Source organism: Apodemus sylvaticus, chromosome 10 (genome assembly GCF_947179515.1).
Source record: "Apodemus sylvaticus chromosome 10, mApoSyl1.1, whole genome shotgun sequence".
Taxonomy (NCBI): Eukaryota; Metazoa; Chordata; class Mammalia; order Rodentia; family Muridae; genus Apodemus; species Apodemus sylvaticus.
Genome location: NC_067481.1, coordinates 5,359,687 through 5,429,546, shown reverse-complemented (window position 1 = coordinate 5,429,546; position 69,860 = coordinate 5,359,687). Strand labels below are relative to the sequence as shown.

Genomic DNA, 69,860 nt, shown 5'->3' with positions numbered 1-69,860 from the left:
GGGTCACAGATTTGAGGCCAACCTGGACTATGTAGAAAGACCCCATTATAAACATTATTTATTACTGTTGTGTATGTGCACGGTGCGTGTGGGTGCAGGTACCGAAACACACGTGTAGCGGTCACCAGCCCCCACAGTGGCTGCTTCTCTTAGGGAAAACCGAGGGGAGTCTGGGATTTGTTGGGGAAGCCAAACTTACTCCCTAAAATGCTCATCACTCTCCTGGGAACAATCTTTCTTTTGTTTTAAAGACAGAGTCAGCCAGGCAGTAGCAATGCAGGCCTTTAATCCTAGCACTGGGGAGGCAGAGGCAGGTGGATCGCTGGGTTCAAGGAAAGCCTGGTCAACCAAGCAAGTTCCTGGGTGCTCCACAGAGAAACCCTGTCTCAAAACAAAACTGACAGAAAAAACAAAACACAAAAACAAAACAAACAAACAAACAAAAAACTGGGTCTATGGAGCCGTGGCTGGCTCTGAACTTGCCCTGCGGTTGAGGATAGCCTTGAATTCTGATTCCTGCTTCTACCTTCCTGGTTCTGGGATTATAGTTCTCCACCTTGTTTGGCAGGAAAGAGATCTTAAAGGCCACTGGCTCTGGTTTCAGCCACTTATCTGACCTTGGCATCTGACCAGCATTCCACAGAACACATCCTCCTTTCTTCCCTTTTGCAGGTGACTCTGAGATGGAGCAGATCTTTGAGGGGCTTTGCATCCTGGGGGACCATATGCCTGACTGTAAGAGCAGCGTCCCTACCTGGCCTGGAAGGGGCTGGAGGGGACTGCACCTAGTGCAGAGCCAGAGGGCAGTGCCGGGTCTCCTAACAAAACAGACAAGCTAATATCCTGACCGGGCTCTTTTGAGGAAGTGACATCACCACGCCTCAGGATGTGTAAGCTCAGGAACATTTTCCTTGGAATAAACTGTGTCCCCAGGGCTTTTCAATGTGCTCCTTCTGTGGGAACAGCACAATGGTTGGATCCAACTGCCTGTTTTCTCTCTTCTCTCGGTTATGTTATCCAGAACAGAGGCGTATCTTGTTTACTTGGTTTTCCTTGAGGAGCATTCTTTGTTCTCCAAGGAATACACAAGAGCTCCTATCTTAGTACGTGTGAAGCCCTGAAAAGTGGCTTTTCCACGGAAGTCATTAGGCTGAACCACCGAGCTCCACTCCAGAGAGGAAATACATCTTGGCTGCCAGGTCTCAGAGCCATCAAGTGCCCTATACCTGGGACTGAGATGGAGCTATTTCTGAAGGCCGAGCCCTCCCTCCCCCTACCACACACAAGGTGTGTGAAGGCTGTTGGAAGCAGCTGTGCAATGGACACTTGCCTAGTTGATAATGACATTTGAGAGCCAGCCCACAGGCTGTGGATGGATCCCCACCACCACCCTTGGCAGACCCACTGCTGTGAATAAAGAAAGCCCCCATGTATCTTGGATATTTTGGATTTGATTTTTGTCGAGACAGGGTTTCTCTGTGTAGTCCTGGCTGTCCTGGAACTCACTCTGTAGACCAGGCTGGCCTTGAACTCAGAAATCCGCCTGCCTCTGCCTCCCTATCTTGGATATTTAATTCTACAAACAGCCCCAAACTGGAAGCAGCCAAAGATAATCAATTAAAGAAATCTGGATACAGATGGATAGTGGGATGATGCTTAAGCTATTTCGATGACTCAGGGGGAAAACAGGGTTCAATACACCACGTGATTTATTTATGGAGTAGCAGACTCTGCTGATTGATTCTTTTGGCCAACTTGATACAAGCTAGAGTGGCTGGGAAGAGAGAACCTTCACTGAAAGGATACACCCTTCTCTGGATTAATGATTGACATGGGAGGGCCCAGCCCCCGTGACAGGTGGTCCTGGTTTATAACAGAAAGCAGGCTGAGAAAGCCACAGGGAGCAAGGCAGGAAACATCTCTCCCAACTCAAGGCCTTGGCTTCCCTCAGTGATGGACAGGAAAGCCAAATAAACCCTTTCCTCCCCAAGCTGCTTTAGGTCATGGTCTTTATCCCAGAGATAAAAACCTAATAAGGATGCAGAATTAGACTAATCCATGCTGATAGAGGTCAGAAAAACCACTGATGTGGGGAAAGACTCAAGGCCAGAAGAAAGCTTCTGGGACCTGCACAGTATATGGACACACAGAGCGGTCCATTGGGTGTGTACATGTGGAAAGATACAGATACTCTGTGCGCTTTGCTTAGCATAAATTCTAGAAGGAGAAACATGTCATGCTTGTATTACGCGAAGTATGGTTGATCCTATCTGTAAAGTCCAAGAACAATAAACCAAAGCTCTGAAAGTAGAGATGGCACCGTGCTAGCCTGGCTCGCACAAAGCCCTGGGTTCTGTCTCCATCACCATAGAAACAAGACATGCTGCCACAGGCCTGTCATCCCAGCACCTGGGAGGAAGAGAAGGAAGATCTGGTGTTCCAGGTCATCCTCAGATGCCTAGTGAGTTCAACCTCTTCTCCCACTCACGGGTCTCAGAACATCCCAGTGCTCCTCCATATCCATCAGTCCATGGTAACCTTCAGTCACCCTCAGTGCCCCTCAGTACTCCTCAGTACCCCAGTACCCTTCAGCACTTCTCAGTACTCCTTAGTGCTCCTCAGTGCTCCTCAGTACTTCTCAGAACACCTCAGTGGCCCTCAGTTCTCCTAGGTGCTCCTCAGTGCCCCTCAGTACTCCTCAGTCACCCTCAGTGCCCCTCAGTACTCCTCAGTACCCCAGTACTCAATAACCTCTGTCCCCCTCAGTGCTTCGCAGTATCCCTCAGTGCTCCCCAGTACTCCTTAGTGCCCCAATACCCCTCAGTACTCCTCAGTGTCCTAGTACCCGTCAGTACCCCTCTGTATTCCTCAGTGTCCCCCAAGATCCCTGAGACGGACGCTGTCTGCTAAGAACAGCTGCAGATCCGAAGGGCAAAAGGCAGGCAGGTGGGAAGGAGGTCAGGTCAGTCTGCAACCCACTGAGTGGAGATCTTTCTTCAACTCAAATCTCAGGGCCACGTGGTTATCACAAGACCACGCTTCGGTCATGATGGTGCTTTTCAAGGGCTCACGGTAGCAAAGCGGCCGGTCCCGGCCCTGGGTAGGTCTGGAGTTTTAAATTCTGGATAGAACATAAGGCATTTCTGTCAATGACTGGATTTGGTGTAGGCCCTTTGAGGGGCCAGTCCTTTGTTTCCAGTTATGTAGGGGTAAAGGAGAAGATCTGGGGGGGGGGGCTCCTTCCTGCCTGGCACTGCCCGCCTCCTGGAAAAGGATGTTTTCAGCTCAAGAGTCCCTGGGTGTCACTGAAACCACAGCTTCGTGTTCTCTGGCTCAAAACACAGGAAAGAAATTGTTTCCTAAATGGAAAGGCACGAAAACAGCCACAGGAGAGAGGTCGTGGGAGATACTTCCCAAGTCCCTCCGAGTCCTTGGCAGTACGAAGCAAGAACATTCATGTTTAAATATGCCTTGTCAAGGCTCATTTGGTTGTTAGATCGTTGTGTGGTAATGAGGCTGAAAGGAATGAAGGCATTCGGCAGCTTACAAAAATAAAAACACTCACACCAGGACTGGGGTCGGGGGTGTATAGATAAAGCACTTGCCTAGAGTGCCCAAGGCCCTGCGCTCCATTGCTGAGAAGCAAAAAGAAATCACATCCCTTGAAGAGTGGGGTGGGTGGGGGTGGAGCATGGGAGGCTGGGCTCTACTATTTGGGATACATCAGTTTGTTAGAGGAACCTAGGGTGAGCATTCAGAAAGCAGGCAGAATAGGCCAAGGCAAACCCACAGTAGGCTCAGATCGAGGACGAACAGCTCCCTGAGATGCAGCTGATGGGCAGGGGCTGTGGAGAGGGAGAGGAGCAGGCTCCAGGGCTCCGAGCTGGCTGCAGCCTGGGGGCTGGGGGGCGGTGGTCATACAGCTGAGAGCTCAGATCTGTATCACCCTTTTCATATTGAGAACTGATACAGATGTGCCTGCTAGAAACTGGGGGCTTTCAATCTAAGATCGAAGGGCTGTTTCTCCTCTCCTTTCTCTTCTTCTCCCTCCCTCTTCTAACCCTTCTCTTCCTCCACTTCCTCTTTCTTCCTTCTCCCTCCCTCTCTCTCCCCCTCCATTTCCCTCCTCCCCTCTCTCATCTATCTCTTTCTCTCTCCCTTCCACAACCCCAGCCTTTGGGTCACTCGGTATAGAGCCAGTGTTCATCTCAGCCGCACCCCAGCCCAGGGAGGGCAACATGGAAGTGTAAGCTCAATAAACCCTTTCCTCCCCAACTTGCTTCTTGGTCATGATGTTTGTACAGGAATAGAAACCCTGACTAAGACAAATTGGTACCAGCGTAGTGGGGTATTCCTGTTTTGGGGAGGACTGTGGAAGGACTTTGGAACTTTGAGCTAGAAAAGCCATTAGAATATTAAGAGCTCTGTGGAAAGTTCTGTAGGAGCTTGGAAGACAATGTTAAGAACAGTGCAGAAGATGAAGGCCTGGCTTGTGAAATTTCAGAGGGAAGATTAAAGACTCTTACAGTGGCCATGTTTTGATTGTGAAGATTCTGTGGTTTTGGTTAGCTGGGGCTGAAGAATTAGCTGTGAGTAACAAGATACCAGAACCACTAAAGCAAACCTTTGTGTTACTGGGACTATTGATGCTGGTTAGCTGGAGCTAAGAAATTAGCGGTGATTAAGAAGAGACCAGCATCACTGAGGTGAAATCTTCTGGAAAGTGTTTTCTGAGAGCACAGAGGCTGTGTTCCAGAGATAGCCACAGTTGTATTTTGTGCTGTGGCTGGACTTGGTACTGTGTAAGTAAGAGTCACCCAGATGGTACTGGTTTTGAAGGCATGAAGGGGTCATGAAGAGCAGCTGAGGCTCTTGGCACAGTGAGAGGCCATGGAAGACCATTGGTGAAGGTGCAGCCTCAGTTGCAATTGATGGCCCAGGACTTGAAGGGGTCATACATAGGAGCGGAGGCTTGTCACCATGAAGAAAGCCTATGAGAGGCTATTGGTGAAGCCTAATTACAGTGGAAGATAGCAGCACTTTGGAGATGTCATACCATGCGATGACCACCAAGAACAGCAGCAGCAGTGGAGTACAGGCAGCTGGAACCTAAAAGACAAGCTGTGTGCTACAAAGGGTAGATTTGGAGAAGTGACTCAAACCCTTGGAGGAGCCTGGAAGATCATGAGTTGGATCCCAGACATTGAACCATTGGAGTTTGAGTTTTGCTTTTGGTTGTGACTGTGCCCTGATGTGTTTCCCTCTTGAAGAAAGCATTTTAGTGGAGCCCACAGTTGAGAGACTTTGAATATTTAAAAGACTTTGAATTTTAAAGATATTGGACATTTTGAAGCAATAGAACTTTTTTGTTTGTTTGTTTTTTTGGTTGTTTTTGGATTTTTGTTTTTTTGGTTTTTTTTTTGGATTTTGGTTTTTTTTTGAGACAGGGTTTCTCTGTGTAGCCCTGGCTGTCCTGGAGCTCACTCTGTAGACCAGGCTGGCCTCAAATTCAGAGATCCGCCTGCCTCTGCCTCCCAGAGTGCTGGGATTACAGGCATGAGCCACCACCGCCCGGCGTGATAAAACTTTTAATGTGTAAAGACTGTGGGACTTTTAAAGTAATTTAGATCTTGGGGATGAGTAAGAAAGTAAGGGTTGAGGCTTAATAGTGGTGTTTGTGTGTCAAGTTGACAAGGGGTCAATTGTACTGGCTGGTTTTGTGTGTCAGTTTGACACAGGCTGGATTTATCACAGAGAAAGGAGTTTCAGTTGGGGAAGTGCCTCCATGAGATCCAGCTATGAAGCATTTTCTCAATTAGTGATCAAGGGGGAAGGGCCTCTTGTGGGTGGAGCCATCCCTGGGCTGGTATCCTGGGTTCTATAAGAGAGCAGGGTGAGCAAGCCAGGAGAAGCAAGCCAGTAAGGAACATCCCTCCATGGCCTCTGCATCAGCTCCTGCTTCCTGACCTGCTTGAGTTCCAGCCCTGACTTCCTTTAGTGATGAACTGCAATGTGGAAGTGTAAGCTCAATAAACCCTTTCCTCCCCAACTTGCTTCTTGGTCATGAAGTTTGTGCAGGAATAGAAGCCCTGACTAAGACAGTCAGTAACAGGATGTTTCAACAATCTTGCAGCTTTACAGGCTGTCCCCAAAGCCTCCTCCCGTCCCTTCTAGGACCTTCTTGCAGGGCATTCAGGATCTTCCACCCAGCCCCGTGGACTGCTGTGGGTGTGAGTGGGTCTAGGCTACGAGTGATGTTAGTCCATCCCTCCCATATCTCCTCCCCTCTTCCTTCACTTTGGGTTGCTAGGCTTTGATCCAGGACCACGCCCTAACTTAGCCCCACTCAGTGAAGGGATATTTGCTTATTTGTTTGTTTGTTTGTTTATTTATCTAATCCATGTGGGGTGTGTATGCGTGAGCATGTGTGTAAGTGTGTGTGTGCATGTGCATGTGCATAAGTATGTGTGTGTGCATGTGTGTGTGTATGGGAGTATGTGTGTGTAAATGTCTGTAAGTATGTGTGTGTATGTGTATGTACACATCTGTACACATGAGCATGTGTGTGTGTGTGTGTGTGTGTGTGTATTATGTGTGTGTGTGTGCAACCTTGGGCCTTTACCATGCTAAGCAAGAGCTGGCCACATTCCTAATGTATGGCTTGTTTTGTTTGTGCCTTTGTGTGTCTGTGGCTGTTCATATGTGTGCCACTGTGCTACAGGTTGGGCGTCAGAAGTCTTCCTTAATAACTCTCCTTTTTTCCCCCTTTTGAGACGGTGTCTCTTCCTGAATTTGGAACTCACTGAGTCTGATGGATTGATTGGACAGCTGATCTTCCCCGGGGATCTTCCTCCCTCCCTCCCCAGCACTGAGGCAACAGGTGACAGACACAATGGCTTCTTACAAGTGTGCAAGGAATTCAAACTCCAGCCCTCAGGCCTGTGGGCAGACAGTATACTGACCAAACTATTCCTCAACTCTAAACCAAATTTTATTTCTTGAGTCAGGGTCTCTCTATGTAGCCCAGGATGGAACTCATAACAATCCTCTTTCCTCAGTCTCTTGAGTGCTGGGACTACAAGTGTGTGTGTACCCCCCCACACACACACACACACTCACACACACACTCCTATACTCCATCTTTACAAAACTGGATTTGAAGCATCCTCTTTGGGTGTCAGTTAAGGGGATCCACCCAATGGCTTCTGTCTTTCCCCACTTTCCTGGGTTAAGGATCTACTTTTGAAGACTTGCAGAGACGCAGCTCAAAACTCTGTCAGATAGTGGTGAGTTTTGTGGTTTTGCCTTTTGATTCTTTTTTGGTTAGTTTGTTTCTTTTCGGCACCTTCTCACTGCGCCCAAGGCAAACCTGTAGCTAACTCACTGTCCACCAAGTAGTGTGGGTGACTGTCACTTTCATCAGAGCGAATGAATTATTCAGATCCTCACTGGTCAAGCCAGAGACAGCACTTTCCCTGGGGAGTGGGCCTGTCACCAGTGAATTGCTCAAGAGAGATGGCCTCTTCGTGACCCTGGATATCTCTCCTTTAGAAAGCAACACTGTATAGACTTGGGAATTGGATACTTTTGGTTACTATAGAACTCAGGGGGAGGGCCTGGCCTGAGGCATTTTAGTTAATCTCTACTGTCAAATTGACTGGATTTAGAATCGCCTAGAAGATGGAGGCACACCTCTGAGCTGTTGCCAGAAGATATTTCTGCAGAATTCATGGAGGGGAGAAAGTATCACCTGGAATGTGAGCAGCATGGCGTCATGGGCTGGAGCAGGGGTTCTCTGTGTTCCTAATGCTGTGGTGCCCCCAACCATACATTATGTTTGTTGCAACATTGTAACTGTAATTTTGCTACTGTTATGATTATAACATAAATATTGGAAGCAGGACATCTGATATGTAACTCTTGTTAAAGGGTCATTTGGTTCATGACTCACAGGTTGAGAACCCCAGAGCTAGAGCCCTGGAAGGAGCAAAGGTGGGGACAGGGAAGCCAACTGTGGTAGTTAATGTCCATTGCCAGTTTAAGAGGATCTAGAATCACCTAGGAGATAAACCTTTGGGCGCTGGGTTGTTGAGGTGGGAGGGTGTCTAGCATCATCCCACAAGCCACGCGTGGTCTTACCAAATCACAAGGAGGAAGTGAGCTCCCCTCTCTGCTCCCTGATGTGGTGACCGTGGACTTGATGTGACTTACTGCCTCAAGCTCCCACCACCTTGACTTCTCCACTCCTGCGATGAGGTTGTCATAGCAACAAGACAAGACCAATACCCAATGAATATATTCACAAGTCTGCTTCCTGCCTGTCATGGCAGGCCATCTGTTGGACACTGCAATAATGTCCTGCCAAGTACCCAGGGCCTAGGGATCACAGTGAGCCCTCTAAAACTGTGAGACAAAGTAAATGCCCCCCCCCCCCCCCCCGTTCCAAAGTCATTCTGTCAGGTATGTCCACCCCATGAATGGGAAAAGCCTCTCATCGAGCTAGCTCTCTGAGCCTCCCTCAGACTGTCAGAGTTCTCGCCCTGGAGATGGCAGGCTGTGTAGAACAGAACAGTTGGGCTCCTCACAGTGCCTCTCAGGAGGATACAGCATGATGAGCCCTTCCAGAAAAGGCTGCTCTGACAGTGGCCAACCCCTGCACAAGGACCACCTTGAAGTTCCTTTCAGCCTGGAACAAGGAACCAAGCGCTTGGAGGTTGGAGGCAAAACTGCCTGTCATTGGGGCAACTGGATGACGAGACTAGACCAATTTTTCCAGTCTTGGCCTGTGGCGGCCAGTGCCGTGTGGCTGGAGGTATGGGGCACCTAGAACCATGAAGGATGAGGACAGGCAGCAGCTGCCCAAGACACTGGAGAAAGTCTGCTTTCCTGCAGTGTCCCTTCACCCTAATGGTCCCTCCCTACAGTGCGCCATAGTGTGTCTGTCTCCTCCATGAAGATTCTAAGGCAGTCAGCTTCAGCCATACATCTAACCAACTCCCTCAGAATGGGCGAAGGGATGTTGTGAAGAAGTACCTCCAGTTGACAGGCAAACAGCAAGTCTTTCCAAGCCAGCAGGGCTGTCTGTCACCCTAATTACAAGGGATGGTGAAGAAAGACATGTGATTCATTAATGAATGAGGCTTCTAATCTCCGCCCAGTGCGGACCTGGCCTCCGAGTCTCCCACCTGCTCAGTGGAATGGACATTTTCTGGTCTGTAATTTGCTTCAGGGTGTCACCAAATCCAAAGGCAACAAAAGACCAGTTCCAGCTTTGGGTCCAGGAATGGCACTCAACCTAGGGAGAGCTTTGGACCCTGTGGAGTCTGAGGTAAGACTCACTTCCTAAGTCAAGGTTCTAATTATGTCTCCTTCCTGTAATTGTACTAATGTGCGTGCCGGCACGCCCACAGGCCGGCCACCTAAAGCTGTCGTCTATATTTGGTTTGTATTGCACACGCTGCTCCACAGCGCCTGCCTTATTATGCAGGGAGTGCAGGCTTTGACTGGCACGTTAATCCCAGGGGACTTCAGATAGGATAGAAATAACTAATACCTTCCAAGAACCATCCTACTGCTGCCAACATGATGAAGCTTCCCAGGCAGGGTCCCTGAGAGCTAGCTCACCAGAAAGAACAAACCACCACCTGCACCGAGGCAGGCAGGAGAGGCCAGAGGCCACCTGTCTTTAGGGTCAGGGATACAGGTGTGGGAAGAGTACCCATTGCTCTTGGGAGCCTCGAACCCAAAGTAATTAACAAGAAAGCTCAGAAGACAGCCCCTGGGAAGTGGGAGTTGACCGGAGGTACACTAGGTGTGGCTGAGGGAGCAAGTTCTTGGGCCAGCCAGATGGCTCTGCTTTTGCCAGAGTCTTATTACCTAAGTTACTTAGTTAATTACTACTAATTATTACTAAGTTACTAATTTAATTACGCAGGACCTGCATGGTGAAAAGAAAGTACCAAGTCCTTCCACTCTGGCCTTCACATGCACACCAACACACACACACACACACACACACACACACACATACACACACATACATACACACACATACACACACATACACACATACATACACACATACACACACATACACACACATACACACATACACACACATACACACACATACACACACATACACACATACAGATACACGCAGATACACACAGATACACACATACACACACATGCACACACATGCACACACATACACACACATACACACACATACACACATACACACACACACACACACACACACACACACACACGCGTGTGCGCGCGCGCGCGCGCGCGCGAGCGCACACTTTTAAAAAAAAGCATGTATTTGTTGACCTATGTAAGCTGAGGGAGGGAACTGGAAAGCAGGAAAGTACCACCCAGGGCATAATTGCAGGCTGCTCATCCAAAGGCACCCTGACATTCCAACTGCACATACTTCTGTTCCGTACGTCATCCCTGGATTACATAAGCCGCCAGGCTCACACCTACAGGTGCCACCCACCCCTGCAAAGGCTGTGATGATTAGAGAAACGGGTGGCTTTACCGATGTGGTTCCTTTCCCACGCCAAGGAAAGTCAGCCTTTTGGAACGTGAAGAATCTGACCTTGGCCTAACCCTCTCTCCCGATTAGCCAGTACTGACGATGTCCTTCAGAGCACATCCATTTTCCTGCCCAGAGATTCATCAACCCTCAAAACACATCTCGAAGAGTGAACTTTGGAGGGCCCTGGAGACAGGGATCATTGCTGAGGGACTTTTCAATGCCTCTGCCCACTGAGTGCTGGGATTAAAACTTGGGACAGGTCACCACATCCCTGCATTCTGCTTACTTTTGATGCAGGGTCTTGTGGCTCCCCATCTGTCCTTGAACTGAAGACAGAGCCAAGGAGGATCCTGAACAGGATTCTTTCTGCTCCTCTGGCTGGACGCCCTGGGCTGGGGTCACAGGCATGCACACTAGGTTTCTGTGAGGCGAGACCCAGGGCCTCCTGCATGCTAAATAAACTTGTCCTGGAACTCACTCTGTAGACCAGGCTGGCCTTGAACTCAGAAATTCGCCTGCCTCTGCTTCCTGAGTGCTGGGATGATTTATTTATTTATTATGTATATGAGTACACTGTAGCTGTACAGATTCTGGTTGTGAGCCTTCATGTGGTTGCTGGGATTTGAACCCAGAACCTTCAGAAGAGCAGTCAGTGCTCTTAACCCCTGAGCCATCTCTCCAGCTCAAATTCTTACTATAGGTGTTAACTCACAGCACGGAAATCTGAAACCTGCTGCTCATCCGAGTGGGAAGCAGAGTCGAGTGCACATGGTCCCACCGGACTCTGTCTCAAAGCACAGACTGTGGTGCAGGGAGCTGGGTCCTGACAAGGTGCTGAGGCAGGCTTTGGCAGCTTCCCCGGGGTGAGCTGAAAGTTCCTCAGTGTGACTGGGCCAGTGGTTGTCCCTGGCGCCCACCCCGGGCCTGTAGTTCCAGCCTTCCCACAATTCTGTGAACTTGGCAGTCCATTGTTGATCCCTAGCTTGAGCTGGTGGGAGTGAACTCTGTTGCCTGCAACTTTGATTCCCACGGCCTGGCTGCTGCAGCAGACAGGCCACAAGTATGGAAAGGTGAGGCAGACAGACTTCTGGAAGGCAAGAATCCAGGAAGTAAAGAAGTTGGCAAAGTTTTTTGGATAATGGCTACCATTTTTTGAGGCCTCAAGGTCTACCTCCCCAACCCTTTCTTTCCACAGCTGTAATAGACCGTGCTGCAGGGAAGAGAATAAACTCAGAATGATTGCCAGGCAAAGATCATGTAACTCCTAATGGAGACCCAGGGCCTCAGTCCCAGATCTTTAGCGCTCAGAGCCTGCTGTCCCAGTGTGTGGCACTCTGCCTGCACTGAATCAGCCTGCAGAAAGGCTTGGAACTGTTTGCCCACTCTCAGAGCCTAAGCACAGACTGGAGATACCACAGTTCTCTTGTTTGTGGCCTAACAGGTTGAGGCACTTGATAGCCAAGTAGCCTTAGAAAACAGACATACTGGGCAGGGTGCCCAGAAGCAATGGCAAACTTCAGAGACTCCATCCCTGCAACAGTTTATGGGAGCTCCTTACCACGGGCATTCAAACACTGTGCACGTTGTGGTTTTGTTTTGTTTCTTGTTTCTACCAAAGGTGGGTGTGTTGCTTTTGTACTTAAGAATCCCATTTCGTGACTCTGTGCTTGCCTTGTTCTAAAAACGATGGAAAAGCGAGCCAGTGTGACTGCTTGGGGAGGCTGTGGGTGGCTTTTATTCCCTCCGCATGTGTTTCTGCTTCAAGCACATTTCTACAACAGGCCTGTACACGTGTCACTTCTTGCTATAAAGAACAGGACGGTTCCCATGACCTGAAGCCTAATGACGGAGGGCCCAGGGCACAGCGGGAGCAGCGTTGCCACCAAGGACCCCCTTTGTTCCTCTGGGCTTTCCTTCATGGGCACAGCCTCGCTGTGACCGTCAGGAACCAGAGTGGGCAAGACAGTCTCCATGTATCACAGTGAGGTCTTGCTTCTGAGATTACCCAGTGTCTTCCAGGACCCATGAACTGGGCCGAATGCCCAACCTCTTCTAAGTGTTTACTCTGGTCTCTCTGTTGGAGTCACCTACATGTAAAGGAGGGTGCATGCTGGAGGGAGATCAGAGCCTTGAGAGGGAGATGTTGGTCAGTAAATGCCTTGTAGAGGACCCGTGTGCCTGCCGTGAGCCATATGAGTATTGGTTTTGGCTATTTGTTGTTTCTGAGACAGGATAACCTTGAACTTCTTTTTTTTTTTAAAGATTTATTTATCTATTATATGTAAGTACACTGTAGCTATCTTCAGACACTCCAGAAGAGGGTGTCAAATCTTGCTACGGAGGTTGTGAGCCACCATGTGGGTACTCGGATTTGAACTCAGGACCTTTGGAAAAGCAGTCAGTGCTCTTAACCACTGAGCCATCTCTCCAGCCCAATCTTGAACTCCTGATCCTCCTGCTTCCATCTCCCTAGTGGATGTAGCTCAGTTGGGAGGGTGCTTGCTTACCATCCATAAGGTCCTGGGTTTCGCCTTCAGCACCTAATGAACTGGACATGGTGGTGCGCACCGGTATCCCTTAGGAAGAGGCAGGAGGATGAGTTCAAGGTTATCTCTGCTACATAGTAATTTGGAAGCCAGGATAGTGGATAGGAGTCCCTTTCTCTAATTAGTCAAGGTTACTCTAGAAGCCGGCCCCACGGTCACCTTAGGAGAGATTGTATTTCTGCTGCCCTAAGCCTTCAGATTTGTGTCAGGCAGGAGAAAGCCTGTTCACCTACCACGGTGTTTCCCCACGGCTCTGTAACAGAGGCACCAGTTGCTTGAGGTTCAAAGCGGTCCTCTGTGTCCTAGGGGTATGGGGGAAGGTCAGGAAGGCTCTTGGTTTTACGTCAAAGTGGTTACACATTTCTGGAACACAGCGGAGCCCCCTGCTAATGAATGCCCCACAGGAAGTAGTTGGAGGTCACAGGTCACAGGCAGAGGTAGAGCCATAGGACTCGTGGCTGCTGGAAGTGTCTACAGGTCAGAGACCAGAGGCTCTGAGACCATGGCTCAGTATTTTAAAGTTAAGTCAGCTTTTGACCTTGGAGAAGGTTGGAGACTCACTCTGTGCCCAGCCAGGCAAGAGAAAAATCTCTTTGTGAACCTCAAATGGCCTCCGAGTCCAGATAGCTCATAATTAATAGAAAGCGGTTTACCAAGCAGGACCCAAGTATTTTTCCCACCTGAGCTGTCTATATTGAGAGACACACAAACAAGTGCTGGTCTTCCCATCTTGTTCCTATCTGGTCTTTGGAACATTTTTCATATTGTTTTCTGTTTGGGAGGAATTTAAGACGGAGAAAGGATTTATTTAAATCCAAGGGTGTTGTTAGTAACCACCTAGAACAGTGGGCAGAGTGGTAATAATAACCTCCGTGAACAGAACATTCTGGAGGCAGAGCTGTAGCAGGCATGACTTTGGGGAGTATTTACAAAGCGCGCGTGGCATTTTCTTTTTAAAATCTTTAAAAAATTAGAGTTGGGTGGTAGTGTACTCCTTTAATCCCAGCACTTGGGAGACAGAGGCAGCAGATCTCTGAGTTCAAGGCCAGCCTGGTCTACAGAGTGAGTTCAAGGACAGCCAGGGCTACACAGAGAAACCCTGTCTTGAAAAGCGGGGAAAAAAATTTTTTTTCAAATTTTCTTTTCTGTCTGAGATTGCTCTGTGGGTATATCCCTGCTGCCAGGCCTGATGACTGGACCTGAACCCCAAGGACCCACAGAGTAGAAGTCAAGAAGTGACTGTTGTGAGTTGTCTTCTGACCTCTGCCAGCTCACCATGACGTATGTGTGAACACACGCATACACACATACACACAGAAACAAATAAAAAAATGTATAAAGAATTTTTAAATAGTTGCAAATATATAAAAGGTCCAAAGACACAGCTTGGGCTGGAGAGATGGCTCAGCAGTTAAGAGCACTGATTGCTCTTCCGAAGGTCCTGAGTTCAAATCCCAGCAACCACAGGGTGGTTTCACAGCCATCTGTAATGAGACCTGGTGCCTTTTTCTGGTGTGTCCGAAGACAGCTACAGTGGACTTACATATAATAATAAATCTTTAAAAAAAAAAAAAAGACACAGCTCTTGGGAGTTGGCTCTCTCCTTCCACCACGGAGTTGGAACTTTCACTGTGGATTAAACTTGGGAATTCAGGCTTGTTAGCAAACACCTTTACCTGTAGAGCCATCTCACTGCCCCCATTCTCCTCCCCCACTGTCTTCTTAAAATTGTTACTATTTGTGAGGGTGTGCAGAGGCTGTGGTACACTTGAAGAAGAGGTCAAAGGTCACCTTTGCAGGGTAGGTTTTCTCCGACCTGTACATGTGTTCCAGGAATCGAACTCCTTCTGGTCCTCGGGCTGTGTGAGTGCTTTCCCCGAAGGCTCATCTCACCAGCCCTACAAACACAGTGAGGTACATTTCTGATACCAGTGAAAAGGTTTCTTCTTTTCCTCTGAAGAGAAAATCCCTACAAGCTGCAAAACAGGCCCCACTGAGGCCCTACCGAGGTGGATGTGAAATGAATGGGCGCCATTGTCCTCTAGAAGCCGCAGTGCATGTTGGGACCTTTCCAGGGCGCCCGCTTAGGAGCCTGGCTGTGGGATGAGCCCCAGATGACCAGGACTGAATAGAGCCTGTGGTGCTCTGCCGCTCGCTGTCCACAAGCAACTTGCAATTTCTCTGAAGAGACAGACACAGTTCTGTGGTGGAAGTGCAAGGCCTGCAGATGGGCTGTTGAACCAGAAGGGGTTTGGGGGGCCTGGGAGTAGCCAAGGGTTGTTGCAGAAATGGCCAGGCTAAGGTTCAACCAACTGTCCGTCCTAGGGCGAAGGCTCAACCCCTTGAAGGGAAAGCTGCTTTTATTTTATTTTATCTTATTTTATTTCTGTGTTGGTGAGGACCAAACTACGGGTCTTATACAGACAAGCAGCTACAAGCTACTGATGAGCCCCTCCCCCATCCGATCCTATGAAACCTTCTTTTCCTCTCATTTTAATTAATTAATTTACTTTGTTTTTTTGTTTGTTTGTTTGGTTTGGTTTGCTTTGGTTCTTCCAGACAGGGTTTCTGTATGTGGCCTTGGCCGTCCTGGAACTTGCTCTGGAGACCAGGCTGGTTTCGATCTTACAGAGATCCTCCTGCCTCTACCTTCCTGAGTGCTGGGATTAAAAGTGTGCACACTACTGCCTGGCTCTTATTTAATTTTTTGTAAGTATTTATTTTATTTTTACTTTTTTGGTCTGTGTGAGTGTATGTAATATATGTGAGAGGGCCTCGGGGTCCAAGTAGAGAGCACCGGATCCATTGGAGCTGGACTTGCAGGCAGTTGTGAGCTGCCAGACATGGGTGCTGGTGCCTGGGCTCCAGAAGAGCAGCAGTGCTCTTGACTGCAGAGCTAGCTCCCCAGCAACCCTCCCCTCCTCCCCCTCCCTCCCCTTCCCTCTCCCCTCCCTTCCCTTTCCCCTCTCTCTCCCTCCCCTCCCTCCCCCTCCCTCCCCTTCCCTACCCCTTCCCTCCCCTTCCCTTACCCCTCCCTACCCCCTCCCTACCCTTCCCTCCCCTTCCCTTATCCCTCCCTACCCCTCCCTACCCCTTCCCTCCCCTTCCCTTACCCCTCCCTACCCCCTCCCTACCCTTCCCTCCCCTTCCCTTACCCCTCCCTACCCCCTCCCTCTCCTCCCCCCTCCCCTCCCTCCCCTCCCTCCACCCTCCCTCCCCTTCCCTCTCCCCTCCCTCCCCTTCCCTCTTCCCTCCTTCCCCTTCCCTTTCCCTTCCCTCCCCTCTCCCCTCCCTCCCTTTCCCTCTCCCCTTCCCTCCCCCTCCCTTTCCCCTCCCTCCTCTCCCTTCCCCCTCCTTCCCTCCCCTCCCCCTCCCTCCGCTCTCCCTCCCTCCCCTCCCCGTCTCTTCCTTCCTTCCTTCCTTCCTTCCTTCCTTCCTTCCTTCCTTCCTTCCTTCTTTCCTTAGTTTATATACTTATTTGGGGGCAGGTTTTTAGTTTTTGCTGGCCTGGAACTTTCTAGCAGAATAGGCTGGGCTTACAGGATCTTCCCATCTCTGGCTCCGGAGCGCAGGGATCACAGGTGCACGCTGTTGTGCCTGGCTAATCAGGCATCACGGCTTCCTTTACTCCGGTGCTTAGCCAGCTGTCTGAATGAGCTAAGCTATGGAATCTAGGTTTGTCGAATTAACAAAGGACTGAATAAAGGGACAGGATCAGAGAGATGAACATGAAGTTATATTGTACAAAGGGCAGGCAGGGACAGAATTCATAGAGGGCAGCTTTGAAGTGTGAACTGCTTTGAAGTGTGAACTGCTTTCCCTGGTCGACATCGCTTTGAGTGAGTGAGTCCATTTGTGCTTTTGGAAAAGACTACTGCTTGCAACACCTGGGGGGAACATGGCCTAGGTGGGGAAAACTCGAGGCTTTGCCTCTTTCAACCGAAATGGAATATTTTAAAATTCCGTGGAGCTGGGTAATCCCTTCTGCAGATCTGGCTTCTTGGCCCGACATTTTTGCAGCTTGGGGATGATGCAATGCATTAGCTCAAGGCCGCTGGGCGGCTGCCAGGGCTCAATTAGGAAATTGTGCCTGCAGGATAACCTACATTCACAGTATTTTTCCAGGCTGGAAACTTTGCTAGATGGCCCATGTGGGGAGACTTTGTCGTGCCCTGCAAGGCTGCCTTTAACCCGCTTACCATCAGGTGGGAACAGGGTTCTCTCTCCCAAAAGTGTGTCTGTGATCAGCACAGATGCAAACAGAAATGTCCGTCCCGTGTGTAAAGACACCAGAGTGTGAAATCATTATCCTGGGCCTCTGTGCGGAGGAGTCCAGATCACCAGGTAAGCTTGGCATTAGCAGCCCGCCATGGAACTGTTGACGCTTATCTCTTCCTTTGGGCTGCGAGGAGGTTGGACTCTGGAGGCTGATCCAGTGTCCTTTCCTGTGGTGACTTTCTTTTAATCAGTATTTCCAGTCCTCCTGAGCCACCAACTCCCCAAGCTTTGCTTGAGAAGGTTCCTCATGAGGCCCATAGAGAAGATGCGGTCTAGAAACAGTAGTAGCATCTTTACCTCTGGTTAGGGAGGGCATCACTTGCCACAGCACTGTGATGTTGAGGCCTATGAGGGTGTGAGTGACTGTTGATGGTGTACCAGGATATGAGCCAGAGGTAGCCTCATGCCCAGGCTTCCTATTGGGAGGAGGTTAGCTCAACCTAGTAGCTCAATGGAGCGAGAGCCTTGCTGTGGCTCCTGGGAGTTGGGTCTCCTCAGCCTTTGTCTCTGGGCACCTGTGGGATGCACGCTTTCCTCAGGATGTCTGAGGTGTTTGGCCATCTGTTCATAATGACCAGACTGGTGAGAGGGAGAGGAGGCGTGTACAGATGAGAGCCCGGCAGGAGCCACCCTCCCTGTGCTTGCTACCAGGTGGGACTCGCAAACTGCATGGAGGGCACCATTGACACTGCCCTTGTCACCCCATGGGTGACACCACAAGCTCAGGGATTCTAAAGAAAGGGGAAGGTGCCACTTGAGCAACCCCGGTAACCCATAAACAGTCTGGGCGGTCCTTTCTGGTTTTGTTTTTGTAAGAAGATGAAGTTTCATCACATGACTGGAGTCTGTGCATCATGTGCTGTTCGAATCAGCATCTTGGGGTTGGCTCTGCTGATGACACAGGACTTCCCACTCCTCCTTTGTGACCAGGAGACGTTTCTGTCCTCTCCGATCTTACTTCACGTCTCGAGCAGCATTAACAGTCTTTTCTTTAGTCCTTACCCATGATCCAACTCTTTCTCTAAAGGTTTATCTTTTAATTATGCATGTGCCTGGCTGTGGGTGCCCAAGGCAGGGGGAGATATCAGAGTCCCAGGAAGCTGTAAGTGCCGAGAACCTTTCGTGTCTTCTGCCCGAGCAGCAGGTCCTCTTAGCCATGGAGCCATCTCCCCAGGCCCCACGATAAAACTCTTTTTTCTTTGTTTGGAGACTGTCTTTCTATGCAGTTTTAGCTATCATGGAACTCGGTGTGTAGACCAGACTGCCCTCAAACTCACAGAGATCCTTCTGCCTCAGCCTCCCAAGTGCTGGGATTAAAGGCGTGTGCTTGAGTTCTTTAGACTTCTGCCCTTGGCTTTCTCTTTGCCTCTGTGTGTTCTGGTGTGTGTGCATACATGCTCTTAGGGGTAAAACAGTCCCACCACCGATGTCATCTTGTCTTTGGACAACCCCTGTTCCACCACATTCCCTTTGTGAGGCCTTCCGCACCCCATCAAGCATGCTCCCAGGGGCTGTTTTTTTTCTATGACATAGTTCTCCTTTTGTTTTGTTTTGTTTTGTTTTGAGAATGTCTTAAGTAGCCCAAGCTGGCCTTGAACTTGCCATGTAGCTAAGGATGACTATGAACGCCTGCTCCTTCAGCCACCACATCCCTTTTAAGCAATGCCAGGGATGGACCTTAGGGCCAGGCGGGTGCTCTACCTACTGGGCTATCATCCCCTACTGGACTGGTCCTCCCTTCTTCGTATATTGAACATCTTCCAGCAGGCATTCACACTGAGCAGACAAGTTTGCTTTCGTCCTTAGTGAGAGACTGTTACTTACCTCAGCACTTACCCTCTGAGAGTTCTAGCTAACAGAACTATTTTTACTTGGATATGTAGCAACTTGGGATGTAGGTTTCATTACATGTTCAGCCTTCTTGTCTGTTAACCATGCTCACGTGAATAAATCCTGGCCAGTGGATATAAGGGACACCTTCTCATCCCCTTCCTCCAAGGAAGTATATTTCAAGAGGATGTTAGACGCAGGAGATGTCTTGCAAGCGGCAAGGAGTGGGGACAGATGACCCCAACGCTTTGTATCCATACAGATTAGCCCTCAGGACTGAGAACTAAGGCTTCCTATTTTGTCATGGGAATTGTTGCTATTTAATATACTGAGAGTGAGTGTTGGCCTCACAAGGTTCACACAGAATTCACTCTAGCACAAGATTCTCATTTTGGCCAATAATTCCTCCCAGCTCCACTCCAAGGACATCAGATTGCATGCAGTTCAGTTACCAAACAACAGCTTTCAGTTTTACTCAGCAAAACTTGGGACCTCATCCTGTCCATGGCTTAACCATTACATCACACGCTCTGCCCAGTTTGATTAGAAGCTAACCATCGAGCTATGCCTTGAGCCTTTGAGTGGAGATCCTTAGGTGCCCATACGGTGTGCCTGGCTGTAGGTTCCCCGGGAGGTTTTGTTGCCTTTGGCCCATCTGCAGGTTACTTGGGTGGTCGTCTGAAGTGTTGACAGTTGGCTGATGGTGGAGGTAGACCCCTTGCCAGCTCTGGACCTCATTCGTGTAAGCAGAGTCCACAGTGTCTCTGATCACGCTTTGGCTGTGGGCTTTTGATCATAGGCAGCCAGGTGGGGTCACTGCACACTTCTCTTCACCTCCCAGTTTGGATGGGGAACAAGTACTCTATGCAGAGAATCACAAGCCCCTGGGGCCATTCATTAACTGTAGCTACGTAGGGGTCCTTAGATTTTTGGCACCTGATCTAATGATGGCTGGGTGTGTAAGCTAAGTGATAAAATACCTGTTTGGCCTATGTAAAGCTTGGGTTGAATGTCAGCACCATAAAATAAGCAAAAAACCAAACTGTTGTTTTTGTTTTTTCTTATTGTGTTCTTATACCTCTACCTCCCTTCCAACCCTATTCCACCCTGATCCCTTCAACCCGACACTAGGTAGAAGAGGGTTAGAGGGGAAAGGGGCGTAGACCTCTTTTAGCCAACAAAATAGACTATTTCCTGCTGATTAGTTGCGTTGGGTTCCTTGGGGCAAGTCCAATCTTCACAGTCGCACTATCTCCAATATCAAGTCTCTTTGCTCACATCACTTGACAAACCACAACAGCAGCAGGGGGGGCAGCGGCTGCCCCAGGCTCCCCCATTCATACCCTCCCTAGAGTTCCCAGAATTAAGCTATCTGCAGCTGGCAAAAATCATACCCCTGTTAGTGCTCCAGGCGAATCATAATCACCTGCTGTGAAGCAGCCTCTTATCACACACCTTAAAACAAAACACAGTCACATTACTGGGTTTTGTAAGAAACCCAAACTCACTACACTAAGCCACACCCTCTCTTAAATATACCACTTTATACAGCTAAACAAATGCTTTTATTTACACTTGTTACTTTAGTGGGGTCTGAGGTAGCTGACCAGTTTTGTTTTGTTTTGTTTTGTTTGTACTTTGCTGTTTTGCTTTTGAGACTGGGTCTCGCTAGGTAGACTTGCCTGGCCTGGAACTTGCTGTGAAGACCAGGCTAGCCTCTAATTCACAGAGATTCACTGCTTCTACCTGATGATGGGATTAAGAGCATGCACCACCACAAGATTATTTTGTAGCTACTCCTAGGTATTATATTATTACAGATAAAAATAAAATTTAGCATGTACCCCCGAAAGCATGTTCTCCTAAATGTTTTTCCTTCTATGTACATGGGTGTTTTTGCCGGCCTATATGCTTGCACACCACTGGCAATGCAGTGCCAGAGGCGGCCAGAAGAGGGCATCGGATCTCCTGGGACTGGAGTTTCAGCCGGTTGTGAGTTGCCATGTAGGTACCTGGAATCAAATTCTGGTCCTCTGGAAAAGCAGTTAGTGCAGTTAAGAGCACAGCTGTCTAAGTGAATTTCCTAACTCATCTTAATCTATCAACTAGACTTCCCCTCATCTTTCTTTAGAAATTATTTGATAAAGACTGTGTTTTGCACCCCTGAGGTCTGTGCCTCTCTCTTGCTGTAAATTAGCGCCATCCTCCAGTCTCTATTTCCTGTAAACTTGTGGTTGCATCTATAGGTTGGTCAGAATGGTGTGCTCTGGTGTGTCAGTGGGTGCTGCCTTTCACTCCTACCAGGGACTCATCTTACCCATCTCTCTCTCAAAGCATCTTTTTTGTTTTCTGTTTTTTCGAGACAGGGTTTCTCTGTTGCCCTGGCTGTTCTGGATCTCACTCTGTAGACCAGGCTGGCCTTAAACTCAGAAATCCTCCTGCCTCTGCCTCCCAAGTGCTGGGATTAAAGGCATGCAACACCACCACCCAGTTCAAAGCATCATTTAAAGGTGAATGTGATCCTTACACATCATCAGCCTGAGTAACTCGGGTAGCAGTGCTGGAAAATGATGGTTTGACTTGGAAATAAAGTGTGACCGAGCAATGAATGATATGTTTTGTGTGGTGGGTAAACAGGTCCTGAAGGAAATTCCTAAACTCTTCTGTGCAAGGCAACTTTCAAAGTACAGCCACCCGGGGTGACTAATGTGAACGGAACAACAGTGACATTGATGGAGAAATTGTGTGTTGCTTCTAAAACTAGCTTTGCTGTGTGGGTGGATGCGCCAGGTGTTTGCTTATAGTCACCCGCCCGTCTTCAGGACCCCTAAATGTCTCCATGTGTCGTTCTTAAGTTTTAAAGACACTGAAATGCAAGGCACACCTAGCACCCCACTGAGGCCCCTCGCCTAAGCGCCATCCCACAGCCTGACATTCATGCCCCAGCCATCTGGATGTGTTGACAAGAGTGCTTGGGTTACACCCAACTCCTCCCCACCCTGCTCGCTTCATCTTCATTACGAGGCCGGAATGCAATCAAGACACCATAGGAGTGTAGAATGTTTCTGAGCCTTCAAGAAAAAAAAAAAAAAGCCCACGGGGAAGCTCAGACCGCGCAGGCGCGCAGAATTTAAGCTGGAGAGCCGGCTTAGCCGACTTCCCGTAGAGGTCCCAGTTCCCGCTCCGCAGAAGAACCCGAGCTGGAGTGCGCATTTGAATTTTTTCTGGGGTCCATGGCCGCAAATTGCGAAGCCCCGCCCGCCACCATGGCCCATCCCCCTTCCCCTGAAGCCAGGAGAAGGAGCTTCTGGTGCTCGCTCCGAGTCCGGGCAGACCGCGTCCTGAGCCCCTCTTACGCACGCGCAGATCAGTAACTCGCGCCCTCGCAGTACCGCCCCTCCCCCTCCCTAGCAACCGCCTCCCTCTCCTTCCCCCGCCCCCCCTCCCCGTGTGCGCACGCGCGCCTTTTCCGGGCTGGCTCCTCCCTCCCCGTCACCCGTAACAACCACTCGAGCCCTCGCCGCGCCCCTCGGCCCTCCCGCCCCGGCCCCCGTCCCCGGAACTGGCGGTCGAGCGGCGGCAGCCGAGCCTGTGGCACGGCTCTCTTTTCACGGAGCCGCCGGCATGAACGCATCCCGCCGCCCCGCTTCCCCGACCCGGTCCTTCTGACAAGAGGTAAGCGCGCGTCGTCGTGGAGGGTAGGAGCGCGCCTGGGTCCCCGCCCCCGGCCGGGTCCCTGCCGCGATGGCCCGGGGCGCTCGCCTTCTCCGGGACTGCGGAGCCAGCCGGGTCTCTCCGCTGCCGCCGCCCCCTCCGTCCAGCCTCGGCCTGCAGGGAGGCGCTCCCCGGGGGCCGACCCTGTGCTGATTTTCAAACACCAATTATCATGCAACAGAGGTAGCCCCGGCCTCCGGTGCCATTTGGCGGTGGTCACTCCGGATGCCCGCGCAGGGCGTGGATCTGGACCAGACCTCCCTAAGCCGAGATCTGGCCCAAGTTCAGGGAGCTGGCAAGCAAGCTGGTCCTTGAGTGTAGTCACTTTGGATAAGAGTTTTTTAATACAGGCATCACGCAGTGCTTGCATCTCCTCTCCTACCCGTCGGCACCCGGTAATCATCCTTCTTTTATTTGAGAGATATCCGAAAATTAATTTTCTTAATTAAAAAATATAAACGATATTAGATTCCCCACCGCGCACCAGCGTTGTAAGGTTTACGAGAGAGTGAATGGAACGCAGTCTCTGCGCTCCAGGACGCGTCAGCGCCTGAATTGAGATTAATGAAGGCTTGAGTTTGGAGAACCGAGGAGTCTGGCTCCCGGCCTCATGGTTTGAGAGCTGGGAGTGTAAGATCGTCTCACAGAGATGGAATCAGGAAAGGCGAATGGCATGCTTGAGGTCACCCAGAGTTAGAAGCCTTTGTAGTTTTCCAACTGTTAGAGGGTGGTTTTCCAGCATAACCTGCCCCTTCCAGTGCTGCCAAGCAAACATAACCAGAGAAAGTTCCAAACCTGTTTAAAGCAATGTAAACATTGTAGACGTGCAGCTGTAGATAGCAATCCTCTGAAGGATATCAGCGTAGGGGTTTTATGTTTGGTTTTTAAACAGCTGTCATTTGGGATACCTAGATACTGGGTTTTGAACTTTCGAATGTATTTTGACTGCATTCAGATAAAATAACATCCTTATTGATTGAGCTTCAGCAGGACTACTGGGATCACTGGACTTTGCTTCCTTTTATATTTCTGTTTTTTGTTTTTTGTTTTCTCTTCTTTTAAGTAGGTGAGCAAAACGTTCTAGATGACTCCGAACACACAAGGGTATTTGCAGAGAAAGCCGCCCTTGCCAGCCCTGGAGTGATTCTGTATGCCCAGGAGGGTTCCTTGACCTCAGCCTTGATTGCTTTCTGGGATCACAGCTTGGGGAGGCTGGAGGGTTTTGGAACCCCCTTAGCTGGAGCTGGGCAGTCTCCCTGCTCTGGAGCCTGCAATCAGAAAACAGGAAACAGCAAAGTTCCCTTTCAAGCCAGCACTTACGGAGCATTCCATCATTTAAGAAGACAGTAGAGCCCCTTCAGCTTTTTGTGTCATCCCCAGAGCGTTTGCCTTAACAAGTTACAGTTTTATTTGGCTCCTTTTAGACCTTGTTCAAGAGGACACCACTGAATCCCAGGATTTCATGACTGCTGAGGATTAGATCTGACTGAGGCCAGAGACTCAGGGATGCCCAGAGGGGCAGAGGGCCCCCAGATCAGTGTGGCCCTCCTTCCATGTGGGCTTTCTTTGCTTGTTATTAATGCCCTGATGCTTCCCCTGTCAGACCATTTCAGCCAATCCATTTTTGTTTGTGTGTATGTTTGGGATTATGACTGTGGTGGTCTCTAGGATGTAGTGGTTCAAGAATCCAGACTTTTTTTTTCTGTAATGTGGTTATTTATTTAACATATTTTTGGTTTTTTTCAGGAGTAAGAAGATTGCTATTGAATTACAACCATGGTGCAAAAATACCAGTCCCCAGTGCGGGTGTATAAACATCCCTTTGAGTTAATTATGGCTGTAAGTACTTCACATTTCAGTTTACTCTGGCTTCTTTTTAAGATTAAACTTGGATGATCTGCAAACTCCGTTCATTGTTATCATTGCCCCACGAGCTCTGCTCTGTTACGTGACAGTGACAGTGACCCGCATCCAGAGTCTGGTGGTTTTAAACAACAAGCCTCTGAAACCGCAAATCTGTACGTCTGTGTTTTTGCAATGTGTCTGGGGTGACGTGAGCTTGCATCATTCACCCTCGGAGAACGTAGACATGGGATCCTGAACGTAGACATGGGATCCTGACCAAGCATTTCCGAGGAATTTTGCTGGTTTTCTTTGTTCAAGTGGCTGCAGGACAGGGAGTGCTGCCCCAGTGCTGCTCCTTCCTTACTCTGTTTGTTTGGGAGAGAGAGCTCTACTCCTGAGAGAATTCATCTTAGTTGGTCTCAGGACTGAGTGCCTTGCGATGGAGTTTCCCCTGTGTGTTAATAAGTAGTTCTATTTAGTAAGTTTTTCCAGCAAGTCTTGAATCCATGATTCAAACCAGAATTCCACACATAGTGTAGCTGAAGTGTTTATTTTTTTTTATCTACCTGAATTGAGCTAATAAGCATTTTGCTGGATTAAAAACAAGCCAAACGCTATTCCCATGACTTGTGAACTCATCTTTGCGTCTGTGTGACTGTGATGGCATGAGGCCCATGTGGAAATGTGTGACACACAGGGAGAGTGCATCTGTTTTAAAAGTCACGCACTCAGGGTTATACCTCAGCCACTGGCACCACGCTCAGAGCATGCAGAGTCCAGTAGGGAGTTGCACTCTGCTGCATCTGAGAATCCCAGGCTGGCCTGGAACTCACCATCTGCCTGTCTCAGGCTTCAGGTGCTGGGATTACAGTTGTACACCACTATGCCTGGCTGCTGCCTGGTTCCTGCCCTCAGGTGACATTACCTATTTCTGTTCTTTCTATAGAGAGGCTCAGGTTTGCCTGTTCTTGGAACTTCTGTTCAGCAGTATGCTTTGAGATTAGTTAGATCAATAGTCTTGAAAAGCAAAATAAAATCTTAAGTCCTCTCAAGGGAATGGTGCTTTTTTCCTGACTGAAGTGTTAACTCACGTGCAGTGAGATGGCATCATGCAGCTGTACAATTGTACAGTTGTAACAATAGTTGCCCACCTTTGTCAGGGCTGGACAGTGCATCCTTTACCACAGACAGCTCCCTATCAGGTGTGAGGTCTGTGTGTTGTTATGGTGCGGGCTTGATATCCTAAACTAGTTGTGTATCTCCCTTAAATATTTTATGTGAATGACGTGTGAGGAAGACGCTTTTTGGTTTGCGTGCCGGCTTGCCTCTTGGTTGTGTGGGACAGCCCACCCTGTCCCTCGCGCAGCTCCCAGCCCAGCCGGCTCCAGAGGATCTTTGTTAGAGGGACCTGTGTGGTCCACATAGGAGTTGAGGAATTCCCACGGGATAGACTGAGCGGCCTGCGTAGTCCCCTGTCCTTCTCTGCCCCGGCTCTACTGAGCCGGCCACAGCCTGTGGCTCCAAGTCACCTCGGTGGCGTTCCTGGTGGCATTTATGAGTTTTTGAGCGGACAGTTCTTGTCACATGGCCTACTTCACATTCTAGAGAGAGAGAGACTGGACCTGTCTTCTTCCTTAGACTGAGGCTCAGGGTGTCCACTGGGGAGTCACCTGACCTTCAGTTTGCTGAAGTCAGGGAGGAGGTGTATGTGGAGGCCAGGATGGGGCTGGCAGGCTAGGTTTGCCAAAACGTTTAAAAAGCTCGGTGTGGGTTGGCGAGTGGATCAGCTGGTGAGGCGTGAGCTGCCGAGCCTGTGATCTGAGTTTGCTCCTGAGACCCAGGAGGCAGAGAGAGAGCTGTGTGTGTGTGAGCCCTCTGATCCCACACTTGAACTGTGTGTGTGTGTGTGTGTGTGTGTGTGTGTGTGTGTGTGTGAGCCCTCTGATCCCATACTTGCACTCTGTGTGTGTGTGTGTGTGTGTGTGTGAGCCTTCTGATCCCACACTTGAACTGTGTGTGTGTGTGTGAGCCCTCTGATCCCACACTTGCACTCTGTATGTGTGTGTGTGTGTGTGTGTGTGTGTGCCCTCTGATCCCATAGTTGCACTCTGTGTGTGTGTGTATGTGTGTGTGTGTGTGTGTGTGAGCCCTCTGATCCCACACTTGCACTCTGTGTGTGTGTGTGTGTGTGTGTGTGTGTGCGCGCCCTCTGATCCCATAGTTGCACTCTGTGTGTGTATGTGTGTGTGTGTGTGTGTGTGTGTGTGTGTGTGAGCCCTCTGATCCCACACTTGCACTCTGTATGTGTGTGTGTGTGCCCTCTGATCCCATAGTTGCACTCTGTGTGTGTATGTGTATGTGTGTGTGTGTGTGTGTGTGTGTGTGTGTGAGCCCTCTGATCCCACACTTGCACTCTGTGTGTGTGTGTGTGTGTGCCCTCTGATCCCATACTTGCACTTCGGCATGCTTGCCCTCCCCATAAGAAATGGAAAAAACACTTTTCCCCCCAAAATCTTGCTGTGAATCTGGTCAGAGGCAGAGGTCAGCTGCTTCTGGCCTGGGGCTTCATGAAAAGGCGGATGTCTGGGTTACTTAGTCTTCAGACTTCTCCATGCCCATTATTGTTTTCAAAATTAGGAAGTTTGCTTTGCAAATTTTAATGGAAACTTTGCATAAATTCAAATTCTTATCCACCCCTAATTTTAAAAAACTTGTAAACTGCTTTTCTGTTTGGCACTGGCTAGCTTCCTCTTGGATTGTTAATTTTTTTCTTAGGTCTGAAAATAAAATGTATTTCCTTCCTCCTTCCAGAACTAGAGTGGTCAGTGGCTCCAGTCCATACTGCACTACACACCTTCCCCCCACTAGAGTGGTCAGTCGCTCCAGTCTGCACCATGCTACACCCCCTCCCCACTCTGATTTCGGGGTGAAAGAGCCTCAGCGTTTGCTCTGCTTTATTTATTTATTTTTATTAAGGCAAACAGTAGCATAGTGTGTGTTGTGTGAACAGTTGCCCTGAGAGCAGCATTGTAGTGCATCCTCCAAGGGGGGTGGGCAGGGAGAGGGGGAGGAGACACTAAATAGGTGTGAGCCAGTCCCTGGGAGAAAGCCTGGAGGAAGAGAACTCCAGCTTACCCCTATGAAGCCAGGTTTTGTGACCTGATTGCAGAAAATTGTCAGCTGAGCATTGCCTAGTACAGACTGTTGGGTCACATTTTAATTGCATTTTGATTGAATAAATGAAAGTTTGTTGTTAGCTTGGGTATCAACAACATTTAAAAGATGTTAAAGGTTTCTTTAGCTCATTTGAATTAAAAAATGGCATTTAATCAAACAGCTGAAATGACGGTTTTGAGCAGGCATTTCTTTTTTGTGTGACATTCCTCGGAGTTCTAGTGAGAGAGAGGCTAGCCTAGAAACGACTGTGGAAGTGGAGAAGGTGCTGGCTCTTTGCCTGCGGTGGGTGAGGGGAGTTGGTGGGACGACAGCATTCTTGGGTCAGTGTCCTTCTGGTCATCATGCTCCTGATAATGGTGGTACCGACATATTTTGTGAAGGTCTGGACCATGGTGTTATCGGCTCGACACGTTTCCTGGATGGCCTCCTGCTTGCTGTGTAGCTGCCTTGTCTACCCAAAGGGTTCTGGTCTCCAGGGTGCTTCATAGATCAGGGCTCGGGACCAGGCAAAGGTGGACGTGCTGGGGTGGCACTGTTTCACTTTTGAAAAGTCCAGGACAAGACACAAACTTTAAAGCCCAGGCAGGGGTAGCCGTGCATGTGGCTGCAGGGAGACTCAAACTCAGACCAGGGTCCGACCTCGACTCAAACAGAACAGCAGAGAGAATCTTAGGCATGTTAAAGATGCTCTGGCTCGGCGTGGGGGAGGAGGGCTGAGAAGCCATGGCGTGCGGCTGTGGTATTTCTGTCAAGGACAGCTGTCCCTGTGGACAGGGGAGGTGTGTGATGGAAGGGCTCTGACAGCGTTGCCCCGCCCCCAAGCACTCATCATAGCTGTCCTGTCCTGCTCTTGCCCTGGCAGCCGGCTTTGGGGGCGGGGCACCCTGGGCACTCTCTCCCTCTCCCTCTCCCTTCTGTTCACATCCTGGTTTCTCTGTCTCTGTGCTTGCCACAGAACCTCCTCTTTATTGCCATAGTCCAACACCCTGAGATTGTGCCTTTGGATCGTGCAGTCTGTCCCCTGAGTCTGTTACCCTGAGTCTTGTAAGCGATAGTGACCCAGTTCCTTGTTAATTTTCCCCTCAGTCCTTGAGCCCCTTAGGGCGCCTGTGGACAGCACACACCCCTTGGTTCTGGAGGTGATTTCCTGCTACCTGCTGTCCCAGTGGGGCCCTTCCTGCCTGCCCCTGGCCCTTTAAAATCACTGTGTTCTCGGTCTGAGCTGGGCCCTCCCTGCCCTCCCTGCCCCTCCGTGTCTTTTTATACTCCTTTGCCTCACAAGCTTGCCTTTCCCATCTGTCTCCTCAGATCTTGTTCAGTGTGTCCTGCCCTGCTTCCCTGGTGCCTCTGGAGGCGTGCCTCAGGTTTCCCCCTTCCCCTGTTCCTCTCTCATACACTCTGGGCATGTGGTCACTGCTGGGTCTCAGCCATACTTCCGACTTGTCTGTAGTACTTGGCCAGAGTTGGGTCTTTGGCTTATGTCTGTATTTGCTTCTCTTCTCAAAGGTCATGTGTGGTCTTCAGCAGTGGTGTCACCTCATTCGTTCCCCTAGATCCTGATAGCACACAGGCGCGCAGGCCTGAACAGCAGGACTCTGCCTAGTCCCCTGACCCTTGCCTGGATTTGATGGTGACCCTGCTCTCTTGGGGCTTTGTGTTTTCTTGGGTCGGTAGGTTATCCAGGGCCTCCCCAAAAGAAGGCCCCTCTGCGCTGAGGAATCCCAGTGCCAGTGCTGCTGTCTCCTGTGAAGTGTGCAGAGCTGCTGGCACGCACTGCACAGCAGTGAGAATGGTTCCAGTGCAGAGGGAGAACCACAGTTCTGCTTGCTTCGTGCCTGCTGGTTAAATGGCTGACCACTATAGTGGTCAAACGCGCTATAGCCTTCTTCTCTTCTTTCCGTGGGCTTTTCCCATTTCCCATTTTGTACTCACAGCCTCTCTCTAATACAGCTGAAAGGAGGAAAAAGAGATTTGCTCAGAGTGTAGATGTTAATTTCACCTGCGCCGCCCCTCTCCCCCCAGTAGCCAGTGATGGGAGCCACAGTGATGGGAGCATAGCCGCCTCTGCCCTTTTCTGGTACCTCTTTGCCCACCTCCAAGTCCCAGACAAAAGCCAGTCCGTTTGTCCACACAGATGGCTCTGCCGTGAATCTTGTACATCAAATGGGCACTTACAGTTAAGCTTTATTACTCTGGCCATTGGGAAACAAGTTTCCTGTGAGTTCTTCTGGACTTTGTGAGGTGCTGGGCAGAATTCTGAGCTGGATGGAGTGTGTCCTGAGGAGATGGCTCCTCTCCCCAAGGATGGGCAGGGTATACTGCCTGCTGGATCTACAGGTCAGCAGTGTTGACTGCAATATTGCCACCCAGTCTTTGTGTGTGTGTGTGTGTATGTGTGTGTGTGTTTTGGATTTTGGTTTTTTCGAGACAGGGTTTCTCTGTATAGCCCTGGCTGTCCTGGAACTCACTCTGTAGACCAGGCTGGCCTCGAACTCAGAAATCGCCTGCCTCTGCCTCCCAGAGTGCTGGGATTACAGGCATGTGCCACCACCGCCCGGCTTGCCACCCAGTCTTTTATTTTTATGTTTATTTCATTTTTTGTGTGTGAGCGTTTTGCCTACGTGTATGTATGTGCATCTCATGTGTGCTTGGTATGTTCAGACGTCAGAAAGGGTATCAGATCTGCTCTAGATCTTGAGTTATGATCAGCTGTGAGCTGCCATCTGGGGGCTGGAATTGAACCTGGCTCCTCCGTAGAGCAGCCCGTGCTTTCAGTGCTGGACCAGCCCTGTGCCCCCGTTTTTCTTGGACTATATTTTCTTCCCTTCGCCTTAGGTTTAAAGCCTGGCTCTTTTTCTGATCTGGTTTCCAGTTTTGTGGTAATTAGACATGCTATTGCAATACCTGTTGTTTGATCTTGTGTCAGCTCCTTTCCTGTGGGCATGTGCTTTGGGCTGGCCTCAGACGCTCGCTCCTCTGCCTCCGTCTCCCGAGAAGCTGAGATGATAGGGCAGCACCTGCGCTGGGCTGTTGCAGCCTCCTCTGAGCAGAGTGCTCATTCATGAAAGTAGAAACTCACTCCAGCTAGGCATGGTGGAGTGCGGTCCGTTTCCTCGGATGCTGACTAAAGGTCTGGGAGGTATTTGGGTGGTGTACTGTTGTCTCAAGGCTCTGAGGGTTGTGGTGCATGGTCATGTATGAGTGTGTGGTGGTGACAAAGGGTCCTAGACACACATGATGTGTTCTGCTCTCTCTGACAAGGTGTAGTACCAGACCTGTTGCATTCAGCAGAGGCTGAGGTGCCTGGGCTGGCTGACTAGCTGTCAGAAATGGGCCGTCGCAGTTTGCTCTCCATGTTACCACTGCAGTTGACAGTCATCCTTCCTTGCTATCATGCTGCCTCCTTTTCAGGAACCTAAAAAGAAAATGGTTTTATCACTGATTCCTGTTGTTCTCAGCTTGTGGGTCTCCATCCCTTAGGGGTTGGGTGTCACATATCAGACATCCTTGCATATCAGATATTTACATTATGATTCACAGTAGTAACAATATTACAGTTAATGAAATAGCAATGAAAGTGGTGGTGGGGGGGTCCCCACAATGTGAGGAACTGTACTGAAGGGTCGCAGCACAGGAAGCTTGGGAGCTGCTGGCTTCCTTGACTCCTGCTTCCAGGCAAGTGGTTTGCATTTGGGTGCGTGCCTCTCCGTCCCCATCCTGAGCTCCCTTTCTCCTTGTTTGCCTCCTGCCTCTGATTTGTTAGTGAAACTAGGTCATTTGTCCCGTGTGTTCCCACTGCAACCCTTTGCTGATTCAATTGTTGTCTTAAGCTGGGAGGCGGAGGGCCCAGCCTGAGTACAGTCACCTGACTGCTCCTTCCATCCTCCAAAGCCTGTGGGTGGAGGCTAACACAGGGCTAACCCACTGCTTCCATCTGCCCCCTTGATGAGTGCAGGTGCCGTGGACATGCGTGCTAAGTGCCAGTCTCCGCAGGGTAAACTGGGCCGGCTGGCCAACTTATTGTTTCTTTTTAACCTGGTGACTTGGGTGGCATGCTTGTGCTGCGTGTGGGCCATGGCTTTATTGGCAGGTTTCTGTGGAGTGTGTGCAGAAAGCCCTTGGCAGAAGGTTGGTCCAAGGGAGGTGGGGTGTGACCAGGTGTGACCGGGCTCTGTCCTTTCCCACACTCTTTCTTTCATTCAGGCCCTCCTGGGGACTGCCACTGTAGACACAGGTTAGGGTAGTCTGGCAGCACTTACAGTAGGCCTGTACCTCTCTGTCTTGAACTGTAGGGAATGAAAGCTGTGTGCGTTCTCCAGTGGTGCTGTGGTAACTGTGCTTGGAGTTGGGGGCATAGGTTTTCTGTTTAAGGAAAATTGTATGCAGTTCCTCTAAGTGCCAGCTACTGAGGAAGTTCATGCAGGAGGATCACTGAAGCCTAGAGTTTGAATACAGACTGGGCAGCATGGTGAGAGCTCGCTTGGAGGAAGGGAGAGAAGGAAGAAAGCTGTCTGTCTTTCATGGATGCATGCTGTCCTGTTTTGCACCCAGAGGTTAGATGGTTCCTAAGGTCTGTCTGTCTTGCTCTCTATCCTGAATGTGTACTAAATGGATTTGTCTTCAGAATGGTCGGTCTGGGAAGGATGCTCCTGTCTCTGCATCACTTGTGCTGCTGGCAGTGATGACTTTATCTTCTGTGCTGTGGATTGGACTATATCCAATTAGTTGTTCAGGACTGAGCTGTGTCCCAGCCATTGGTCTTGAAGGGTGTGACCGGTGACAATGGAGCTCTTTTGGTCAGCTCTGTTTGTGACTTACACTTGGATTGTGTCCTAAGAGACTCCGATGCAGATCATAGTTTGTCAGCTTGAGTTTGTGTTCAGACTAAGGCCGACCGCCTCTGTGGCAGCCTGATCGTGCTTGCCCCACGCACACCGCTTCTACCAGGTTCCTGCTGAACACAGGGTTCACTTTAAGTAATATTCTTCACTCTGAGTGGGTAGTTACCAGATTTTCTTTTGTTTTTCAAGACAGGGTTTCTCTGTGTAGCCCTGGCTTTCCTGGAACTCACTCTGTAGACCAGGCTGGCTTCGAACTCAGAAATCTGCCTGTCTCTGCCTCCCAAGTGCTGGGATTAAAGGTATGCACCACCACCACCTGGCTAAGAAGTTGTTCTTAATTGAGTCAGTTTTCTTGGTAGCTGTTATTCTGTGACGACTGTTTGTCCTAATCCAGAAATGCATTTTTTTTCATGTGTATATTTCTTGCCTGTACACATATTGAAAATCAAGGCCAGAGCTGAAAGTTGCAGGTAACTATATTTAGAAGCAGATTGACTTAAGGTTAGTGGGGTAGTGTAGGGCTGCTCCCAGACGCCAACCTTCTGACCAGCATCAGCGGCTAACAGCACTGTTTAGAATGCGAGTTCCTACCTCACGGTGCTGACTGCTAAACCAGCATTTCTAGGAGCAGGCCTACAGTCTGCATGTCCCATAAGGTGCTGTGTTTCCGAAACCCACTCAATCTGGAAGGCTGCTGGGTTAGACCCTTCTCAGGGAGGCAAGAGAAAGCAGGTGGCGTCCGGTTGTAACATTTTAGACTTAAAACTTAAGAGGAATAGGTCCTTCAGCAGCTGAGTTCTTCTACCTGCTGACCGGTAGGGGCGGGACACCCGGGGCACCGTCTCCACGCTCTGTGGTGCCCCCAGAGTGCTGCCCTTTTAGGTAGCTAGTAACTGCAACGTAATGTTAGCAAATGGGCACTTTCCTGGCTTAACCATGTGGATGGCTTTATTCGCTAACTTTCTGGTAGATTTGTACTATATATTAAATCTTTTTTGTTTGTTTGTTTTTTGTTTGTTTTGTTTTTTCAAGACAGGGTTTCTCTGTGTAGCCCTGGCTGTCCTGGAACTCACTCTGTAGACCAGGCTGGCCTCGAACTCAGAAATCCGCCTGCCTCTGCTTCCCAAGTGCTGGGATTACAGGTGTGCGCACCACTACCTGGCCATGTTAAATCTTTATGGTTGTAAAACATGCATATAATAAACTTATTTAAATGTGTTTTAAGTGTGTAGCCTAAGGTATTAAATACAGACATGATTAAGTACAATACATTGTCTTAACCACCATTCCGATCAACACTGTACCCATCAAATGCTGACACTCACCCTGCCAGCCTTCTAGGCTCTCTCGTTGCCAGAGCTAGGATAGAACCTAGGCAAGTGCCCTTCCACTGAACTAACCAGCTCTAATTCTGTTTTCTGTGTCTGTAAATCTGTCTTCTCTAAGGGCCACAAAGAGGTGGAAGCAAGTCTGATCCTACTTACTCTAGTGTTCTCAAGGTTCATCTGTGTTGGATAAAAATGTCCTTCCTTTTCTTTTTTTCTTTGTTTTCGAAATAGGGTCTTAAAAGGTAACCTTAGCTGACCTGAAAACTCTTTGTAGACCAGGCTAGTCTAGAACTCAAGAGATATGGCTGTCTCTTCTTTCCAGGTGTTGGGAGGTGTCACCTCCACACTTGGAATTTCATTCATTTTCAAAACTGGATACTGTAGTCCAGTGTGTGCGCACATCAGTTCATTGTGTAGTCCAGTGTGTACACACATATGTTCATTGTGTAGTCCAGTGTGTGCGCGCACATCCGTTCATTGTGTAGTCCAGTGTGTGTGTACACATCCGTTCATTGTGTAGTCCAGTGTGTGTGCACACATCCAGTTCATTTATTGATGAACACTGTGGTTGACTATGAGGTATAATGCACGTTGTAAACATTTTAAAGATGTTATTCTGTGTGTCTTATGTGCGCACATGTGTGGAAGTGAGCAGACACCCGGCTGGAGTTTACTCACTCTTCCACTGTGAGGCTTGTGGGGACACACCTGTGTCCTCATGCCTTTACCTTCTGAGTTACTGTGCCAACCCCTGTGCTATACTTTTGAATTTGTTCAGATTTTTTTTTTTTTTTAATTTGGTTTTTTCGAGACAGGGTTTCTCTGTAGCCCTGGCTGTCCTGGAACTCACTTTGTAGACCAGTCTGGCCTCGAACTCAGAAATCCGCCTGCCTCTGCCTCCCAGAGTGCTGGGATTACAGGCGTGCACCACCACCGCCCAGCTCAGATTTATTTTTATTTTCTATGTACATGTGTTTTGCCTGTGTGTATGTCTGTGTACCATGTGGGTGCCTGGTGCCTGCAGGGTCCAGCAAGTGTCAGGTCCCTTGGAATGGAGGGGTCTCCATCTATGCTGTTGTGGGGCATCATGTGGGTGCTGGGAACCAAGTCTAGGTTCTCTGGAAGACAGCAAGTGCTCCTGACCATTGAGCCATCTCTCTAGCACAATACTGTACGTTAAAAAAAAAGCTTTTTACTGTACTATTAATAAAAAATCAATGTTAGTAATTACATGCTTCCCAGGAGTGTTTTGTCTTGAACTTGGCTTGAGGACAGGTTCTAGCCTAGTCAAACTCACACACATTTCCTGAGTGCTAGGGTTGAGGCTTGTGCAGGCTAGCCCAGATCTAGCTCATCCTTTACATTGGACAGCCTCAGACTTTGGTGCAATGCATTCAAATACAGGTGTGATGTAGATCTATCTATCTTTTTGTTTGTTTGTTTGTTTGTTTGTTTTTTGGATTTGGTTTTTTTGAGACAGGGTTTCTATGTATAGCCCTGGCTGTCCTGGAACTCACTCTGTAGACCAGGCTGGCCTCAAACTCAGAAATCCGCCTGCCTCTGCCTCCCAGAGTGCTGGGATTACAGGAGTGCGCCACCACTGCCCGGCTTTAGATCTATCTTTCTTTTCTGTGGTGTTGGGGCTCAAACCTAGGACCTTGCCCACACAGTGCTGGCTGGCTTTCCCATGTAGCCAATGTGGAAGTGGGATGACACAGGAGTTCTCCATGGCGAGCACTAGTGAGCCCTGCCATTTGGGGGAACGGCTGTGGCAGAACAAGAGCTTTCCTCAGGTGGCCCGCCCCCTCGAGGTTCTGTGCCAGTCTGGACTGCGCTTGACTTCCTGTCTTCTGCTGAGTATGACTTAAGCCTGAGCCCTTAGGCTCTGCGAAGCTGCAGACCTAATAGCAGAGCACTATGGGAACCTTGCTAGCGCCTCCGCCAGCTCCCAGCACTGGCTGCTGACTCCACGAAGCTTTGATTCTAGTTCATGACACTAGGTAATGTTTCCATTGCTCATTGCATTCCTTTATGTGGGCAAGCACATGGCATTTTTAAAGCTGACAGCTGCAGTTCCCTGGAACACCAACTGCTTTTCTGAAGGCCACAGATTATCTTTTACACTGTGAAAAGTCAAACTGTTCTGCCCTGTGGAGCTTCCCTGAGGGCTGCAGAGCTGTCAGAGGCGCATGCAGTCTGTTCCCCTATACCTTATCTTATCTTTTAGAGTTTTCTCTTTTTAGGTCAGGATCATGCTGACCCCAGTGCTGGCCTCCAGCTCCCTCCCTGTGTGAGGCAGTGACCTAGGACTCCCTAATAACCCTTCTGCCTCCACCTCTCAGGTACTGAAGTTGTAGGGGTGTGCCACATACCTGCCGCCTGCCGCCTACGGCCTGTGGTTGAATTCAGGGAGTCCTAGGATGCCAGGCGAGGGTTCTGCCTGGTGAGGAGCCACCTGCAGCCCCAGTGCCCTCTCACACCTTTTATTGTGATAACTGAAGAGTGCATCAGCACGTGTGTGGCAGGCGCTGCCGGGCAGCAGTGGCTTGCTTCACTTTATGAACAGCAGATAATGCTGTTTTAATAGTCGAAAGCAAACAGAAAGAGCGGCTTAACACGCTGCTGGTGTGTTAGAGCCAAGGACAGCACAAGCTACGGTGTGGGCCCAAGCTGCGGGGACGAGGGGGAGAGGGGGGAGGGGAGCAGCCTGCAGCCTGCTCAGCAGAAAGCCAGAGCAAGGGCCTGTCAGCAGGAGCTTGGGGGGGTGGGGCACGGTTTGCGTCCCACACAAGCTGGCTGCTGCTGGCTGCCATGTCCAGCAGAAGGTGTGTTGTCACTAGAGCTTGGCCTTTTGTGAGGTGTCCCTGCCCTCCAGTCTTCTTGCCTGCTTGTTTTTGCTGCAGGGTCTGGCCATGTTGGCCAGTCTGGCTCAAGCTCCTGGCTGGAGAGTGGCCGTTCCAGCTCAGTCTCCAGGAGTGGAGTGGGGCGTCTGGGAGCGCCTGGGAGCGTCTGGGAGCGTCTGGGAGCGTCTGGGAGCGTCTGGGAGCGTCTGGGAGCGCCGGTGCCAGCACACTGGGCCTCCTGCTGTAGCCGCTTAAATAACAGCAGAAAAGCAACTGCTCAATATTTGGGATTGAAGGGCTATTTTCTCTTTTAAAGGGGGTTCGCTTGTTAGCTGGGAGTGAGTGTGGCAAGCACCTATAATCTCAGCACCCAACACATGGGCTGTGACGATGTTGAAGCCAGCCTGTCAGTCAGTAACTACTGGAGGGTTTGTACTTGCCCCCAGTGCAGATTCTCTCAGGAATCCATATCAACCAGACCCTTAAACTGGGTTTTGTTTGAAATCCTACTATCAGTTGACAGTTGCAGGGGAGGGGGCATGTCCTTGTATTGTCCACTCAAGTCCAGATGACCTTGTTGCCTGAGAAATGTTAATACAGACAGCTGACTTGTGTGTGGAGCGCTTGTGTGCTGTGGCCCTCAGAGGCTGCTGGACATGGGAGTTGTCCTCTCATAGCATAGCCTAGGTGGGCTTCAATATCATAATCCTCCTGCCTCAGTGCTGGGATTACAGGCTTGAACCACCACTCGTGGCCTAAAAGATGAGAACTCTGAAGAAACTTAGCAAATATTAACTGTGTAGCAGTGAGGCAAAGGGGGACTGTGTGTCACTGGGGGCGGGAAACAATTCCAAGACAGCCCAGCGGACCGCCTTCTGGAATCTGGTGATTTTCTGGAGTCTACGCATCTCTTTCCCATGTGCTGGTTCTCAAGTGTGCAGTGGGCAGCAAAGCTGTCTCCACAGGCTGACAAGCCCATCTGGCCTTGCCTGGCCTGGCCTGGAGACCAGCTTGGCCTGCTGTGTGCCTGACAGGGAACCTGCTGCTGAACCAGCTTGTGCAGAAGAGCGCAGGGGCAGGGGTGGGGGCGGGGTGGGGTGGGGTGGGGGCAGGGGCAGGGGCAGGGGCAGACTGCTGCAAACCAGAGCAGCGCACACAGCCCTAGCTCTCCCTCGCCTTTAGTCAGTGTGCTCTGCAGAGTTGCCCAGGGGCCAATTTAGAGTCTTACTTTAAGAGACTTTCTGCCTTTCCCCCTGGTCTCCTTCCTCCTCAGTCCCCTCTGGTCTCACCTGTGCCCTGCTATGCCAGTCAGTGCCCTCCTTCCTAGTGTCCCTCCTTGGTGCTCCATGGCCCTCCCAGCCTCTGTCTTTTAGGTGGCGCAGCATGTGTCTGTCAAGTACCTGCCATGCATGAGTTTCAGGCTCTAATTTGCCCTCTCACATTGCCTCCCAGTTAGTCTTCAGATGACAGGCCTTGGAGGAGGGCCACTGAGTGGCATACATGATGGCAGAGGGGAGGGCATGGAAGTAGAATTCAGGAACTCAGGGGCGCCATCATGATGCCCGTGGCACGTCTTTGGACCCTGTTCTGCAAGGTTACCCAGAAGGACTGTGGTCGGAGAACAGCAGTGTGCTTCCTGGGCTGTGGGCCCCAGGCTGCTGTGGACACTTACTCAGGCCACCGCAGTTCCTGACTGCATTGTGTGGGGAGTGTTAGTACCAGTGGCTGCGCCTGCTTCCGGGTGGCCTGCAGCAGGGACACGCTCTGGAGAATACCTGGGTGTGTTTTATGAATTTCTCTTTCTGTCATCCTCACCTCTGGGCTTACGTAGGGCTATGTTAGCTCCTTAGCCAAGCCATGTCTGTCTTCATGTTATAAAGGAAATGCTTTGCTCTCAGTGCCTAGGGAAATGAGATGCTGTGTCTTGTCTCTGTCTTTTGTTGGCCTCTTCTGACTGAGAGGTCAGGGTGCGGATGCTTCCATCCGGCTTCTGTTTTCATGGTTGGTGAACCAGCTTTCCACAGCCTCATGAGTTCCACACACTGCATATTCAGGTCCTGGGAGATGATTGCCATTTCATTTGGTCAGCATGGGCTCTCACATGGTCTGTGTTCAGAGAACTGCTGAATGAAGTCCTTAGTTTGGCCAGGGCCAAGGGTTAGGCCTGAAATCTCAGCTGCTTTGGAGGCTGAAACAGGAGGATTACAAATTCCAGGCCATCCTAGGAAACTTAGACCTAGTTTTTTTTTTTTTTAATTTTTTTTTATTCAATATAATTTATTTACATTTCAAATGATTTCCCCTTTTCTAGCCCCCCACTCCCCGAAAGTCCCGTAAGTAAAAGATGTATTTATTTTATTTTTATGAGAAATACATGGTGACTGGGTTCAGACACACCAGAAGAGGGCATCCGATCCCATTACAGATCGTTGTGAGCCTCCATGTGATTGCTGGGAATTGAACTCCGGACCTCTGGAAGAGCAGACAGTGCTCTTAACCACTGAGCCGTCTCTCCAGCAAAGAGACCTAGTTTTAAAATACAGTGAAGAGGTTGGGAAACAGCCGTGGTGGAGCGTGCTTGCCAGACACACATGCCTGATGCACAGTATTCTGGGGCAACCCCAAAGCACAGTCTTTGTTTGTGAGCCCTGTGCAGACTTGGAAAGGCTCTTGTGCTCTGCAGAGCTCAGCTAGGCCCTGGCAGTGTGTCCCTGCCTGCACTTCCGGGCACTCAGTGCTGGTAGAGCATATCTGCTTGTCCTGCGACAGGGTCTGAACCCTGGCCTGCCTCAGTCTTTCAGCAGTGCTTTGAGTTAAGGAAGATGATAGACTGTGGGTGGTCACCTTCCCCAGGACACTGTGTGGAGGTGTGGGGGTTGTCTCACTGTGTGAGTGTGTGTTTATGTGTGTGTCTGTGAATGTGTGTAAGCTAACCATGTGCATACAAGTAGACTTTTTTTGTTTACATATTTGAGTACACTGCAGCTGTCTTCAGACATGCCAGAAGAGGGTACTAGATTGCATTACGGATGGTTGTAAGCCCCTTGTGGTTGCTGGGAATTGAACTCAGGACCTCTGGAAGAGCAGCCAGTGCTCCTGACCACTGGGCCATCTCTCCGGCCCCCAAGTAGACTTTTTTTTTTCTTTTTTCTTTTTTTTTTTTTTTTTTGGTTTTTTTTCGAGACAGGGTTTCTCTGTATAGCCCTGGCTATCCTGGAACTCACTTGACTCACTTGGTAGACCAGGCTGGCCTCGAACTCAGAAATCTGCCTGCCTCTGCCTCCCGGAGTGCTGGGGTTACAGGCGTGCACCACCACCGCCTGGCAACTTTATTTTTAAGAGCAGTTTTATGTTCAAAGAAAATTGAGCAGCTGGGCCTTGGAGTTCTCGCTTCCCTCCTGCCTGTGTTTTCCTGTGTTGCTGACTGTTGCTACTGAAGAGCAAGACCTGCTCAGAGCCATACTTCCCTCCAGTGCTCCACTGATGTGCCTGCGGCCAGGCGCACGCGCGCACGTGCACGTGCACACATGCTCGCTGCTGCAGAGCCACCGTTGCAGCCTGGTTATTTAAGACTGATATAGAAACATTTCAACTTAGGTTTATTTTTGAAATGTTGTTCAAATAACTTAATAAATGGTATGTGGCCTACCTTACAGCAACAAGGGTGCTGGAAACTGCAGCAGAACTTTGTGGAACAGCATTGGGGTTGATAAGTCAGATAAGCCAGCCGGAAATGGCCGGCCGTAATAGTTAGCTTCTGGATGGACACGGGTGTGAGCTGTGGTGTCTTGAGGCTGTTGTCAGTCCTGAACTGTTCTGAGACCATCTGGCTCTTAAATGAGGATGAGCCTGAGTTTTCCAGTTGAGATTAAAAAACAGAAGGTGCAGTCAACCAAGCCTTCTTGCTTCTTCTTTGAATTGAAGACTTAGTAGCTCGCTTTGGCCTGTTACTGTCATAAACATTTCTTGGTGGTTTGACTTGGGAATTCTTTTTTTATAAGATTAAAAAATATGTCTATATGTGATTCTCTCCATGGGTGTATGCACTCCATGCGTGAGCCTGCTGCCTGCGGAAGCCAGAGGAGAATGTCAGATCCCTGAAACTGCAGTTCCTGGTGGCTGTGAGCCGCCATAACGCTGCTGGGAACCGAACCCCGGCCGGACAGGCCGGACAAATGCTTTTCCTCATGGAGCCATCTCTCCAGCCCGCTTGCCAGGAAAGTCTTGAAGGAAGATTTTAAGTATTTTGGGATATGAGGGCGGTCTGGCTGCCATATATGTCACCCCATTGGTAGCAGGGTTGATTCTTCTGATCTGTCCGGCAGCCTGGGTGCCCCCTCCTCCCTCACTGCTCCATGGTGAAGAGGATGATTTTCCCAGAATAGAGGAGGCCTCGTCCTCAGTCAAGGGCATCCGAGTAGCTGTGCTCCCCTGCTAGAGCTCCTGACAAGCTCTCAAGAAGAAAAGTATATCAAGATAAAATATTCTCCCAGCACTTGAAAGGCAGAGGCAGTCGGATTTCTGAGTTCAAATGCCAGCCAGGGCTACAACACAAAGAAACCTTGTCTTGAAAAAAAAATATTCTAGACGACCTTGGGAAACCTCCACTTTAGCTGTTAATTGGTACTTATTAGGTTCAGCTAGAGGCCACAGAGGCGCTGTGGACCAGACTCTTCCATTCACCTCAGAGCTGATCTAAGTGCTGCCTGCCACCCGGGACTGAGGTGGGGCAGAAGGCCAGTCATGGATGCAGTGAGACTCTGCCTTTAAAAAGAAAGCCAAGCATAGTGGTAGTTTCATTTTAGCACCTGGGAGGCTGAGGCAGGAAGACTGCCAAAAATTTGAGGCCAGCCTGGGTTACAGAGTGAAACGCTGTCTTAGAACTGTCAATTTGTAAGTTGACCATGTGCAGGTAGGCTTTATGTTTTGTTTTGTTTTGTTTTTTAAAGATTTATTTATTATATGTAAATACACTGTTGCTGTGTTCAGACACACCAGAAGAGGGCATCATATCTCATTGCAGATGGTTGTGAGCCACCATGTGGTTGTTGGGATTTGAACTCAGGATCTTTGGAAGAATAGTCAGTGCTCTTAACCGCTGAGCCATCTCTCCAGCCCCAGGCTTTATGTTTTAAGAGCAGTTTTATGTTCAAAGAAAATTGAACAGCTAGGCCCCCTAGCCTTCATGGCGCCTCCCTCCTGCCTTGAGTTTTCCCCACTAGTGTCCCGTGTACGAGGACTGGTGACTCACAGTCTGCTCGAGGTCACTCTTTCCTCAGGCGCACCACAATGTGCCTGGGGCAAGTTTAACCGGATGGAAACGTGCTCATTTATTTTTTTCCCTCCACAATCCTTTGCTTCTGCTCCTGTCATAGCCCAGAGTCAGGGGGCCCCACTGCTGTGTAGACTCCAGTGTACCCCAGTGCTGTGTAGAGCTGCGGAGGCAGACCCCACACCCCGCCACAGGTCAGAGTGCCCTCTCTCAGTAGGACACTGGTAGATTTTAGATTTCCCCTTTCCCTTTCCTGTGATCAGCATGATGCTGGAGCAGAGGAAGGCGCATGACAGATTCAGACATGCTGATGCGGAAGGCCCTGGACTGATGTGTGCGCATGACAGACTCAGACATGCTGATGTGGAAGACCCTGGACTGACTGGGCCTGCCAGCTTCTTTCCCTTGAGTGCCACTTGCATGCTGGGAATAGAGCTGGTTTGTGCATGGCATGATAACTGAGTGGATGCTGGGGAGAGATGCAGAAAGGGTGGCCTAGGCAGAGGGGATGCGGAGACCTGTGGTGTCCATCAGTTCTGTTGCTGAGTTCATGCTTAGATCATCCATGTCTTCTCCACACCACCCTTCTCTCTAAGATTTCACATATCTTAGGCTAGCCTCAAACATGTTGTATAGCTGAGGACCACCTCGAATTCCTGATCCTTCTGCCTCCACCACTTGAGTGCTAGGATTATGGCATGTTCCACCACACCTGGTGTCTGTGGTGTTAGCCAAAGCCAGAGTTGCACAGCGAGGCAAGCACACTGCTGCCTGAGGATGCCCTGCCTGGCTGACGCTCACATTTGTTTTCTAAAGAATTATTTATTTTGTGCATATGAGCACATTGCAGCTGTCTTCAGACATACCAGGGGAGGGCATCGGATCCCATCACAGATGGTTGTGAGCCACTGTGTGGTTGCTGAGGTTTGAACTCAGGACCTCTAGAAGAAAGGTCATTGTTCTTACCAGCTGAACCATCTTTCCAGCCTGGACACTCAAATTTTAATAGAAGCTCTGAGCAGAAAGATGCATGCTGGGCACCGGGAAACTCTAGGGTGTTCTTACCTGGACTTTTCTATTCTAAGGATAGAAAACATAGGGCTTGCTGAACTAGATCACCTGGAAGGCGCATTAATCAGCACCATGGACTTCAGGGTTTCTCTAAGATGAAGTTCATATTTAAACTTCAGATATGTTAGATTTTAGAGGAAATGGTATGGGGCAATGGCTTGGTGTCTTCAGTTTTTACATGCATGTCTTTTTTGCCTAGGATTGAGGAGGGAGAGAGGGGACGCCGTAGCACCTGGCCGATTCCCTGTACATTGAGTGGTGTGATGCCAGCAGTGTAGAGCTGAGCCTGGGGTGGCTGCCCTGGTTGGGCCACACAGTTGGGTTATAAGTTTCAAAGGGGCTCAGCTTTCGTTTCTTTAAATATATTATTAAGTATTAACACAAAGTTGAGAACAGGCTCAGCAGAGGAGCAAGAGTTTGAGGCAAGCTTGGGTTACATGGTGGGTGAGATACCATCTTAAAACCAAAACCTCAGTGTGAGCACTGGATGGCCCTGGGACATGATGAGTCTCTGGTCCCTCCTTCCTTCCCTTTCCCTCCCTTCTTTCCCTCTCTCCCTGCCCCTTCCTCTTCCTCCCTTCCTTCCTGTGCCTGCCCCCCTTCCTTTCTGTTTTTTATATCCCCCAGACAGGATCTTACTATGTAGTCCTGGCTGGCCTAGATCGCTGTATAGACTGGACAGATTGGCCTCGAACGCACAGAGATCCCCTTGCCCTTTTGTCTCCCAAGTACTGGGATTAAAAGTGTGCCACCATTAATCTGTGACACCAAGCCTGGCTAGAGGTAGGTTCTTCTAGTGGCCTTCTGTCAGGAGCACACAGACCCAGAGAAGAATGAACTATGATCTAAAGCAGTTTTCCTGGGAGCTGTCAAGATCACTGTCTAGACTCGGGTGTCCACAGGCCTTCGCCCTGCCCCATGGTCCAAAGTTCTTGTAGGCAAGTGCTGTACCATTGAACTTCCCTGTAGCCTGTGCTTTTGAGTGGCAGCAATACCCAGAGTGCCTGGGGCATTTGTGGTCCCTCCTAAGAATCTGTTTGGTGCAGAAATCTGAAGGCCTTCTTTGGAGTTGACCTAGGCTATCAATGTCTCTTCTCCAGGTGACTCACTCTAGCTGCCCTCTACAGGCCTCTCCACACAGGGCTCTTCCTTAGTAAAGGCTGCAGCCAGCCTTGCCCCAAGTGTGTGCTGTATCCTATAGCTGAATCTGTCACATTATTGTTAAGTAGGTCACTAGCTTATCTAGGTGCCTAATACTCTTGAGTCTTCCTGATAGATCTTCCAGAATTCTTAGTTTAGGGCCTGTGTGTCACAGGTGTGCATCTGTGAGTATGAATGTGTGTGTGTGTGTGTGTGTGTATGTGTGCAGAGGCTCAAGGGCAATTCTCTTGCTCCTGGTACCTTGTGGAATTTGGGATCAAGCTCAGGACATCAGGCCTGCATAGCCACGCCCCTCCCTGTCTTCCTGTAGCTGTTTTTAAAATCAGATAGTCTTTTTTTTTTTTTTTTTTTTTTTGGTTTTTCGAGACAGGGTTTCTCTGTGTAGCCCTGGCTGTCCTGGAACTCACTCTGTAGACCAGGCTGGCCTCGAACTCAGAAATCCGCCTGCCTCTGCCAAGTTCTGGGGTTAAAGGCGTGCACCACTACTGCCCAGCCAGATAGTCTTTTATTGAAATTATTTTATTGTTGCCTCTTAATTAGCTGTCACTACACTGCACCACTGTTGATGTCATCTGTGATGTCATGAGGGTGGCAGCCATCTGCACTGCAGCACAGACTGTGCGGTGGTACCCAGGGTCTGCCAGACAGTGATGACAGTCTCACCCAAAATGGTGGTGTTCTGCTTGTTTCTGTCTCGTGGTGGCTCCTTGAGGGCTTTGATGACCAGGGCAGAGGCAGAGGGCACCACCTCAGCCTGGGCCTGTCTGTCCTGGATGGTCAGTTTCACTGTAACCCTGAGACCTTTCCAGTCACCAGTGGCCTTGGCAGTGTCATCACCAACCTTTTTTGGAGACAGACCCAGATGATGATTTGGGAGGCCAAGGCAGATGTGGGTGCTGACGTCGCCTCCAGTGTACCTCAGATACGTGATTTTGACCTCGGTGGGGTCGAACTTGCTCGGCATGGTGGAGCCAGCTGGTGTCGGAGGAACCCGGATGTGGGACGACCGAGGAAGAAGGTGCACCGCTGCCTCTTCTTTTGCAGACCCTGGCTTGTTTTCTGAGTTAAGGTTAGCCTTGGGTATGGAGGACAGCTGAGCATCCACACATGGCCTCTGGGCTGTCATTTTCACAGGCAGTGAGTCGTGGCGCTAGGACTGGAGGACCCGGGCAGTCCGCCTCTGAATGTGTTGAGTGCTTGTTTGTTGTGAGTAGTTATGGTTTAGTTTATGTGCTTGCAGACTTTTTTCCAGGGCAAACCTATGCCTGATAATCACTTTTTTAGTCACATCTAGTGTTCCAGAACATCTCACTTTTCCAGAAAACAGCTGACTTGGTTTGTTAGCAGAATTGGGTGTGAACACAGTTGAGTTTGGAAGGGGTTGTTCTTTAAACAGAATTTCTTTTAAATAAGTTTTCCTGGCACTGTGCAGTACTCGGCTCATTAATTCAGCCAGGCCGCCTTCACTAAGACGGTTTTCTTTAGCACAGCGCTCGCTTTTAATATGCCAGCATCACATCCAGAAGTTGGTTCAGAGCTGACAGCTCTGTTGCCACCCCCTAAACTGCAGGCTCTGAACCTGTGAAGGAGAAGAGTGGGTGTGGGTGCTGTGGGAGGAAGAGTTATCCAGGAGGCAGCTTCCTTCTGGGAGAGGCAAGCTAATAAGGCCCTAGTGTTGTTTTTATTATTCAGATAACTGCTGCTCTAAACACAGTGCAAACGATCACAATAGCTTTCTCTTTCCAAAGCCAGCCCCCCTTAGAAGGGAGTCTCAGAGAGCATCTCTTCTGAGCTCTGCTCTGTGCTAACTGTGCCTTCCTCCGTCAGCCCCTTGACTCTTGCTGGATGCTGGTTGTGCTACAGACTGGAGACTAGGAAGGCTCTGGGGTTGCTGCTGCCCTCTGGATCTCCTCGGCAGAGCAGGGCTCCTGAGGCCTTGGGCTTGTCCAGCTCTGAAAGCAGGAGGCTTCCTGCTACCTAGACTTGATGTGCATGGTCCGGGCCACCTCCAGCCTTTGGACAGGAGCTGGACAAGACCTGTGAGAGGTACCACCCAGAAGTCCTACCCTGGGGTGGAGCTCTGACAAACACCCATGGGTCTTCATGCGTGAACTGTAGCACTGTTGCATTTAACCAACCACATGAAAGACAAAACATCCTGTGCTAATGTCCCTCCCTCCCTCCCTTCCTCCCTCCCTCCTTCCATCCATCCATCCTTCCTTCCTTCCTTCCTTCCTTCCTTCCTTCCTTCCTTCCTTCCTTCCTTCCTTCCTTCCTTCCTTCTTCCCTTCCCACTCTCCTCCACAAAAGGAAGAGGGGGGAAGACAATACTAGGGCTCGAGCCCATAGCTGCGAATGTACAAGTGCGTGTCCAGCTGTTGAGTGGTACCCTAGCCCTGGGTTCTGGGGTTTTTTGTTTCCTTCTTTTTAAATTTGAGATGCTGGCCCGAGCGACCGAGGACCTCATGCATACTGTGAAGGTGCTTTCCTCTGAGGCTTAGCCCCAAGCTGTCCCTTCAGCCCTCTTTGCTTTTTGTTTTGAGTTAGGGTCTCACTAAGTTGTCCAGGCTGCTCCTGGCCTTGTGATCTCCTGCTTCTGCCCTGTAGCTCTCGGCGTTACATCCTAGGCAGGCTCCTGGCTTTCTATTCATGTCAATATGTTCAAATCCTGGCTCAGTGGAATACAGCCAGGGCTACACAGAGAAACCCTGTATGGAAAAAGCAAAAGAAGAGGAGGAGGAAGAAGAAGTTTCCCCCATAAACCTCTTTCTTTTCCTTTGAATATTTTCTCCAATTTTTTTGTTATTGACTCTCCCAACTTTTTGTTTTGGGAAATATCCACTTGTAAAACATAGCTAGAAAAGAGCAGTAAACAGCAGGGCAAGTCTCCGCACGTCTGCAGCAGGAATGTTTGAGGACAAGGTGTGTCTGTACTGTAGTACTGTAGGACGGGAGTTCAGAGAGGCCATTCTCCTGAGTACTGAGATTGCTTCCCACCTGGCCTTTGAAGTACCGAAGTGATGATGTGTTGATAGCATATGGGCTGCAGCTTCCGTGTCCTGGCCTCGAGCGTGGCTGTCCATCCACGGACAGGTGGGAATAGGCGGAAATTCAGTTCTGGGAAAAGGCGGAAGCCCCACTTTGCCCCTGCGCCCCTGTAGACTGCAGGGTTTTCAGCCACGTCTGTTTCTGTTGACGCCTTGAAACTTGGTTTCATTTTTGTAAGTTCCATGTTATGTGTCTCAGCGTTTCGCCTGCAAATGTCTGTCTACTGCATGTGTGAGATCTCCTGGAACTGCAGTTACAGATGGTGGGTGCTGGGAGCCAAACCCAGGTCCTAAGCAAGAGCTGCTGCCTGCCTTAACCACTGAGCTCTCCGCTCCATGTTTTATTATTTATTTTTTGATGGTAAGGTGGGGTTGTTTTGGTTTTGCAAGACAGGTTTTCTTTGTGTAGCTCTCTGGCTGTCCTATAACTCACTCTGTAGAGTTGTCCTTAAACTCACAGAGATCCCCCTGCCCCTGTCCCCTCCCCCCCCTCCTCCGCCGTAATGCTGGGATCAAAAGCATGCACCATCACTACCCTGTCCTGTTTTTTTGTTTGTTTTTTGTTTTTTAAATAACAATTTTTTAAAGATTTATTTCTTTATTTGTAAGTACACTGTAGCTGTCTTTAGACACCCCAGAAAAGGGCGTCAGATCTCGTTTTTTGTTTTCTTGTTTTGTTTTTGTTTTTGAGGCAGTGTTTCTCTGTGTAGCCTTGGCTGTCCTAGAACTCACCCTGTAGACCAGGCTGGCCTCAAACTCAGAAATACACCTGCCTCTGCCTCCCAAGTGCTGAGATTAAAGGCATGTGCCACCACTGCCTGGTATCAGATCTCATTACAGATGGTTGTGAGCCACCATGTGGTTGCTGGGAATTGAACTCAGGACCTGCGGAAGAGCAGTCAGTGCTCTTAACCACTGAGCCATCTCTCCAGCCCCTTAAATAACAATTTTAACTATAGAATTTCATAGGATTAAGATTTATTCGAAGATCTTCTCGTGAGTAGTGGCGGAGTAAACCTGGCTTCTGCACCCCACTCTGGTGTCCTGCGTTGCTTCCTGGCCCTCCATTAGATGGAGCTAGGGGAAATAACAAGTTTCCATGAGACTGGTTTGTCTCTGTCTTCAGGGCTGTGTAACAGCCTGCTGGAGCCTCGCAGGTCAGGTCAGAGGTGCTGTTGAGCACTAGGCCTGGTGCCTGTGGGCTCCACAGGAGGAGGTCTCAGCAGCCTCCGCCGGCTCCTCCCCTGCCCCTTTGGTTAGTCTCTGTGCTGATAGTGTGCAGGACTCGTTGGCCATGGTGACTGAGAAACAAAGGCTGGATTCATTGGTTTGCTTAGGAAACTATTTTTCCATAATATAAAAATGTTTATTAACAAAGATCTTGTTTCAGGCATTGAGGTTCTTACTTTCCTGTGAGCAAATGGAGAAGTGGGATTTGGTCCCTGCCCCGTGGTTGGCACTGCTGGGTGGCCAGACGGGAAAGGGGCACAGAAAAGGAAGGAGCTCGAAAGCACTCTGCACGCCCGAGAGGGACACTCTGTCCCCTTTAGTCTCTCCTGTGCCTGGGTGCCCAGGTGCCACCTTGAGGTCCAAGGGAGGGACTCTGCCCTGTGAGAGACTGCACAGGTGGTGACTTCCTAGGGAGTAAAAGGGTTTCGATCATAAGCCCTGCTGTGTAGGTGTATCCACACAGCTTCAAGAAGGGAATGGCAAGGCCAGGCCTGGTGGCACACACCTTTATCCCAGCACTTGGGAGGCAGAGGCAGATCCGCAGAGGTTGGGTCTCTGAGTTTGGCCATGTAGAGGCCCTGTCTCAAATGTCTCCCGCCACCTCCAATGTAATGGTGTATTCTGAAAGTGGCCCCTTTAGGTATTGACAGAGAAGAGCCTCCCTCTGCCATTTCTTGGTAGATGCCTAGTTGCTCTAGATGCTGTAGTTGTAGTCTGGAGCCCTCGTGTCCTTGGTTTCTTGGTATGTCCGTAACAGGAGCTACAGTGCTTTCAGAGTGTGGTTCTTTTTCCCTGAAAGACTTGGTCATTCATGGCCTCCCGAGGCTTGTGCCTGGAGCAATCTGGCAGGTAAATGAACATCCCAAATGCTAGTTGTGCATGGAAAGACTCCTACTGTGTGACATGTGACATCCTGGCAATCAAGGAGGTTGAGATAGGTGTGAGTGGAGGAGAGAAGTCTCGTGTGCAGCTAACCCTGCACACATCGTCACCGCGTGTGCCGGCTGCCTCCTGCCATGCTGTCCTCACATGCCCCCCAGTTTCTGAAAGTGAGATTTCAGTGCTGTTGGCACTTCCTTCTCTCCCCAAGGGGAGGGCAGGGCTGCCCTGGCCCTAAGGAGGACCTTGCCAGAAAATAAGGGCCCAGTTCTTCCTGCTGTGTTGAAGCACCTGCTTCCTCCAGTGCCTGCACCTTGGGATATGGCTGCAGCGCCGGGACCTCACTGCTGACTGTAAACAGAGCTCTCTGAACCTGAGCCCCAGTGAAAACCCAAGACCTGTCCTGTGTGTCCGTCCGCGCATTCTTGCCCTGCATTCCAGGCTGGTGCTTTCTCCGGCTCCTTACTGTGCAGCACCTCTGTTCCTACGACCTCTGCCGCGCTGGTCATTCCCTGCCTGCTCCTTGGGCCCTGGAGCTGCCTGCTGTGGTGCCTCCTGCCTACCTCAGATGGATGTGACTGACCTGCAGCTTCTCAGAGCAAATGTGATGGATGATCTTGGATAGTGAGGACTGGATAGGGCTCTACCACAATCCAGATGGAGTGGTTCCACCACGTGCCGGGCTGAGGTTTCCTCCAGTTAGATGGGCAGGCCTGGCAGGGGGAGCGCAGCCGCCTCCTCCACCCTAGGCTGAGCTTTCCAGCATACTGGCTGTGGGACTGCGCCCGTGTGCAGCATCGGCACACGTCTCCTCCTTAAAGATGAGACATCACCATAAAATCCTCTCCCCATTTTTAGTTAAACACCTGCCAGTTTTGTGTGGCATTGCTTGAAGTACCTCCTTCATAGAGGGAGCAGAACAAGTACAGGGTTTCCTGGGCCTGGACAGAGGCCTTAGGTATGCATGTGTGCCAGGATGAAGGCCTTAGGTGTGAGTGTGTCCCAGGATGGAGGCCTTAGGTGTGAGTGTGTCCTAGCAGTGTTCACGATTTTCCTCTCAGTTGCTGCAGTTAGCTAAGTCTTGCACTTAGGTGCATGCTATAGAACTTATGCTTACATCACAAGCCTTTCCTTCCCTTGATTTTTGTTTTGAAATCATTTTTGAGTCATAATATATTAAAAAAATTGAAAATAATCCTATAGTAAGCCTCCGTGAGCTCTTCATGCCCATTTCCATGTGATAACACATTGTGGAAGTCAAGGTCATCCTTAACTACGCAGAGAGGCCAGTGTGGGACACGTGAAACACCATCTCAAAGCAGAGCAAAGCAAATAGGAAAGGAGAATCCAGCAGCCGTGGCTGTTTGGGCTGTGGACTCGCCACACAAAGATGGAGCTTTTTGTATGTGTACATTCTGAAGGATATGGAGTTCATGCTGTGAGCTTGCATATAGACTGTTGGGGATTTGGTGTTCAGAGTTCAGGTTTGAGAAACACATCTGTTTTCCAGAGTACTCGCATCTGTTCACAGCCCTGCCAGTAAACTTCTCCCATCCCAGCGTTCGGTGTGTATTGATGTTCATCTCTACCATTTTGATGGTGCACAGCGGTGCCTGTGTGTGGCTCTCTGTGCCTCCCAGTGGCTGTGCTCTGCTGCTTGATTCTACATGGCGCTGTTTGCCATGTCTAAGTTCCTTGAGAAATTGTTTGTTCCTGTTTCCCTCTTTTTTGAGATGGTGGTCTTGATGTCTAGTATACTCCAGACTTGAACTCATAGTCCTCCTGCCTCTACCTTCCAGGTGTTGGAGTTGTGGACATGTACCATAATGCCTAGCTTTCCTTCCTGTTCTGATTGGATTTTAATTATTGAGAGAGTTTTGATTGTTTTAGATCATGGTAAATATTTAACAAAATAGGGCAATCGTATTTTCTCTTCCATTTAATTCTTTCTACATTTCTCGAAAATAATTTAGGTAGAATCCAAGCTGCAGCTCAGTTGAATGGGTTCCTAGCATGCACATGTTTAGCTGAGCTGCATCTCAGTCGGGAAAGGAGAGGATAGGGAGCGATCGGCTGGGTCTGTTTGCCCACTTATCTGTGTCTCCAGCACCGAGTGAGGGGCTGGCCTCTGGCCGTGTGCTGCCAGCTTGAGGGACCCTATCTGTTTGTTGTCTTTCAAAGTCACCTTAGCCATGTTAGTCCTTTTGCCTTGCCATATAGGTTTGAAGGTCATCTTTCATTTAGCTACAAGAAAAGCCTGCTGGGGTGTGGCACTGTGTTGACCACACAAGCTTCCCGCCGTGCGCAGAAGGTCATCCAAAGTAGGTCAGGGCCCAGGGCGTGAACCTGGATTGTCCCCCTTCCGTAGGATCAGCTGTACTCCAGTCTAAGGTGCAGCAGCGATGGCTGTCATGTTCTCTTTGTCACTGTCCTCTGTCCTCAGGCCTATGAGAGGAGATTTCCTACATGTCCTTTGATTCCAATGTTCGTGGACAGTGACACTGTGAGCGAATTCAAGAGTGAAGACGGGGCCGTTCACATCATTGAGAGACGCTGCAAGCTGGATATAGACGCGCCCAGGCTGTTGAAGAAGGTAGGTAGCTGGAGAAGGACACTGGGAGTCTGCGCGTGAGCTCATGCTGGCCAATGAGCCCTGAAACTGACCGCCTTCTCTCCTGTCTCTTCTTTAAAGATCGCTGGAGTCGATTACGTTTATTTTGTCCAGAAAAACTCCCTGAATTCTCGAGATCGCACTTTGCATATCGAAGCCCACAATGAGACGTTTTCTAACCGGGTCATCATCCACGAGCACTGCTGCTATACGGTGAGTCGTGGCCGAGTGTGGACACCAGGGTAGGTGGGGTGGCGCTTTGTACTTCAGCCCGCTGCTTCTCCTTCCAGATGAGTGGGACAGTCGGGGCCTTGGTGTGGCATGCTGAGGGGAGGGTTGTCATAGTGTGACGGTGAAGGCTGCCAGCTGCTGCTGTGACTGTTCTTGTTTCTGAAGCAGGGACTCGCTCTGTACCCTATGTCGGAATTTTCCATGTAGACCAGGCTAGCCTTCATTTGCTGCTTTTGTGCCTTGTCTCCTGAGTGTGTACAATTACACTCAGTACAATTACACTGATTAGTTTTGTGTTTTGAAACAGGGTCTCACTCTGTAGCCCTGGCTGGCCTGAACTCACTGTGTAGAGTGGTCTGGGCTAGAACTCACAAAGGTCCAGCTGCCTCTACTCCCAAGTGCTCAGACTAAAGGCATGTAGTACCAAGACCAACTTCCTGATTGGTTTTTAAATATGAAGAGTTGTGCTGACCTATCTGTGACACTTTACAAGTATGTTTTGAAGCCGAGAACTGGCCTACTTGGTCTGCACTGCATAGACCTGTTGGTTTATCCCTCAGCAGTTAGCCTCCTGCACCATCCTCCACAGACCTCAAGGGACACCTGGAACCCGAGTCACACTATCTCTGCTCCTCCCTCCTTATGCACCAGCCTGCCCCTGCTCGCGGTGCCCGGCCCCTGCCATGCCGGTTTGCTAGCCCCCCCCCCCCTGCTTGGCCTTCCTCCACAGCACTGCCCAGGCAGCCACGCCTGGGAGACTCTCACCTCTCACACCGCAGTGCCTCTGCCCCTGGAGCCTGAGCAGCACAGAGTGCGGCTCTTCTGTCCATGTGGAGCCTCCACAGAGGCTGGGTAGCAGTCAAGCGAGGGAGGCAGAGGTGAGAAGCAGTGGTCAGGTGCTTAGGGACCGTTGTGAGAGATGGTTGCTTAGAGCTGTGCGTGTCAGCTGCTGTGGGCACTGTTTTGCCCTGCTTTCCTTGTTCCTCAGGCAGTGCTGTGATTAACCCCGATGTCTCCTCCGGGTGCTGCTCAGCCAGCCAGGGCACAGACAAGCAGTGTCTCCACTGGGAGCAGTACTGGGAACGGGTTCTCTCCACCTGCAGGTTCACCCTGAGAATGAAGACTGGACCTGTTTTGAACAGTCTGCAAGTTTAGATATCAAATCCTTCTTCGGTTTTGAAAGTACAGTGGAAAAAATTGCCATGAAACATTATACAAGCAACATTAAAAAAGTGAGTGTCTGTCTTGGGATTTTATGGAAAAGGGAGGGGGGTCTCTGAGAGAACGGCCACAGCTCGTGCCTTCTTTAGTCTTATGTTTACTTCTGGAGGCAAAATTTCCACATTTACTCAAACTCATAATCCTCCTGCTTCAGCCTCCCAAGTATTAGGGTTACAAGTGTGAACCATTGCACCCAGTAAGAACCATCGCCTGGTGGGTAGGTGGGGCTGGGAATTGAATTCTGGGCCTTGCACAAGAAGCCAGCATTCTACCACAGAGCTTCTGGGTGATGTCTTAGGAACTGGGGAGTCTGGCTGTTGCTGCATGCTCACCTTAGCAGTCTTACCTTGAAGGGGAAAGAGATCATCGAGTACTACCTACGGCAGCTGGAGGAGGAGGGCATCACCTTCGTGCCCCGCTGGACCCCGCCCCCCGTGGGGCCCTCATCAGAAACCTGTCCATCAAGCAAGAATCAAGTCACATCTGCGGCTGTCCTCGTCCCAGATGCTGCTGCTGTCATGGAGGGGCTGAGTGGGGAGAGCCTCAGTAGCCCAGGAACAGCGTCTGAGCCCGTGGTGGGAACCCCTGACGGTGAGCATGGCCAGGCCGAGGGCTCCACCCAGCCTTGTCTCCTCAGGCAGGCCATCTTGCACAGAAGAGAAATCTGTCTGCTTCTGGCCTTGCCCCTGACCCTCCCACTTAGAAAACGCACACTCACTTTCCTCTTCTTTAAACAGAAGTTATTTTTAATGTCCACGCCCTGCTTGGTGGTGGTCGGTGACTGTAAGGCACTGTCCTGTCCACAGATGTCCTGTCACATGGCTCCCGTGCTTCTTGTGTGGCTCCTGCTCTCACTCAGTGCTCAGTGACAAGTTTTACCCCTTTAGTGATGGCTGTGTCAGGCTTCAGTTCATATTTGGGTCCACTGAGGCACAGAAGCAGTTGAGAGACTTGTCAGTGGTCACACAGCTTGAGTGGCTGGGTTGAGAGGTCATTTACAGTGGCTGGGTCTAGGATTGTGTGCAGAAAATCATAAAAGAAACACTATTGAAAGAATGTATTTATGCAGTCGCTGGGGAACGGGCAGCGTCCTTGACCTCAGGCTGTGTGGTGAAGATACACACTGGCTCTGCTGAGTCCGGCCAGTCCTGGGCAGCACCGAGTTACAGGCCGAGGGCTGGAAGGAGGCTCGGAACACCCGTGCTTATCGGGGATCTCATCTTAAAGACTGCTTACTTACCTGTGCTTATCAGCGAGGCCTCCCTAAACACTGCTGAAGTACTCAGGGCGGCTGCCAACGCCCAGCTGCTGCCCCACGCCCAGCGCACCCTGCCCACACCTGCCCACACCAGCCCGACAGGACTCCGGGTTCTCTGTGGTAAATAACGCCATGCATGTTAAATTCTAGACAAACTAGATGCTGACTACATCAAGAGATACTTGGGTGACCTGACTCCCCTCCAAGAGAGCTGCCTCATTAGACTGCGCCAGTGGCTCCAGGAGACACACAAGGGCAAGGTGAGTGTCACCCCCTCAGTTCCATCCCAGAATCACTCCCCAGTCTCCCGGGGAGCTGAGAACTGAGCAGGAACTAAGTGAGTCACGAGTGTGTCTACTGTGACACCAAGTCCTCAGGGCAGGGTTGGGTTAGAATGCCATCCTCACAGAGCAGCCATTTGCTGCACTTCACAGACAGGTCGAGCTTAGCACACATGAAGTGCCAGGCACAGCCCAGAGAGTTGGTGCTGAGGAGCCAGAGGCTAGCCATGTTGGAGCGTGTTTTAAAGTGTAGTCCTTAGCATGAAGGAAGTCAGCTTTGCTGCAACTTTTTTTGTTTGTTTTTCGAGACAGGGTTTCTCTGTGTAGCCCTAGCTGTCCTGGAACTCACTTTGTAGATCAGGCTGACCTCAAACTCAGAAATCTACCTGTCTCTGTCTCCCAAGTGCTGGGATTAAAGGCGTACACCACCACTGCCCAGCCTATTGTGACATTTTAAAAAAAGATTTTGTTTATTTAATGTATTTGAGTACATTCTAGCTGTCTTCAGACATACCAGAATCATTACAGATGGTTGTGAGCCACCATGTGGTTGCTGGGAATTGAACTCAGGTCCTCTGGAAGAGCAGTCAGTGCTCTTACCTGCTGAGCCATCTCTCCAGCCCCTAAGGGGTAGAGATGGCGCAGCAGTTAAGAGCACTTGCAGTTCTTGCACTTATGTAACAAACACAGAGACCTCCTCCACAGAGACCAGACTTTGCTGGGCCGAGAACAGAGCAGCCGGGATTGTTATCCCAGTACTCCTAGTTTTCACTTTGTGAACGTGGGTCTCCAGATTATTGTAGCTTTATTAAAATGACACCTGGGGTGACTTTTCTGGCAAGGGATGGACCCTGGGTCTTGTGCTTGGGAAAGCGCTGTACCCCACAGTGCGCCGACCTGGGGAGGGGGGCACTGCCTCTCAGCGATGTGATTAGTGCAGCTCAATGTTGGCAGGGTTAGGTCAAGGTTTCACCTCTTGCCCGGTGACTCCCAGGTCCCTTAACAACCTCTGTTCTCCTAGATTCCAAAGGATGAACACATTCTTCGGTTTCTGCGTGCCCGAGATTTTAATATTGACAAGGCCAGAGAGACCATGTGCCAGGCTTTAACCTGGAGGAAACAGCACCAGGTGGATTACATTCTGGACACTTGGACTCCGCCCCAGGTCCTTCAGGACTACTACGCTGGGGGCTGGCATCACCATGACAAAGGTAGGTGCTCCTAAGCGTGCTTGTAGCTCTGTCCTAAGGTCCCACCCACATGGCATCAGTGGCCCTGTGGTGACAGTGGACGGGGCATTCCCACCAAGTGACCAGCTGGTGAGATCCTTCTTGAAGCCCATTCACACCCAAGCCTGAATAGCCAGCGCTGGGAAGGGGGGACAAGTGCTTGTCATCTGTTCTAAGCCTAGTTGAGAAAACACTAAGTGTGTGCTACACTTCAGCCCCATGGGACTGACTGGACAGCAGTGACCGCCACCTTCATAGTAGCTGAAAGCTGTCTGGCCTGGTCTCTGCCATACAGAGGTGAGTCACAGCCAGGTGCATGTCAGTCACCTCTGGAAGAAGCAGCTCCCGGAAGCTCTCTCAGCTCCCACATGCCTGAGCCCTGTGGGAGGATGCACCTTGTTATCAAGTCTTCTCTGCTGCTGACTGAGAGCTGGCCAACTGTGAAGAGAGGGGTGCAGCCCTGCAGATGTGACGAGGGGGGCGGAGGGGTACTGGTGGAGAGTAGAGGTACAGCCCTGCAGATGTAACTGACAGGGTACTGGTGGAGAGTGGAGGTGCGGCCCTGCAGATGTGACGGGGTACTGGTGGAGAGTGGAGGTGCGGCCCTGCAGATGTGACGGGGTACTGGGAACTGTGCCCTCCTTCCTCCCCCAAGTCATGTCCTTTCAGATCAGCTGCTCCTGGATAGCTTGGTTTTTTTTAACTTTGTGAATCTAGTTCTTCAGGTTGATTGGAGCTTTATTAATTTTTGCTTTTGTTTTAATTTTTTAAGGTTAAGGTTTTATGTAGCCAAGGCTACCCTTGAAATCACTTTAAGTAGTTCACAGGGGCTTTGATCTGTTGGTTTTGTCTTTAATATTGTGTACATCTAAGGGGTGACGGTAACTTTAGGCTTTCTGCTTGAGAAAGGGGCTCTTTGTGTAGCATAGGCTAACCTTGAACCCAGAGCCTTCCTCCTTAGGCTTGTGAATGCAGAGACGTGTTAGAGATACTACAACACACAAGACTATTTTTATTGAAAATTTTTATTGAAAGATTAGAAAGTTTTTGTAGTAAGATATTGACAGACCAGCTGTGGTATCTCATTCCTGTAATCTAGCATTTAGGAGATCAGCAGATCTTGAAGCCATTCTGAACAAAACAGCGAGTTCTGGGGCAGCTAGAGTTATAGGTGAGACTATGTGACAAGCAGAAGGTTGACAAATGGATTTTACAAAATGTCAGAAGAGCCAGGCATGGTGGTGAATGTTTCTAATCCCACCCCTAGAGCAGCAGAGGGAGGGATTTCTGTAAGGTCAAGATTGGCCTCATCTACCTAGCAAGTTCTAAGCCAGCCAAAACTCCACAGTGAGTCCTGGGCTGCAGGGGAAGTTCTGCAGGAGACACATGTGAGCGCCCGGCCCAGCACGTTGGAGTGTTGAGGAGGCTGATTTCCATGCTCCCCATCCAGCACGGCCTGGGTCTGGCCACTTACAGGATGTGCTCTGCGCCAAGAGCTTCCCTACCCTGGTAGGTCGTCACAGGCAAGCATCACAGGCTCTGCAGTGACTTAGGTGACAGCGCTGCTGTGGGACTTCAGGGTTTCCACATCTATGTCCGCAGGGAGGAAGGCTGGTTTTTTAAAAATCTTGACAATAATTTTTAAGTAATTTATAAGAAATTGTTTTAGAGTTAAAGAACCAAAGCCATGTCGTCCCCTGTAGTGAACACTGCACTTGCCACACCCATGTGCAAACAGGTTGGGGAGCCAACAGATTGCTCTCCAGCTCAGCCCCTTGGCCTGGCCCAGCAGCAGCTCAGCCCTGGGGCCTGTGGTTTGCTGTCAGCTGAGTTTGAAGCCTTTTGTGTCTGCTTAGGTGCTGCTCTACCCATGCTATCCGGACACAGAAGCTAGCCTTCCTCAGAGTAGGCCAGGGTCTTTTGGGTATCTCGAGCACAGGGAGCACCCAAACCCAAGGTGTCCCAGTTGAGGGGCCTTCTGCCCAGAACTGCTCCTTACCCCCTGAGAGGGCTCTTAGAGTTGTGTCTTGCCATGCACTCACCACAGCCCCCTCCCTGCCTTCGCTTGCAGATGGACGGCCGCTGTATGTACTCAGGCTGGGCCAGATGGACACCAAAGGCCTGGTGCGAGCTCTCGGGGAGGAGGCCCTGCTGCGATATGTAAGTGCTCAGCGGGGGTCTAGGTTGAATGCTCGCCTCCCTTTTGTTGTCAGCAGCACTGGGACTGCTCTGACAGATGTGCAGTGCTCCACTCTTAGGGAGATGTGCACCATATAAAGGCTTCTGAGGAAGCTCACAGTGCCAGCCTCAGGAGATACATAGTCCCTGTCACCTCGGACTCAGAGCATCGCCCATGTCACACCTCTAGCCATATCTCTTTCTCTTACCCTTCCGCATTACCAGGCTCATAGCCTCTTTCATAGACCACTGAGCTGATTCCAACCCACCCCCATCTGTCCCTAAGTCAACTGCACTCCTGCCTCAGAGAAGAATCTGTTCTTTTAGCTTGAAAACAAATCCCAGCTCCCCACTATTCACAACTCTTGTTGAGTATTCTTGTAGGTACCTGGGCCCCAGCACGCACATACACACACACATGACGCACACACACTCAGTCTCTCTTTTGTCTTTTGTTCTGTCTGTCTGTCTGTCTGTCTGCCTCTGTCTCTGTCTCTCTTCTTTCCTCCCTCCCTCCCTCCCTCCCTCTCACCCCCCCTTGCCTACTGTCCCAAACAAGCCTGTTCTGCAAACCCCGCCCCATCAGTGCTCAGGTGACTTGAGCGGCTATGGGCCTCCTGCTCTCTCTGCTGTGAATGCTCTTGTTTATTCTTTGCAAGTAGAATGTCTGCTGTTGCTGTGTGTGTGCAGTGTGAGGAGAGTGCCTGCGGTCCCACGCGTGCGTGTCTGCCATCTTGCCTTAATTCCCCTCGGTGGAGTCTGGTGTTACCTTTGCCTTCTGGGACTGACCTACCGTCGCTGGCCTTTGCTTGCAGGTTCTTTCCATTAACGAAGAGGGCCTGAGACGATGTGAGGAAAACACCAAAGTCTTTGGGCGGCCAATCAGGTGGGTGGGGACTTGTCTCTTTTCAGATATAAAGAACAGGAACTAAAGTAACACTTTTGTTGCTCTTTGGCACGCAGTCTGACAGTTACTGTTTACCACATGCTCTGGAAGGTTGGAGAGCAAGTGATGGGGTCAGGGCCAGGCTTCGTACTGGTCCCAGGAGCCCGACTGCAGACCCAAGGGAATTCCTGTTGGCGGTTTTTTTCTACTTCCCAACCCCTAGTTTGTCCTCATGAACCAGCTTCTAACTGCGGAATGCTGTCATGAAATAGTCAGAGAAAACCTTTTAGAAAGGAAAAGCCAGGCACAATGGCTCCCACTTGTAATTGCAACACTTGAGAGACAGAGACAGAAGGATTCAGAGCTCAAGGTCATCTTCACTTACATATAATTCAAGGCTAGGCTAAATCACAAGAGACCCCATGTCAGAGAAAGTGGGCCCTGACTCAGGTTGGACGGCGTCAGTCATGCCAGGCCAGGGTCTGCAGGCCTGCTTACAGCACCTTGTCCTGTGGTTCCTGCGGCAGCACTAGGCCTGTGGGTACGGCAGCTGCTGCGGCTTACTCTGTAGCCGATGCCCACTGTCTGCTCTGGCAACAGGCTGGGGAGGTGGCACCGGCCTGCTCAGCATGAGCAGCTCTGAGGGAGATCTTTAGGGATTTAGTTGGAGTTTCAGAGCTAAGGGCTCATTGGCCCAGGCTGGCGTCCTGCCTGTGCGCCCTGAGCACTGGTGTTTCAGCAGTTTGTAGTCTGTCTGGACTTCATCTTGTAGTTAGGTGTTGTTCCTATCCTTTGAGCTTCTGTGTTTCTTAAATATAAATACGAGTTTATAGCACTTTAATTTTTTAAAATTGGTGTATTTGGGAATGGCTATAAGTGACTTTTATATCAAAAGAAGACAATTAAACCTATCAATAAAACATTCTCCATGTAACTGTAGCTCATGGACCTGCTTGGTGGACCTTGAAGGGCTGAACATGCGCCATCTGTGGAGACCAGGGGTCAAAGCCTTGCTGCGTATCATCGAGGTGGTGGAGGCCAACTACCCTGAGACACTGGGCCGCCTGCTCATCCTCCGAGCCCCCAGGGTCTTCCCTGTGCTCTGGACGCTGGTGGGTTTAGTTGTTCTGTAGCCAGCGGGGCATGTGCAGTTCGCATCTCCACTGAAGCCTCAGCTGGGCAGAGAAAGCAAACAAACACATAGATGCAGAGTGGGGGATGCAGCAGGGTGTTCCCGAGGCATTGGGGCTCTGCGTAGACTCAGAGTCTATGAAAGCTGCTACCTGTCACCTCACTCATGGCTGGCGTCACACACAGACATAGGCTCTGAAGCTCACGGCTCAGCAGATGAAGTTACTGTTGTGTGTGCTCACTCGTAGGTTAGTCCATTTATTGATGACAACACCAGAAGGAAGTTCCTCATTTATGCAGGAAATGACTACCAGGGCCCTGGAGGCCTGCTGGATTACATCGATAAAGAGATTATTCCCGATTTCCTGAGCGGCGAGTGCATGGTACGTATGGACAAGAAGCTGTACACTGCACAGCAGCCCGGGTTTGCACTAAAGGTTTTCTGGCCTTCGGTTGGGCTGCTGGCCGGGCCGACGGGGCCTGAGGCACCAGGGACTGTGTTGATGTCCATTCGCATTAGCGCTTTGGTGGATTTGTTACGGGATCTCGCAGCACAGCTTTCTTTATTCACACAGCATTGTGTGACTCACATCTCCACTACGTCAGGAGCTACATGGTTAAGAACTATGTCTTTTTTACATGATTCTGTGTGGGGTGTGTGTGTGTGTGTGTGTGCAAGCATGTCCATGTTCTTAAGTATACGCACATGTGGTATGAGTGTCTCTGTGTGTGCGTGCACGCGCATGTGAGTGTAGTGTGTGCATACATGTGTGCATGCATGCATGTGTGTAAGTATATAGGTCCTAGGTTGACTCAGTTGGTCTCCACCTTGTCATTTGGGGCAGTCTCTCATTTGAAGCCAGGACTCACTAATGAGGTGAGTCCACGAGCCAGCCTGCTCCAGGATCCTCCCTCCAGGCCTCATGAAGTGCGATCACAGGCAGGCTCCTCTGCCCACTCAGGTTTACAGAGGTGCCAGGGGTCCAAATGCCAGCTTCACAGTCAAGTGACCAACACCTCATCTTTAAAAACAAGATGCCTTGTATCTGAAGGTAGATTTCTAGACTTAAGTGAACAGACGGGATAGTCAGAGTTGGAAAGCAGAGGAGCTGTCTCTCTCTATAGGGTTGGGGTTTTAAGAATGAGGTGATAGATAACTAGCCAGAGCTTTCTGCTTGCAGACCCTGAGCTGTGGTGCCGGAGTCTGAGGCTAGGACATATGCAGGCTTGTGCCTAGCAGCTTGGCAGGAGGATTCAGGGACCGGAAGCCCACAGAGCTTTGTGACTGCCTCCACACAGCACACAGTAGGAATGCAAGCAGCAGGGAGTGAAGGTCCTTAGCAGGCTCTCTAGTCACACTTGACGATAATGTTGGTCTTCTGGGGTGTGTGCCCTGGGATCAGCACATGAACTTTCAGTGTGACTTTTCCAAATGGCTGGAGGAATATAGAAAACAGGAGAGGTGAGCTTTGTCTCCAGGAGGGAGACTGAAGACGCCATCGCAGTACAGAGAGCAAGCGGTGAGAAGCACAGTTAGGGCGTAGGCGGCCTGAGGCACCCTTGCCTGCTGTCCTGGGGAGGCTAGCATCCCAGGCAGTTAGGGCAGGAACTGAAGGGAGGAGGGACTCCCAACTGTTACCCCTGCCTTCCGTTGGCGTATGCCAATGTTCTGATGGGCTCAGAGTCATGATGAGGCCTTCTGAGGCCACTTATAAACTGTTGACTTCCCTGTGGACGGAGGGCATTGACCTTCCCAGCCAGACTGGTATTGATTGGTTGCTTGGTTAGTTGGTCCGTCTTCCTTGAGACACAGTCTCAGTATGTAGCCAGGCTGGCCCTGAACTCACAGCCCTCCAGTCTTAGCAGTCTGCATGCTGATGCAGGCTTCACCAGCAAGCCTGTTCCAGGCCAGTGCTTGTAACTTTAGTGACTGCAGGGACATGGCGCTGTCTGCAGGCTGAGGGCTGTAGTCGTCCTTTCTGTGGAGTGGCTTCTGGGCTGACCATCTAGAGAGTACTTAGATTTATGCACCTGAACGTGAGTTTGTTTTATTAAGGTCAATTAGAAAATTTATACTAAGAATAAATTCTAGTTCAATGTAGCTTTTTCAAGTAAATTCCGAAGTAGTCCCTCGCTAACTTTCAGCTGATTCATCAGTAGTTGGCTAGGTTACATAGGAAATTTGCTTTATCATATCTTGGCTATAATTTTTTCCTTTTTTTATTGAATATATTCTTCATTTACATTTCAAATGTTATACCCCTTAATTTTTTCCTTATTTTTTTTGTGGCAATGAGGATGAAACCGAGAGCCTCGTACATATTGGGCAGCGCTGTGCCTCAGAGCCGCACCCACAGAGAGATTGTAGTTTCTGTGGCTCAGGAATAAAGCTAACAAATTGACTGTCCTGCAGTGCAGTATGAGTTCTGCTAATTCTCTTGTAGATCATCTTAGTAATTGAGCTCCGTACCTCATAAATATCAGTGTGAATCCTGTGGTAAACCAGCTTCAGCCTGTTCTCATTTATTCAAAGTAGAACCACATGTGTAAGTGGCTTTACACTATTTCACCAAGCGCTGCAGACTGTTTGATAACGTTGCCAGTGTCTGTCTTGTCAGCCGCCCCAGGAGAGTGGGCGTGGGGTGAGCAGCGGCCTGGCCTCTGCACACCTCTCACTGCTGTGTTTGCCTTTCTAGTGTGATGTGCCAGAGGGTGGACTGGTCCCCAAATCGCTGTACAGGACTGCAGAGGAACTGGAAAATGAAGACCTGAAGCTCTGGACGGAGACCATCTACCAGTCGGCCAGCGTGTTCAAAGGAGCCCCACATGAGGTGCCTGCCTGCGGCCTCACCCCCACCGGGCAGGCAGGGCTTCCCTCGGGGTCCTTGGCTGCTGCCTCTGGTCTTGTTCTTTAGGTTTAGTTGGCACTCTTGTCAATTGGCACTGGAGGGTAGGGCTGCCTCAGACAGACACTTCTGTTTGACCAGAGCACTGTGACAGTGGATCGGCCCCTTGGCACTATCCCACTGGCGCTCCTGACCCAACCCAGAGCACGGCTTGCCTGGAGGCTCAGTCCAGTCCTGCGTTGAGTTGGATGGTTTTAGGAAACACGGTTTCCTCGCTCATGTGCTCATTTGTGTGTCTGTCTTTGCTGCTGTTTGTCAGTCTGGTGGGATGAGCAGAGAAGAGAGATGAGCCCTGCTGTTTCCCTTCTGCCGACATGTGTCCTGTTTGACATGTCCCCCCCAGCCTGTCCATGCGCTGTGACATTGCTGGCTCAGCCTTTGCTTCGCTCTAGGGCAAGCATGTAGTTCAGTGTTCTGGTGGGCGGCAGTGCTTTAGACGGGACAGGCTGTCCGTCAGTGTGCCACTGGCTCCTTGGTGACTTCACAGTGACAACTGGCTTCAGGCACCTGGCAGTCGCCATAACTCATGTCTTCCCCAAGGGCTTCAGGTACATAGAGGCAGGCTGAAGAGTGAGCCAGGCAGTGCTGAGAGCAAGCAGGCCCAGATCCTTGGTGCCTCCCTCCTTCCCTCCCTTCCTCGCTCCCTCTCTCCTTGTCTAGTCCAATGCAGGGAACTGCGGACCTTTGACTGTCCCAAGAATCATTTGCCTCCACTCCTTATGTAGGGCCTTTCTGCAGGCTGGGTGAAGGGCCCCGGTTCACTATTTATTAGGCACTCGTCAGTTGTATCTTGTTGCAAGGATCAGGGCTTGTCATCTTTCCTGTGAGTCACAGGCGCCTGTCACTGTTTGAACAGTAAAAGTGTCATTCTGCCTTGCAGTATAAGGAAAGCGCACATCAGAGGCAGTGCTGCCCAGGCTGAAGGCTGATGTCACAGTCCCAGATGCTCTGTCAGCACGGGGCTGAGGTCCTGGCCAGGTCGGCCTGTGGGGGCTGCTCTATGACGAGAACATGCAGCATCCTTTAGTGAGAGGGGCACTGTGGCTTCTGGGTCTGCTGCTGTGCCCTCAGAGGTCATAGAAGAGTTGGGGGAGGGGAGGCGAGGTGGTAGACTGCACAGGCACTCCTGCAGTGCGGCCTCACACCTTCCTCACATCCCTGCACCTTCCCTCTTGGACACTTCAGCTTGATGAAGGTTTGGGACGACACTCTGCCCCGCCCTTCTGTTTGTACGGCCTCGGCCTCGCTGCTCCCAGCCTGAGGCAGTCCACTGAGTCCCAAGGCCGTGCTTGTGTGTTTTTCTGATGTGTTGGGAAGTAAGGCTCTCTTGGGCTGCTAGCGGTGTGGCTCCTCGGGGACACCTTGCAGGAACACTGTTTCATAGAGTGGTGGATAAGTTGGCAGGCAGGCATCTAGATGGTTGAGTCACCTGTGGCAAAGAGAACTGCCCATTTGATCTGTTCTGCCCTCTGCCAACTCACACATCTGCGCCTTCGAGCCCCTGGAGAGAGCCATTCCCACGCCAGCTGCAGCCAGGCCTTGTGCTGCAGACGGGTTGCTGACAGGATCTCTTTCTCCAGATTCTCATTCAGATTGTGGACGCCTCCTCAGTGATCACGTGGGACTTCGATGTGTGCAAAGGGGACATCGTCTTTAATATTTATCACTCCAAGAGGTCTCCCCAGCCACCCAAAAAGGACTCGCTGGGGGCCCACAGCATCACCTCTCCAGGAGGGAACAACGCGCAGCTCATCGACAGAGCCTGGCAGCTGGGCCGGGACTACAGCATGGTGGAGTCTCCTCTGATCTGCAAAGAAGGAGAGAGTGTGCAGGTGGGGCTGCAGTCCAGCACTGCTGCGGCCTCTGTCCCGAGGAGGCGGTATCTGGGAAAATGGCACAGTGGGCGGCCTAGTGCCAGAAAGATTCCGGATGCCCCCGGGCACTGAGGAAGGAGAAGCCCGAGACCAGAGGGATGAGCTTAGTAAAGTGTGGGCTCCCGGGGGACGGGACAGGGAAGAACTGCTTTGTAGGCACACTTCTGGGTTTCAGGTGACTGAAATATGAGTAGGCATGGCTTTGCCTCCAGAGGAAAGTCACACAGAAGCAAGAGGAAGAAGTGCACAGGGCACTGTCAACTCTTGCTAAAAACCATGACAGCTCTGTACTGCGCTGGCTCCCGTCGGCCCCTGCGGCTCTCCCCGTGTGCTGGCTCCCGCAGCACCTCTGACACAGAATGCCCACCTACTTCCTCCTGCAATGCCTCTGACCACACAGTGGCCGCCTGCTCTCCTCCATCTGAGGTTTTCAGAAGCTAGCCCCCCGTGCATCCGGTCTGTGTAAAGTTAGTCCTCCCATCTTAACAGCTGGCTCTGCCTCTGGATCTTTAATCCATGACATATTTAATCATATGTCATTGGAGCAGACTGCCCAGGTGTGCTGGAAAGGCGACAGAAGAGTGGCAGAGAGAGAAGCTGGTCCCTGACTAGATATCTCTGTCAGGGAGACAGGCCCTCCTGACAGCCCCCATGGCCAGCTGGTCTCAGGAGGCTGCCTGTTGCTGAGGGTAGTGCAGGGTGCATGCTGCCTTCCCGACACCTGGCAGACCATAGATAGCACAGGCTGCCTCGGTGAGCAGAAGGGCATCCTTAGGCCGGTTGCTCAGGACAAGCTCTCGGAACACCCCTCCCCCTGGCAGAATGGCCTGAGTCGCTGCTATTCACTGTTGCAGGGGTCCCACGTGACCAGGTGGCCCGGCTTCTACATCCTCCAGTGGAAGTTCCACACCATGCCAGCGTGCGCGGCCACCAACCTGCCCCGAGTGGACGACGTGCTGGCCTCCCTGCAGGTCTCCTCCCACAAGTGCAAAGTGATGTACTACACAGAAGTGATCGGCTCTGAGGATTTCAGGTTCGCGCCTGAGAGGGAGGCTCTGGCTGTTCACCGGCTGCGGCTCTCTGGCAGCATCCGAAAAGTGGTGTTGCACTAGCTAAGTGTATTTGCTAAGTGCAGTGTCACCTAGGGGCAAACCACGGAGGCGGATTACTCCAGTGATATAGTCCTGTCCCTACTTTACAAGGGCCAATGGGGGAGAACAGATAGAGGGGCTCTGGGGGCTCCGCAGGCATTGTGGGCGGCTCAGGGCCGCTCCTCACTCTGGTTCTTTGTTGCTTCCGTCTACAGAGGCTCCATGACCAGCCTGGAGTCCAGCCACAGTGGGTTCTCGCAGCTCAGTGCCGCCACCACCTCTTCCAGCCAGTCGCACTCCAGCTCCATGATTTCCAGGTAGTGCTGCGAAGCCTGCGCCTGCGCGGAGGGCGGGCAACTCGGCTGCTGTGCTCCGCCCACCCCCAGGATGTGCAGACTCCGCCCACCCCTGGATGTGCAGACTCCTCCCTCTAGATAGCAGCTAGCTCTGCTGATGGTCACTAGTCACCTGGTCCCCAGACCATCCTGACAGGTAGTTTTAACTCTACCCCTAACTTTAACTCAATAGCCATAGATTTTGTATACAGCGTGCACAAAATCAAACCGGAGCACAAGGGCTCTCGAAAGAAAAGTAGTTTATCTACAGTAAGAGACTGACTGGTCTCAAATGTCGATGCAAAAAATGTTTCCAACAAACTCCACCTTGTCCACTAGTGAATGACTTGTGTGACACCCTGCAGAGACTCGCCACCTCCTCCTCCACGGAACCGAAGCTGCGGCAGGCAGCTGTTAAGCTGCAGTGGAGTCCTCTCGGCTCCCTGTTAGTGGAGGTGGCCTGTGGATCCTGGACAGCTCTGAGGTCCCTTTCCTCTAAGGACTTGCAGCCTGAGGAGCACCCGGTCCTGGGGCAGAGCCGGCCCACTCCTGAGCAGACGCTGGGGCCCAGGAGGGGTGCCAGGGCTCCGCTTGACTCCTGACCACACCGCCACCATTAAACATTGCTTTCTCTTTCCTCCTCTTCAAATCTTTTGATATTTTTCAGAGCAAAATTTTTCTGTCCATGAACTTGGGGGAGGGGAGAGGGGAATATTTTTTTCCCTCTGCTGAGTGCTGCCTTTCCTTCTGCAGGAAGGTGGCTCTGTGCCCTTAGCACCCAGGGTCCTCAGTCCTCCCAGCACCCAGGGTTCTCAGTCCTCCCAGAAGCACCCAGGGTCCTCAGTCCTCCCAGAAGCACCCAGGGTCCTCAGTTCTAGCACCCAGGGTCCTCAGCCCTCAGCAGGGTGTGTGGAAGCAGTAGGTCACACTTGCCTTTGGAAGTGTGGCAGTGCAAACTCTAGCAATGCTCTCCAGGGTGGCGCATGGCTTGCAGTGGCCTGGAGTATGCGGGTGGATGTTGTGGGTTTGTATGTGGCGCTGTGCGTGTGCATGAGGGAGTGGGTGCTGCTGGGGGGGGGGGGGGCAGCGCGTCGGGCTGCGCTTGTTCTGTCCGAGTTTCATAGACGCGGCTTAGAGGCTGGGGCTGCTTCCTCTCGTCTCTTCTCTTTCTTTTCTTTCTTTTCCTGATCCTCACTTCCCAAAGCCTGCTGTTAGAGCAGATCCTCCATTTGCAGCTTTCATGGGAATGCATGCTTCTCAGCGAGCTGTCAAGAAGTTGCAGGTGGCTGATCTCCAGAGAAGGGCCCAGGATGTGTGTGTGTGTGTGTGTGGTGCCATGTCTAAAGATGTGTGCCAAATCCACACGGCCATGAGTGTGCGTGACAGGGTGGACGCCTGTGTAGACGCTGCTCTGAGGCGCTGGCTGGCTGGCTGTGTGGTCTGAGAACTCTGTAGAGGCCGTCGCATGCCAGCAAGCATGAGGAGAGACGACACAGCAGCCTGGCTTGGTGGGTGAGCCCCTGGCTGCTGGCCTTTCCGGCCCCGCTGCCATGCATTTCCTGTGCATGGGAGTGCTCGCACATAGCACAGCAGGGCTGCAGCTACCATGCTGCTTCCAGTCAGGGCTTCCCAGCTCCAAGTGAAAGGGCCTGAAGATGCCCCCTGCTCTTTCTCTCTCCCCTCGCCTTTTCCCTCTCCCTTTCTCTCTTCTCTCTCCCTTTCCCTCTCCCTTTCCCTCTCCCTTTCTCCATGTCCCAGATGGCGATTTTGCTGACAGCCTCCAAGAAAGCGCTTCACTGGACAGCCCACATGTGCCCCGAGGTGTCTATAGACCTATCTGAGTCACAGCCATGTCCCAGGCTGAAGAGCTGTTTCCCTTAAGTCCACTCAGAAGTGGCACTGTCCAGCCCCTCAGAGCTGAGAGCATCTTTTAGAGCTCAAAGCACACTCCGCACTCCCAGACCCTCAGCTCCCCGGCCACAGGGCACTGGCTGCCTTGTGAGGGGAAGGCTGAGAGATTCCTAAGCGAAGGGCTCGCAGAGCTGCTTCTCCCAGTGCCCAGCACCTCCTAAGATGCTGCTCCCCTCCACACTCTGGGCTCTCCCTGTTTCTAGTGTCTTAATTCACTCTCCTTCCTGAACCCATTATTTGCATATCAAATTCTGTAAATGTTTTGTAAACACATTGCCTCACTCTTGGTAATACAATACTGATAGTCTTTAAAAGATTTTTTTATTGTTCCAATAATAAATGTGAACTGTTTAAGACGCGTGTCCTTTTCTTCTTGGGAGGCCCTAGGAAGAGCAGGGATGGAGAAGAACAGCTGCTTGTGCCCAGAGGCAAGGGGAGGCCAAGCGGCTGTCACCCTGTGCAGTCACTCTGTGACTCTCGAAGGCCTGCTGTGCAGTCCAGCACATCATACATGTGCTACAGAGTGAGTTCTAGGATAGCTTGGGCTATATGCCAAAACCCTGCCTCACAGTCTGGCTCCCGGTATCATTGTAAATAGATTTCTCCAAGCAGGTGACTCTGGAGTTCAGGACAGTAGGCAGGTGTGGACCTGGGGAGGCTAGAGTGACCTCACCCTGACTCTCTTGTTTCTGGGGTCTGCAGAGGCGACAGAGCCCAGGACAGCAGGGCACAGGTCTGGGAGGGAAGGTCATCACAGTCTTGCCAGGGGCCCAGGCCAGAACCTCCTCGAAGGGAAGGGCAATCTTTGTCCTTGATTTGTCCTTAGTGGGGCAGTACTGGGGGTTCTGACCCTAGAAAGCAAGAGACTCCCAAGTGTGCCTCATCGCCTGGTGTGTGAGCCCTGCCAGGTGATGATGTTGACCCAGGCAATCAAACTGGGAAATGGCCTGACTCCCCACCTGACACTTCCTGCTGAACTTGTAACCTGAGGAGAGACTTAAGGTTGGTCAAGGCAAACCGGTTTTTCCTAGCCTTGGCTCTGGGGTCACGTTTTTGTGGAAATGAGAAACAGCCTAAGAATACGAAAGCTTAACTCCATCTAACCC

The 69,860-nt window shown here is 50.6% G+C and overlaps 2 protein-coding genes across 2 annotated transcripts; one reads left to right on the top strand and one right to left on the bottom strand.

Annotated features, from left to right (window-relative positions):
- The first annotated feature begins 22,733 nt into the window (after positions 1–22,733).
- On the top strand, positions 22,734–69,108 carry Sec14l1 (SEC14 like lipid binding 1). Its single transcript, XM_052194551.1, has 16 exons — positions 22,734–22,878; positions 24,664–24,756; positions 52,055–52,204; positions 52,304–52,435; positions 53,557–53,685; positions 54,028–54,265; positions 55,083–55,192; positions 56,235–56,424; positions 58,514–58,602; positions 59,436–59,506; positions 60,447–60,618; positions 60,886–61,020; positions 63,334–63,468; positions 65,124–65,375; positions 66,272–66,450; positions 66,724–69,108. The coding sequence occupies exons 2-16, from the start codon at positions 24,694–24,696 to the stop codon at positions 66,827–66,829; spliced, it is 2,151 nt and encodes a 716-aa protein (XP_052050511.1). The 5' UTR covers positions 22,734–22,878; positions 24,664–24,693; the 3' UTR covers positions 66,830–69,108.
- LOC127693580 (60S ribosomal protein L12-like) lies at positions 45,036–45,587 on the bottom strand. Its single transcript, XM_052194552.1, has one exon. It carries the CDS (start codon positions 45,579–45,581, stop codon positions 45,036–45,038), a length of 546 nt encoding a protein of 181 aa, XP_052050512.1. The 5' UTR covers positions 45,582–45,587.
- Positions 69,109–69,860: the final 752 nt, after the last annotated feature.

Excerpts from the sequence above, each read along its gene's own strand:
- Sec14l1 (XM_052194551.1), top strand. The coding sequence starts at position 24,694 with ATGGTGCAAAAATACCAGTCCCCAGTGCGGGTGTATAAACATCCCTTT. Across the intron at positions 24,757-52,054 it reads CCTTTGAGTTAATTATGGCT|GCCTATGAGAGGAGATTTCC; the intron begins GTAAGTACTTCA and ends CTCTGTCCTCAG. Across the intron at positions 65,376-66,271 it reads AAGAAGGAGAGAGTGTGCAG|GGGTCCCACGTGACCAGGTG; the intron begins GTGGGGCTGCAG and ends TCACTGTTGCAG.
- LOC127693580 (XM_052194552.1), bottom strand. The coding sequence starts at position 45,581 with ATGACAGCCCAGAGGCCATGTGTGGATGCTCAGCTGTCCTCCATACCC.